The sequence below is a fragment of the Panthera pardus genome, unplaced genomic scaffold, assembly GCF_024362965.1.
Source record: "Panthera pardus isolate Hobbes unplaced genomic scaffold, ASM2436296v1 HiC_scaffold_2, whole genome shotgun sequence".
Taxonomy (NCBI): domain Eukaryota; kingdom Metazoa; phylum Chordata; class Mammalia; order Carnivora; family Felidae; genus Panthera; species Panthera pardus.
This window is the reverse complement of record NW_026526765.1, coordinates 77,385,711-77,457,799: the sequence shown is the minus strand read 5'-3', so window position 1 is coordinate 77,457,799 and position 72,089 is coordinate 77,385,711. Positions and strand designations below refer to the sequence as shown.

The following is a 72,089-nucleotide window of genomic DNA, read 5'->3' as shown; positions in this document are numbered from 1 at the left end:
CTGGTTGACTGATTGTCTGATAGATGAGGGCTTTCCAGAGAGGGTCAAGGTCATAATTCTCTACAGGCTCTAGTAAACTTCCAATGTCAAACATTATTGACAAACCTGATACCTGAAGTACCAAGTTACTCAATATCTTTTAGTGACACAAATTTCTAAAAATAACAGAAATATCTTCAAATTTTTCTTAACCCCACCATAATCTTTTTGTTTTACACAAAAATACTAATTTTTCAAAATTAAAGGATACTTAATGTCTAAGAATAAAATTATTTAGAGAGTAATTCAACAATACCTGACATTATGTGAAAGACAGACATAATGTCATGATATTATGATAAAAAATAATATCGCATTTATATTTCAAGATATGATATAAATGTGATGTCTTTCAAAGGGAAAATTTTCAATAAAAACTTTAATATTATCAAGTTTTTGTATCTAAAACTTACTATAGCAATTTTATGCACTTTGTTCTTGCATTCATGCTTGGGAAACATAGTTTTTGCTAACTTTATGGAAAAGTATTTGAACAAATTAAAAATCATTGCAACAATACACATAGATTATGGTTCTTTTATTTTCTCTTTAGTTTCTAATTTATTACATCTTTCATTTTATGAGAAAGCATCACCAAAGGGGGAAAAAATACTATAAAAGACAACATCGATTGGTTCTTGGAAGAAATGAGAGCGAGAACCATCTCTTTTATGTGATCAAAGAATCTCTTTTTAAATGTTCTTATTAATGCGAACTGAACCTAAAAATGTGAACTTGCTGGTATATAGATTGCTTTATTCCAGTTACCTGCATTAGGTAAACTGTTTCACACATTCTTTAAGGAATAATTTTTGCATGTTCATTTCTTTTCTTCAATCTCCCACCAAACTTACAATTTCTTTAGAGTACACACTGCAGTAAGATATTATATAAATGTGATAATTTTAAAATTCTATAGTAAGGCATTGTGCAAATATGAAAATTTTAAGAGATATTATAATTTTAAAATGTATATAATGCTTAGTCCTTCATATTATCTTTTGAATTTTAAGATTTATATACAAACATAAATGGTAAGATTAAAATGCCTAGGCTTTGTTCTGTTGTTATACGAAAGAGTACTTATGATATCAGATTCCAACTTAACCAAAACTGAACTAAAATGAAAAGCACCATTGTAATCAACCATATGGTTGCTTCATTCTAAACTGGTTACTTTTAAAGAGCCAGCTTCCAACATTCCTCCCTAAAGAAAGAATAAAAATAGCATTACGACGGTGCACATCAAAGCTACACTACTTAGCCAGTCATTGTGTTAGCTGGCACTAAATTCTTGAACAGCATAGCACTACAACACAGGTCATGTGGATGACTGCGAAAGGATAGTCTTCATGTGATCGGGGTTTAGTCTGGTGGACACGGTCTTTGTGGAGATTGCTACAAAACACAACAAGAGTTATCTTTTTCCTGTGAACAATGAATCTTCTTTTAATGTTCCCACTGCTGCACAAAGATTCCAAAACTAAGAGAAAGATTCCAATATCTTGTTTTATTGTGCTCTTCAAAGGTATTGCAGTGTTTACAAATTGAAGATTCAAGATGTCAGTGGAGAAAGTAACTACAGATGCGGTGGAAAAAGCAAGAGAACTACAATTACAAATGGAGCCTGAAGATGTGACTGAATTGCTGCAATCTTATGATTAAGCTTATAGTGGATAAGGGGTGCCTGGGTGGCTCAGTTGAATAAACATTCAACTTTGGATTGGGTCATGTTCACGGTTCATGAGTTCAAGCTCCACATTGGGCCATTAGGCTCTGTGCTGACAGCTTGGAGCCTGGAGCCTGCTTCATTGCTTCAGATTCTGTGTCTCCCTCTCTCTCTGTCCCTTCCCCACTCACGCTTTCTCTCTCTCTCTCTCTCTCTCTCTCTCTCAAAAATAAACATTTAATGAAATTTTAAACTTACAGTAGATGATTAGTTGCTACTATGGATAAGCAGAGATAGTGGTCTCTTGAGATAGAAACTACTCCTGGTGAAGATGCTGTGAAGATCATTGAAATGACAACAAAGGATGTAAAATGTTACAACAACTTAATTGATAAAGCAGTGGCTGTGTCCGACAGGATTGACTCCAACTCTTAAAGAAGTTCTACTGTGGGTAAAATGCTATCCAACAACTTCACATGTTATAGAGAAACTTTTTATGAAAGGGAGAGTCCATTATGTGGCAACCTTCACTACTATCTTATTTTAAGAAACTGCCACAGTCACCCCAACATTCAGCAACCACCACCCTGATCAATCAGCAGCCCTCAACATCAAGGCCAGACCCTCCACCAGCAAAAAGATTATGTATCCCTGAAATCTTAGATAATGGCTAGCCTTTTTAGCAAAAGTATTTTTAATAAAGGTATGTACACTGTTTTCTTAGACATAACACTGTTGTACACTTAATAGACTACAGTGCAGTGTAAACATAACTTTTATATACACTGGGAAACAGAAACATTCATTTAACTCACTTTGTTGTGGCATTTGCTTTACTGCACTCTGGAACTGAACCTACAATACTCCTGGGTATCTCTGTAATGAAAATCATCCTCTTGGAAAACCACTTTGAGTTTAAAAGTACCTGAAAATGGGTTCTGCTTCTTGCAGATAACTGTGGTTCAATTTCAGATGTTGTTTGGTAGACTTTTTCAAATCTTTTGCAAAATTTTTAATTTTCTATGGGGAGTTGAAGAGTTTATAGATGGGAGAATGGGAATGGAAAGTTGGGAGTAAGCTGATAAAATGCTATGATCAAATAACATAATGCTAACCATGAACTTGAAGCTTTTTATGCAGTTCTTTGGCAAATAGCAGCAGCTTCACTTACAGGTTACGTGCATCACAGGTTTGGTAGTAGTAAAAGACAGGTGTGGGTCCCCATTTGGCTTCATGGGTTGCAATCTGTCTTCACAAGGTTCCAATTTTTCTCTGCTCTCCCCTGATATACATTCAGCTTAGGAAGCCCAGACTGAGCCTAGCTGACCTATTGAGACTTGAGACCTAGCACAAGATCACAAAGGCAGCAGCCTTGCAGAGACTTCTACACCAGCAACTACAACCTTGTGAGGTACAGGTCTCTATGATAAATCTCTACTCTACATTACTCATAGTGATTCTATTTCTCAGGGCAAAATCTTACAGATAAAGCAGTAATGAAGTGAAATGAAGAAATGAATCAAAGGGATTAATGTCCAATCACTCTCAAAGGCAGTTAGCAGAAGAAACCTAGAAGCATGCCTTTATCTTCTTTGAGTTGATTCCATAGCCCTGAATTCATACCTCTACAGTCCTTATTTTATTTTAGAGACTACTTTACACGGTAACACCAAGTTTCTCCAAAAGTAGAAAGAAAATAGCTTCTAATAGTTATTCCTTCAGATATGTACTCTCTAGCCCACTAGACTGTTTACTCTGAAGTGTCTTGGTTCTCCTTTTCTCTGCCTACTTGCAACTACTTGGGGAGATTGTCCCTTAGGCTATTTTTGGCAGACCTTAAAAATAACTACCACAGGTTTTCTCTTTGTGTATTAAAAGTGAAGTCTTTACAGTTTAGCAATTCACTGCAAACTTGTAAAGGAAGCGATGCTCACATTTTCTTTTCCTTCTAAGGGTCAGCCTAGCTGTGATATTGCTAGTAGAAGCAGAGGAGAGCAATGACCACATCTTCTAGCACAGTACTAAATCACCCATAAGATGAAAGGAAGCAGTGGATATTAGCTCTCTGCCTAGGAGCTACCAGACAGCCATTTCCTTTTATTCTAGCAAATCTAGTTTTGGGTAACCTGGGCACTTCATTTTTCTTTCCTGACAGCTGTATGTGAGTCACAGGCGCACTATATAGGGCTGTTCTTTTTCCTTACAGTGTTATCAATTACTCTACAAGTATTCACTGAGCACTTATGCAACATGCATAGTAGAACTAAGCCTAGGCCTTGCCTGGAATGCAATATGTGATGAGGGAAGGCTTTTCAGTTTGCCTGAGGACTCAGCATTCTTGGGCATGCAGGCTACCCAAAGTATATTTACTTGTTAAATTTTACCTAAGTTTCGTGTAATATGAATAGGATTTTCATTTTCTCTAGGTTAACCCTTAATGCTTCCATAGCACAATATGCTGCTGGAAAGAAGTGGTTTATAGTAAACAGTAAACAGTATAGTCTATAGCATTCTTATTAGCTAAGCTATGCCCAAGGTTTGGGTTTTGACTTACGAACTAAACACAGATTTAAATGATTATTCTACACATACCAATGTAGTTTGGGAATCCTACTTGGGCATAAAAAGAAAAATCAATTCCTTTTTTACACTCTTTTCCCATTCATCAGGACATCTTAGCACAATACAGTAAGATAGTTAGCAACCCATTCATACCAAACAGCAACAAAGGAGCAACACCATTGTTAACCTATTACAAATACAAGTTTAAAGGTAAGAGAAATAAAAATAGAGACTAAATGACTGCAATTTTACTAAAAGATAAAAGTTCAGTTGTACACACACACACATATGCAAAATATATTGGTGTGTACCAAAATACCTCCCAAGGTAGAAACTCATAATTATGTTTGTAAGTAGAAGACAGAGTAGGTACATTATGGGTAGTATGTTCAATTTGATAGATTTTCTGAATAAGCAACTGCAAAATAGCACATTTACCAAAAGCAGTGATTCCTAAAATATGGGTTTTCTTTTAATTTTTTAAAAAATTTCTTAATGTTTATTTAATTTTGAGAGAGAGAGAGAGAGAGAGAGAGAGAGTGCAGGGGAAGGGCAGAGAGAGATAGGGAGACACAGAACCCAAAGCAGGCTCCAGGTCTGAGCTGTCAGCACAGAGCCTGGCACAGGGTTCAAACTCACAAACCATGAGATCAACACCTGAGCTGAAGTCGGATGCTTAACCGAGACACCCAGGCGCCCCTGCCCCTATTAAAATAGGTTTTTAAACCTAACAGAGAAAAAGGAGCTTCCCTGTTTCACTGTTCTAGTTAAAATACTTTGGATTCATTTTTCTGTGTGGGCCCCCTTTATCTTACTACTTTATTAAACATAGGTTAGTAGATTTTAAACCTAAATACATATTTACAACAAAAAACTACAAAAGTATGTTGCTAAAGAAACTATTTCTGAAGACATATTGGAACTATGGACCATGTGAAAAAAAATGTACAAAACAAACAAAATGATTTGTATGCTGCCTCAGTCACTATTGTTATTTATTTGTTCATTTATATTTGTATTCTCAGTGCTTTTGGAAGTGATTTAACACAACTTATAAATATACACAGTACAACAAAATGCATAAGAAAAAAGAAGTAAATAATTTGTAGCAAAGATAAATAAAGGTAGAAACAAAAGAATAAATTCAACAGTTATAGAAAATGTGTGCCCTGGAGTATAATAGCTCATCTCAAGCCTCTAATTTGGCAGTTCACTGTCTATAACAGCAAAGCCAGAGGAAACACAACCAATTACTTGACCCACTGCTTACAAAATATGAAGATAGGCCAGTTTTTCAAAGAAGCACATTTATTGTTCATATGGACACCAAAGGTAGATATCTTTACACCACTGAATGAAAGCATAAATAGTGAAAACTTTAAGGTCTGAAGCAAAAATGATGGCAACAATTTTATTCTAGAAGAGATGTACTAGGCAAAGTGATACTTTTTGTTTATGTTATTGTTTTTTAAATGTGTGTGTGTGTGTGTGTGTGTGTGTGTGTGTAATTTTAATAGTCAACTTAAGCACAATTAAATTACGCATTTCTGGAGTACCAAAGTCCACACACACAGTACATAGCATTATAGTCTTTTTGCTGAATCCAATTATAGATTTGAAAACATCAGGTGAGATGATTCTTAACCATTTCTTAATTACAGACCATTTTGAATACTTGGTGAAAATAATAGACTGCCCACTAAATTCAAATGCATAAACTATGTATGTAATTTTAAGAAGCTCTTAAATCCTCTTTTATGCAAGGTTAAGAATCTCTGAGCAAGGGGGGTGCCTGGGTGGCTCAGTCAGTTGTGTCTGACTCTTGATTTTGGCTCAGGTCATGATTTCACGGTTTGTGAGTTGGAGCCCCACATCTGGCTCTATGCTCACTGTTCAAAAGCCTGCTTAGGATTCTTTCCCTCTCTCTCCTTCTCTCTTTCTGCCCCTCCCACCATTGTCTCTCTCACAAAAGAAATAAACTAAAAAAAAATCTCTGAGCAAGAAAAATGGATGGATTACTTAAATTTCAGGAAATCCTTTGTGTTTATTTCCACAAAGACTCTGAGACATTGAACAGTAATGAGTTTGAGGTTATTCTCCCTGATAAACTCTAGTGCACATATTCTGTGTGGTCTCTTAAATCAAAGCCACAAAGGAGTTAACAAGGAAAGCAGGAAGGAGAAATGACACACCTTTATGAGAGTGAGAAAGAGAGAGAGATACAAGCAGATAGTGACAGAGAGACACTAAAAATGACACACACACACACACACACACACACACACACACACATACACACACACACAATGCCTAATCTAATAGAAGGTCTTTCTTTCTCTGCACTGAGGTAGGACATACAACAGTTTCTGAGGTCCCCACAGGGCTACTGGGGAATCACACCATTGAATGAAAGCATAAATTGTGAAAACTTTAAGGTCTGAAGGAAAAATGATGGCAACAATTTTATTCTAGAAGAAATGAACAGCTCATTTTAGTCATGCTCTCTGAATTTTAAAAAAGTATGGATCTGGGGCACCTGTGTGGCTCAGTCGGTTGAGCGTCTGACTTCGGCTCAGGTCATGATCTCGTGGTCTGTGAGTTCAAGCCCCACATCAGGCTCTGTGCTGACAGCTTAGAGTCTGGAGCCTGCTTCAGATTCTGTGTCTCCCTCTCTCTGCCCCTCCCCTACTCATGCTCTGTCTCTCTCTCTCTCTCTGTCAAAAGTAAATAAACTTTTGTTTACTTTTGTAAACAAAAGTTTACAAATCTGTGTGTGTGTGTTCTTTAGCAAAGCACCAACAAATATTTAATAATACAAGATCATAGTACATATTCCAATATACATGTTATTGCTGGATATAAAGCAGTAAACTGTTGGAAGACATGTACCAAAAGCCAACATATGCTTTTGGTTTTATAAGAGCTGATCTGAATTTATTCTTTCTGACATTAATTACCTAATCAATTCAGATGGCTCCAAATTGAAGAAAATGGATTCCTGTCAGTTGCATAGAAGAGAATCAGTTCTATTCTACCCCTAAAGGACACATTCAAAAAAGTGGCAAAAGTGGCAGCATGTCACAATTTTCCTACCAAACTTGATTTTTTACAAAAGTATTAATATACTGTATAAAAATCAATAGTGAGGTATCTACATCAATTCCAAATAGCTCTCTTCTTAGGTATTGGACACTGTGAGATAAATTTAGAGATTATTCTGATAAACATGCTTAAGTACCTACATACATCCAGTTAAGAATAATGTCTAAAAATAGACTTGTGATTTACATGAGCCGATACATTCCATTTTTTAATTAAACTATGTCAAATTTTGGTTATTTCAAACCAAATAGTATGGATATATGTACCTATAATTAAGTGTAAGTCACTGAGATAAAGGACAAAGTAAAGTTGACAAAAGTTCCACATTATTTAATATTCTTCTCAAAAGAAATTTCCAGGGGCGCCTGCGTGGCTCAGTTGCTTGAGCGTCCAACTTTGGCTCAGGTCATGATCTTGCGGTCTGTGAGTTCAAGCCCCGTGTCAGGCTCTGTGCTGACAGCTCAGAGCCTGGAGCCTACTATGGATTCTGTGTCTCCCTCTCTCTCTGTCCCTCCCCTGCTCATGCTCTCTCTCTCTCTCTGTCAAAAATAAATAAACATTAAAAAAAATTAAAAAAAAAGAAATTTCCACAGTAAGGAATAATATAGTCTTCAATAATGAAATCATTCTACTTTAAGCTACTCTTCAAATAACAAAGTTGACATAAAAAACCCAGAATGTTAATTGTCAAGAAAAGAGTTTACTATAAACATTTTAGATGGAATATCTGCTGATAGAATGATAATATACTGAAAGTAGAAGCTTGCTTTTAAAAAAATGGATAAATTAGCTGATTTATTCACCCAAATGTACTCCACTTTCCCTTGCTACTATTACTCATCTTTCAGGTATATTTTAAATGTCTTTTTCAGAAACCTTTCCTTCAACTGACAAACTAAACCAGGGTGCTGTTATGATTTCCATAGTTTTACCTTTTACTTTTATATAGCTTTTTATTATGAATTAAGTTTGTATACTTTTGTACAATTATTTAATAGCAGTACTCCTCACCCTTAGAAACTGTGACTCTTGTGAGTGCTGCTTGCTTTCTTGTTTTTTCATTTTTTTATTTTATTTATTTATTTATTTATTTATTTATTTTTTTAACGTTTATTTATTTTTGAGACAGAGAGAGACAGAGCATGAACGGGGGAGGGTCAGAGAGAGAGGGAGACACAGAATCGGAAACAGGCTCCAGGCTCTGAGCACTCAGCACAGAGCCTGACGCAGGGCTCGAACTCACGGACCGCGAGATCGTGACCTGAGCCGAAGTTGGACGCTCAACCGACTGAGCCACCAGGCGCCCCTTGTTTTTTCATTTTTGATGGCTCGCCCATGCACTTGTGTGTGCGCTCCTGCACGCTCTCTTGCTCTCTTCCTCATTTGATTTGGTTTGGGTTTGATTTTGGTTTTGGTTTCCATCGTATCCCCAGCACCCAATATAGTGTCTGAAACATGAAGGCACTAAACCAATATTTGTTAAATTGATTAATCAGTGGGTGAATAACCAGATGGAAGAATTGGTAGCTGGTTTAACATCCATGCACTAATCATTTCGAGTTCCAGAGCTCTGCATTATCAAAATCAAAATAAAGCAATGATTAGACTGTATCACTGAATCTTACTACATATAACATGAAGCAGGACTTTACAGTTCAGCTGCTTGCAACAAGTCAACTGCTATAGATCACATTTTTTATTTTTAATTAATTTTTATTTTTTTTTTTATTTTTTTTTATTTTATTTTTTTTTGTAGGCTACATTTTTCCTGTTGTTTGCTCCTTGGCAAATCCTTAAATTTTAGTAAGAAGAAACAATGTCAGAACTCACTGGGAGTAAATTTACTGCAAGTTTCATCATCTGTTCAATACAAAATAGACATAGAGGGAAAACTGCATGTAACTAAGATTGATGCTGGAGGGATGGGAATAACATTGAGTATATGTTGTGTTCAGGCATATTTTATATAGTTTCACAATAAATTAAGAGGTGGGAATTATTATTCCCATTTTGTAGAAGAAACCTAATTTAAAGTTCAAATAACTCACCCAAATAACTAATCACTAGTTAGCATGTATAATTACAGAATGGTGTGAAACATTCATATGACTCTAAAATGCACGTATAAGCTTTCCACTATAACAAATGGCCTCAGAATAATTATAATTTGAATGTCTACTTATTCCAACCATTCTAGTTTAATAAATAAATACATATGCTAGTGTTTAATAGCAAAATTTTAAAAAATGATTAAAAATCATCCTTATTAGAAATAGTCAAGAAATATAAAAGCATCTGAGGGGTTTACACTTTTAAGGGGAGGGCAACAAAAATGTGTATTATGCAAAGAATATGTAAAAATGAGTAAAGGTTTATAGAGCTACAGATAAAGACAAACTCCTTTATGAATATATTCAATAAATTTATTCAAACAATGCAGTACCCAACACAACCAAAAAAAAGACAATTAGAGCCTCAATAGTAGATATATACATACACGGCTCAGTGTGAATACAAAAGGTGGGTTATAAAAGAGCATACGTTATATGATTAAATTCATTATAGAGATGAAGATAGTGATAAATACCATATTTAATCAATTCTAAAATGCTTCTTTTGCTGGTGATTTACAGGTTTGTTCTCAGATCCATTTTTCACCCAGCCCTTGCTCTGCTGATTCTGAAAACCTACTCCTTACTCCTTGCCAGCTGACTTCCTCAGTTTTAAGTAATGGGAGTTATGTGTGAGCAAATGGGGGAGGGAAGGAGAAGAGGCAATGTGTCTCTCTCCTCTCCCTGCTACAGAAGGCATCCTCAGCCAGACATATCCTCTGGGGCTCTAGCTCCAGTGTCTCCCTCCATGATTCCAGTTTCTGCCAGGCAAATTGGCTAATATGCACAAATAACACCTCATCCCTTTATGTGTCCACCCTAAAAGTGAGAGTAGCTTCCCTCATTGGCTGTCTGGTTGTCTTATCTACCTCTATTTGCCTTTTTATCTCTCTAAAAATTCTCTAAGTAGATCTACATTAAATTCTTCCTATTGAATTTCTTGATATTAGTTCTGTTTTTTGACTGGATGCTAACTGATGCTGACATTGTTTTGTTTTTCTAACATCTCTGAAATAGGAGCAGATATTATCATTTTCTGTTGATGAGAGGGCAAAGCTGACTTATTTGCATTTCCCTGTGTACGTGTAACAAAACTTACAGTGTCCATAGCCTGAAAGAAGAGCTCAGAGAAGACAACAGAACACTCCTTGTAAAAAGCACTGCATCACAGTCCAGCAGAAATTATGGGTAAAAACATGTACAGGGCCACTTCAAACAATGATTCAATAGAGTTTGTATCTCATGTAAAGACAAGTTAGGAGTATCTTAACCAAGTTATCTTGCTCATATTTTCTTTCTTTTGCATGTACAAGTGCTATATGCGACTAAAGTTATTTGGTAAATTGCAAAAAAAGGCTTTTAATACATAAAAGTAAAAATGATATGTCACAGGAAAGTATTTTACCATGATTTTAATTGGCAGCATATTTCTTTTCTTTCTTAGTGGTTCATAATGTAATGGAACACTTACAATTGATGATGTCTTAGATTGGATGAAATATGTACAGGCCAAGCACTAGAGGAATTATTTCCAAGTTCAGGATAGAGATTTATATGACTTTTTAGTTCCTTTAAAACTTTACTTCCTTAATACTTTCTGATTAAATTATTACATTGTTAAAGTATTTTTTATAATAAGAAAAATATATTTTTTACACTAAGGATATATGTCAAAATCTGTATTGGGGCTCTATTCTGGACTCCTAGCTTACATGGCAGAGTGTGCATTCAAACCTACTTTGAAAATATTTCTCTATTACCCTCTGGGGTTAACTGACATTGTAGGGCTTAAGTCAAATGGTGATTCCTCTTCTCATTAAAGGACCCATGATTATTGACAGTTCCTTTTTATGTTAAAATGATTCAGATCTTATTTAAAAGGTAGGCTGTATTTAAATTTGAATATTATCCAATAAATTGATCCTGGCAGAGAGGGACCCAAAATCTCGAGTGTTAAGGTATTATCTTAAGAAACACGAAGAACTTGATAATGCGGAAGAATACATTCTAGGACAACAAACTCTGGATGAAAAATGATGATCACAGAGACAGGCTGAGATTTTCCTAATAATTTCTCTGTTTGTGAGGATGATGAGATGGAGATAATACAAGAATGTGCATGTACATGGTAATTACAAAATTCCAGGCACTGTTTAAAATATTTTACATATATTTACTCATTTTATCTAACAACTCAGTTCTATTATTATCTTCAACTTATACATATAGACTAGTACAAGGAGCCAGAATTACTTGGAGAAAGAAGGACAATAAAAATACTTAATAGCAGAATGTAAACCTTTACAGTTTTTATAGAGATCGCCCCTAATCTTAGTGCCTGCCATGTGTTCTGGACAGATGAAGCAAATAAGATCACTAAAATTATGAACACCAGGATAGAATCTTTTTTCTTTTAAAAGTCCTGGATCCCAATTATTGAAAGGATATAATCCCACTCTATAAGTGATGATCATAAAATGAAAGAAACTTTGTCATAATTTATTTTTAAAAAATCATAAAGGAGAAGTTTACATTCCAGTATAGATAAAAATAGCCAACGTACTTAACTAATGCTGCATAACAAATTACTGCAAAATTTAGCGGCTTAAGACAAGAAACTTTATAATGTCACACAGTGTCTGAGGGTTAGGAATCCAGAAGTAGCTTAGCCATGTGTCTCTGGCTCAGGATGTCTCATGAGATTGCAGTCAAGCTCTTAGATGGTCTGCATCTCTATAAATGGGCCTGGAGAATCTGTTTTCAAGCCCACTCACATGGCTATTAGTAAGAAGTTTCAGTTCCTCATCATGTGGGCCTCTATAGGGCTTCCCCCAGATCTAGTGATCAGAGAAAGCAAGAGAGAGTGAGAGCACGAGAAAGCTGGAAGCTATAATCTCTTATAAATTAAACTCAGAAGTAACATACCATCCCTTCTGCCATATTTGATTCACCAAACAGACCAACTCTAGTACAATTCACAAAGGTGTGACTACCAAGAGGCATTAGAGGCCATCTTTAAGGCTGATTACCACAAAGCCCCTGACTTGGAACCCAAAGATTTGGGTTAATGAAGGAGGAAACCCACTTTCCCTATTTTCTCCCAAATTTCTGTGATTAGAAAAGATGACCCTTGCCCTTCTATTTTAAAGGTACTGGATACACCTGATTTTGTCTAATCCTTGGGAGACAAAAAGTAAGGGCGTATTTGAGAAATGAAGTGATGCACTGAATGCTCCCCTAAATCCTGAATTCTGCTTTTGTGCATTCTCTAGTTAAAGCAATGAATTTACTAGAAAAGCCTATTGTTAATCAGAAGGTGAAGCAGTTTTCTTAATGGGAGCTGCTGAACAGAACAGCAGAGCAATTGCACCTCTGAGATGCTACATTCTCCATTCTTGTCAAAGTTCCCATTTATCCTCCTGGGATCCATGAAATACTTTAGCTCTTTGAGAATGTATGAATTCTTCTTTGATGTTTTCCTGAGAAGTTTTGTATATGCTTCAAGACAGAACACTGAATTAAGTTAGCTCCAAGGTGAACCTACAAACCAGGCTGAGAATTCACATGCTGTTCTTTATTCAATCTTAACTAGGCTAGTAGGAGTGGTGTTGTCTAGAATGACAATAAGGTGCATTGCTCATTATTGTATAGAGACGGTTTTATACAGTGTAGATCTTGCTTTAAGTTTGCCCCTTTAAACAGGATTTTTTAATAAGACACAGAATTTTCAATGTATTACCAGGTACAGCGAATGTATGGTTTTAGAATGGACTCACAATCAGGGAGAATTAGAACAAGGAACAGGTATTTTTGTGTGAAGCTTTACTGCTCAGAGTCACCATTTACATGGGATAAATGTAGTTCAAACATCAGCCCAACTCTTCTTCATTCATTTTTAGAGAGAGGCTCTTTTCTTCCCTTATTGATTTTTCTCTGCTCATTACAGATCATTTCATCTCCTTTTGATTTGTCTCTCATACCGATTTGGTACTTCTTGTAGGTGCTTCACTTCTCACTAATGGCAATTGCTGGCAATTGACCAAATATGACAAAACTACTGAATCGAAACTTTTTACATCATTACAGCTCAATATTGGTAAATGCGATTTTATATGCTCCAAATTAGCTTTCCCAATAGTACTGAAAAATGCAGGGATCACCAAGGACAAAAATCATAATAAAAATGTCTGACAATACAATCACAATTTAGATGTCTCCTGACACTATAAGGGATAATAATTTTGCTTATGTAGAATTAAGTAAAGGAAAAGATTCCACAAACATCCCTTTACTTAATGAATATCATGTTAATTCACTGCGATTTTTATTCTACTTGGTAACAGAACTGCAAAAATTAAATTAATCCTACATGTTAACTATTTAGCCATTGAATAAATAAACCAAAGAAAACTCTGATCTTTCTTTTTTCTTTTTCAGATGCTGCATCTGACAAGCGCAACTTTCTCAAAGTCAATAAATGCTAATTTAGTCCATCTTGTCAGTAAGGAGAGGCAGAAAACAGATGATTACATCCACTGTTTTCTAACCTGTTTCTATCGCCCATCAGAGTTACTGACTCTTCACCTTTTCCCAAAGTTTGCATTTGTAATGTAACATTCTACAGAATATGTGCCTGCAGCAGAAAATGGAAATATATTCCTTTGTGAAATGTGCATGCTTTGGAAACTTGGATAGCCAAATATAGGATGGATTAGGCATAATAAATGGTGAGAAAAGAAGTTAAAAACAAAATCTAAAAATCAGAGAGTATTATATGGCTTTTGTCATACTTGTGAGGGTCATAGAAATGATATATACATCTTATAACAGGAAAGACTAATGGAAACTATAGAAAATATAAGATACAGAGCTCTGTGTTGAGATGTTATTTCAATTCTTATTTGAATGCAGATCTTTTTCTTTTTTCTACTTTTGCATGTAACTATATGATCATAAGTCAACATCTTCTTATTGACTTCTTCCCATTTTCTTTATTGGTTTCACTGTACCTTTACTACACTCCCTGAGTCCCTAGCCTATCTCTTAATTGATACCCTCACCTTGGCCTACAAACATGTTTAGTCCTTTCCACTCCTTCCAGAAAATGAACAAAATGATCAGTGTATTTCAGTTTCTACTTGTTTCTCTTTTCTTACAATAGACTCTCAAGAGCAATCTATACCACCTTTTTCACTCTTCTGCCTCTCAGTGAGTCTTGAATCCACTGCACTGTATTTTTCTCCCTCTACCACTCCACTGAAACTACTGGAAGTTGACTCCTGGATTGTCAAATAGACTTTTCACTTTTCGCCTGCCTTTATTTATTTGTGATATCTGTCTTCCTAGATATTCTCTTCTTTTCTGGCTTAACTGGCAGTACTATTTTGATTTTCCTTCTTAACACTTACAATTATTTTTCTGGCTGGCTTAGCATTAGTTTTTCATATGCTCTCTTATCCACAGATGACCATCTTTTTCATGTTATGGTTTTATACAGTCTCTCCCATAATATCCATTATACAAAATTATTTCTCCAGTATTTAACTTTCTCCTGGATGCAAGGCTCATTTTGGTTGAACTACTAAACTCTGAACCTCTAATTGGCACAAAAACAGACACATAGACCAACGGAATAGAGAACCCAGAACTGGACCCACAAATGTATGGCCAACTAATCTTTGACATAGCAGGAAAGAGTATCCAGTGGAAAAAAAGACAGTTTCGTTAAAAAACAGTGCTCAGAGAACTGGATAGCAACATTCAGAAGAATGGAACTAGACCACTTTCTTACACCATACACAAAAATAAACTCAAAATGGATAAAGGATCTGAATGTGAGACAGGAAACCATCAAAACCCTAGAGGAGAAATCTATGACCTAAGCTGCAGTGATTTCTTTTTTTTTTTTTTTTTTTAATTTTTTTAATTTTTTTTAACGTTTATTTACTTTTGAGACAGAGAGAGACAGAGCATGAACGGGGGAGGGTCAGAGAGAGGGAGACACAGAATCGGAAACAGGCTCCAGGCTCTGAGCTGTCAGCCCAGAGCCCGACGCGGGGCTCGAACTCACGGACAGCGAGATCATGACCTGAGCCGAAGTCTACCGCTTAACCGACTGAGCCACTCAGGCGCCCCAACTGCAGTGATTTCTTACTCAACACATCTGCAAAGGCAAGGGAATTAAAAGCAAAAATGAACTATCGCAACCTCATGAAGATAAAAAGCTTCTGCACTGCAAAGAAAACAATCAACAAAACTAAAAGGCAACCGAGGGAATGGGAAAAGATATTTGCAAATGACATATCAGACAAAGGGCTAGTATCCAAAATCTATAAAGAACTCACCAAACTCCACACCCAAGAAACAAATAATCCAGTGAAGAAATGGGCAGAAGACATGAATAGACACTTTTCCAAAGAAGACATCCAGATGGCCAACAGACACATGAAATGATGCTCAATGTCACTCATCATCAGGGAAATACAAATCAAAGCCACACTGATATACCACCTCATGCCAGTCAGAGTGGCTAAAATGAACAAATCAGGAGACTATAAATGCTGGCGAGGATGTGGAGAAATGTGAACCCTCTTGCATTATCGGTGGGAATGCAAACTGGTGTAGCTGCTCTGGAAAACAGAGGTTCCTCAAAAAACTAAAAATAGAACTACCCCATGACTCAGCAACTGCTAGGAATTTACCCAAGGGATACAGGAGTGCTGATGCATAAGGGCATATGTACCCCAATGTTTATAGCAGCACTTTCAACAACAGCTAAATTATGGAAAGAGCCTAAATGTCCATCAACTGACGGATGGATAAAGAAGATGTGGCTTATATATACAATGGAATACTACCTGACAATGAGAAAGAATGAAATCATGCCATTTGCAGCAATGTGGATGGAACTGGAGGTTATTATGCTAAATGACATAACTCAGAGAAAGGAATATACCAAATATTTTCATTCATATGTGGATCCTGAGAAACTTAACAGAAGACCATGGGAGAGGGAAAGGGGAAAAAAAAAAGTTACAGAGAGGGAGGGAGGCAAACCATAAGAGACTCCTGGATACTGAGAACAAACTGAGGGTTGATGGGGGGTGGGGGAGAGGGGAAAGTGGGTGATGGGCATTGAGGAAGGCACTTGTTGAGATGAGCACTGGGTGTTGTATGGAAACCAATTTGACAATAAATTATATTAAAAAATTAAAAAAAAACTCTGAAACTCTATATAGCTCTCCAATAGAAATCTCAGGTATATTATGTAAAAAATAGTAATAGTGATAATTATTATATTGTTATGATAGAAATAGTAATGGATTTATTAAATACTATCTGTTTTAATATTATAATAATCCCTTCAAAGGAATTACTCTATGTATTTTTGATGAATGAAACTAAAAATGGTTAAGTAATGTGAGCAATGTCAAAAAGTCAGTAAAAGCAAGTGCAATGATTTTAATTCATTATTTCATTTGAATTTTATTGCTGAATTCTACTGCTTCCCAATTAAAAAAAAATTATGTACAATGAAACTTCCTTTCCCACATTGTTCAAAGCTCAGTTAATGGCTACAGCATCCAACAATTATTCATACCTGAAGTAGAATAGATAATTCTGACCACTCCATCTCCAATAATACCCACATGCAATTTATTTATGAATTTCAATAAGTTGGTACAAAAATGTCTTTAAGTAAATTCTCTGCTTCCATTTTTTTCTTCCCTACCCTTGTTCACAGACTTTTCATCTCAGTTCTAAGTCACTTTCCACTCATTACCTGAGTTATCCTTAAACGTAAGCCTTTTCATATCATTCCCTTGAACAAAAGCTTTCAATTATTCTAACTGCATAAAGGATGAAGTTCATAGTCCCAATCCTCTTATTCACATATCCATTACCATTCCGAGTTAGATCCCTTGCCACTCAGTCCCATGCCGTTTCGTCTTTACATTCACTCTATCACTACTTAGTGTGTGAATATACCAGTCATTTCACACTTTCTCTTATTCTTTTAAGTTCTTCCTTCTGTCCTTATTTTCTTTTCTGACCCCAGTTCATCTCTACTCATTACTGATATATTTGGATTTGAATAAGTTGGTTATATGTGCATCTTCCAAAATAAACTGACAAGTTTTCAGGGCAAAAGTCAGGTATTCATATTCAAAGATCCCCTCTTTTTCCTCTAGAGACTTCCTTGCCTAGAATTTCTTGGACATAAAAGCTCAGACATAAATTGCTGTTTCACAGCTACAATGGGATAATAAGAGAAAGTTTCAACATTCATAGATGAAGTTTTGAGATTCTGGGAAGAGTACAAAGGTGAGAATAATCATAACAACTTTTTAATAAATTATGACAATGATATATGCAAAAATCTCACCATTACATAGGGACATTTCAGAACAATTGTAACATGAAATTTATTTTTAAATATTTTTTAAATAGAAAAACAGACTACACATAAAGAAGATCAGAAAAGCATCACATTTCTTAAAATCTATAGGTATAAATACATTTTAAAAAATTAATGATACCCCTATGAAAACACAAATTTGACACAAAAACATTCCAATTATGTAAAAGAAAAATGGAATGAATAAAAGTCTTATTTTAGCAAAATTCATAAATGATAAAAAAAAAACCCATAAGAAACCTAATAGCTTGGAATATAAAACCAATCAAGATAAGTAAGAGCTTATGATAAGTGTAAATTAAGATTAAAAACCTTTTACATATTATTGAAGAAGAAAATGAAAGTAAAATGCAGGTAGTTTTATACTAGAAAACTAAAACTAAGGAAATAAGTAACACAGAAGCAAAAAAGAAGATAAAGGAAAATAAAAATATTTTAAAATGGGAATTTTATATTAAATGACACAGTACTCAAGAAAAATGTCTTATATTGTATTCATGGGATGAGTATAAATCTGTCACAACAAGAAAAGCTATAAAGTTATGACCATTTATAAACACACATCCCTTTAATGTAGAAGCAAAATATATAAAGTAAAAATATTAGACACAAAGATTATCACTCTCCCACCTTCCAAGACAACTTAATGTTAGGAGACAACAACTTATTTATCTCAGACTTCAATAGCTTGAGGAGTCAAAGAAATAATACAAGAGATTTGAATATCATCCTCAATATTACTAGACTTTTGTAACAAAACATGTATATTCTTTTAAATGTACAAAAATAGTACTGGGGTGCCTGGGTGGCTCAGTCGGTTAAGCATCCGACTTGGGCTCAGGTCATAATCTTGAAGCTCATGAGTTTGAGCCCCACGTTGGGCTCTGTGCTGACAGCTTAGAGTCTGGAGCCAGCTTCAGCTTCTGTGTCTCCTTCTGTCTCTGCCCCTCCCTCACACACTCTCTGTCTCTGTCTCTTTCTCTCTTTAAAAAATAAATAAACATTAAAAAAAATTTAGGGGGAATAGGTCAACATGGTGAAGTCAGGGGACCAGAAGTTCCCTAGTCCCTCAAACACAGCAGTATTGAGGCCAGAAGACTTTTAATTCCAGGAATCTGGGCTACAGAGTGACAGAAACATCTCCAGGGGCCCATGGGGACAACCTGGCGGGCCACAGGTGCATGATTACAAATTGAGAGAGATAAAATGGGCAGTGTAGGCATGGAGGGGAGGTATCCCCTTCTGTGGAGAGACAAAGGCAGAGAAAGAAAAGCTGTGGAAGCCTAGGATTGTATTTGGAAAAGAGAGAAACCTCCCCAGACCACAGATTGGACTAGGGAACAGAAAACAAAACAAAACAAAACAAAACAAAACAAAAACAAAAACAAAAAAAAAACAAAAAAAAAATGGAGAAAGAACCAATTTCTAACTTGCAAATAGCCTTAACAATGAGGGTCCAGGGTTGTAGGACTTCCTCTGGACTGGGGCTGGCTGTCCTGTGTGCACTGGGGGGAAGGGGAAGCCAGCTCCGGCTTGGTAGTGAGCTCACAGGAGCAGTCAGAGGGGGCAGTCCCCTCCCTCGAGTGCTGTGGGAAGAGGGCATATAGCCCCTCCAAGGACAAAAGACCCTGCAGGCACCCACCAGCCAGAGGCCCTTTGTCAGCTGGGCAGAGTGGCACTACACCGAACCTAGGGTGTGTAGTGTGTGTGTATATATATATGTGTGTGTGTGTATATATATATATATATATATATATATACACACACACTACACACCCTAGACACACACATATATATATATATATACACACATATATATATATACACACACACGTATATATATATATATATATATATATACACATATATATATATATGGATAAGAACCATATGATCATGCCAATAGATGCATAAAAAGCATTTGATAAAATACAGCATTCTTTCTTAAAAAAAAAAAACCTAAAGAAAGTAAGGATAGAGGAATATACCTTAACATCATAAAAGCCATATATGGAAAGCCCATAGCTAATATCATCCTCAATGGGGAAAAACTGAGAGCTTTCCCTCTGAGATCAGGAACAAGACAGGGATGTCCACTCTCACCACTGTTGTTTAACATAGTGTTGGAAGTCCTAGCCTCAGCAATTAGACAACAAAATGAAATAAAAGGGATCCAAATTGGCCAAAAAAAGTCAAACTTTCACTTTTTGCAGATGATATGACACTCTACATGGAAAACCCAAAAGTCTCCACCAAACAGCTGCTATAACAGATATATGAATTCAGCAAAGTTGCAGGATATAAAATCAATGTACAGAAAACAGTTGCATTTCTATACACCAATAATGAGCAACAAAAAGAGAAATCAAGATATCAATCCCATTTAAAACTGCACCAAAAATCATAAAATACCTAGGAATAAACCCCAAAGATTGTAAACGATCTGCATGCTGAAAACTATAGAAGACTTATGAAAGAAATTGAAGATGACACAAAGAAATGTAAAAACACTCCATGTTCATGGATTGGAAGAACAAATATTGTTAAAATGTCAATAATACTTGTTGGAGGACAAGAAGCCAGAGGCACTGTAAGAATGTCTTGAAGGAAAGGGATGGAGCAGCAAGGAACTTAAAGCAGTTCCATTCCCAGGTGGAAAGCCGCCAGGACTGTGCATTCTCTCCAGAAAGACATCATATGGGCACCAGGCCTGGGATAGGAATGTTTTGTCTGGTGCCAGATGTACTCATGACCCAGTATGGAATACACTGCAGGTGCACGACCCATCAGGATGCCACATACTATGTTGTATGTGCTTGCTTTTATCAGACAATTTGCAAAAATAAACGAGGCTTGAGCCAGGAGACCGGTGCGTTGTCTCCTGGACAGTCTTAACCCCGTGCTTTCTAATTCTCTCCTCACCACACCTTTAGGACCTGTCTCTCTACAACCACCCAAAGTGATCTACATATTCAATGCAATCCCAATCAAAATTGCACTGGCATTCTTCTCAGAGCTAGAACAAACAGTCCTAAAATTTGTATGGAACCACAAAACATCCCAAACAGTCTAATGTTGAAAAAGAAAACCAAAGCTGGAGGCATCACAATTCCGGACTTTAACCTGTACTACAATGCTGTAATCATCAAGACAGTATGGTATTGGCAATAAAGAAACAAACTAACTAACAACACAGACCAATGGAATAGAATAGAGAAGCCAGAAATGGACCCTCAATTGTATGGCCAACTAATCTTTAACAAAGCAGGAAAAAGTATCCAGTGGAAAAAAACAAAAAAAAAAAACAAAACAAAAGTTTCTTTAGCAAATGGTGCTGGGAGAACTGGACAGCAACCTGCAGAAGAATGAAATTAGACCACTTTCTTATACCATACACAAAAATAAACTCAAAAGGGATGAAAGACCTAAATGTGAGACAGGAAACCATCAAAGCCCTAGAGGAGATTACAGGCAACAACCTCTTTGACCTCAGCTGCAGCAATTTCTTACTTTACACGTCTCCGAAGGCAAGGGAAATAAAAAAAAAAAAAAAAAAAAAAAAACTACTGGGACCTCATCACGATGAAAAGCTTCTGCACTGCAAAGTAAACAATCAGCAAAACTGCAAAGCAACCAACAAAATGGGAGGAGATATTTGCAAATGACATATCAGATAAAGAGTTAGTATCCAAAATCTATAAAGAATTTACCAAACTCAGTGCCTGAAAAGCAAATAATCCAGTGAAGAAATGGGCAGAAGACATGAATAGACACTTTAGAAGACATCCACATGACTAAGAGACACATGAAAAGATTTAAAAAGATTAAAACAAAAATTTAAGATGGTGTGCTCTCTTTGGAGAATAGGCAAAGGGGAAGAGTATATCAGAATTGACACAATAAAAACTAAAGTGAAAGGAAGTTCTAGAAATAAAATCTCTTATTCTCTCAGGTAGCCACTAACGAGTCATTTCCCTGGTATCTCCTCCCAGGTTTAGTGGCATTACTTCTATAATCAAATTTTGAACATGTTGGGGATGGAGGTTTGGGAGAATGAGAGTACCTTGAGGATGACAGATTCATGGACGCAAAGAGGAAATGGGGTTGCTTGGGGCTCACTGGTTATTCCCAAGCTTTTGAGACCCAAGATGACTAATACCCAAAGTCTGCTCTAGATTTACTCTCCATGTTAGTGTGAAAAAGGATTTTCAGCTTATCACAGGTATAGGAAATGTACATACACTATGTATATTTCTTAAACTAATGTATGCTTGTCTCTTAATAATTCAGTTTTTTAAAATTTTTTAATGTTTATTTATTTTTGAGAGACAGAGAGACAAAGTGTGAGCAGAGGAGGGGCAGTGAGAGAGGGAGACACAGAATCTGAAGCAGGCTCCAGACTCTGAGATGTCAGCACAGAGCTGACGCGGGGTTCGAACTCACGAACCACAAGACCATGACCCGAACTGACAGCCACTTAACCAACTGAGCCACCCTGGTGTCCCAATAACACAGTGTTTTTAAATGAACACTTAAAAATTGAAATCAGTTAATAATATACTTTTCCGCTATTCCTATCTTTTTGTGATAAGCAATTTTCTTCATAGGCATTTTGATTTCATCTGAGTAGACTAAAATCTAATTCTGAAATTCTCCTAATGTATCTACTACACACATTTGCCTTTACCTTGATGTTTAACACAATACCACTCTCTAGTGACTAGAAATAAATGTCTAATACCTGCTTTAATTTGAATTGGCCAAGAATCTGCAGTTTGTGTAGACTTACCTCTCTATCACTTCAAAGTATAAATCTCCAGGTTTCTTTTCCAGAATGAGATTAAATTTCCCAGTCCTCACTACCAATCTTCAATAATACAGTATTCCTCAGAATGGCTTTTCATTACTATGTCAATTTACAAATGACATATCGGATAAAGGGTTAGTATCCAAAATCTATAAGGAACTTACCAAACTCAACACCTGAAAAACAAATAAGCCAGTGAAGAAATGGGCAGAAGACATGAATAGACACTTTTCCAAAGAAGACATCCAAATGGCTAACAGACACATGAAAAGATGCTCAACATCCCTCATCATCAGCAACACACAAATCAAAACCACATTGAGATACCACCTCACACCAGTCAAAGTGGCTAAAATTAAAAACTTGGGAAACAAGAGATATTGGCAAGGATGTGGAAAAAGGGGGACGCTCTGCATTGTTGGTGGGAATACAAACTGGTGCAGCCCCTGGGGAAAACAGTGTGGAGGTTCCTCAAAAAATTAAAAAAAGAATTACCCTATGACCCAGCAATAGCACTACTAGGAATTTATCCAAAGGATACAGGAGCACTGATTCATAGGGGCACATGTACCCCAATATTTATAGCAGCGTTATCAACAATAGCCAAATTGTGGAAAGAGCCCAAATGTCCATCAACTGATGAATGGATAAAGAAGATGTGGTTTATATGTACAATGTAATACTACTTGTTAATGAGAAAGAATGAAATCCTGCCATTTGCAGCAGCGTGGATGGAACTGGAAGGTATTATGCCAAGTGAAGTAAGTCAGTCAGATAAACAGGTATCATATGTTTTCACTCAGATGTGGAATTTGAGAAACTTAACACAAGACCATAGGGGAAGGCAAGGGAAAATAAGTTACAGAGAGGGAGGCAAACCTTAAGAGACAGAGTGTGAGCGGGGGAGGGGCAGAGAGAAAGGTAAACAGAAACTGAAGCAGGCCTCAGGCTCTGAGCTGTCAGCACAGAGCCTGACAGGGGGCTTGAACTCACAAGCCATGAGATCATGACCTGAGCCATCCAGGCACCCCTACAAGAGACTCTTAAATACAGAGAACAAACCGAGAGTTGATTGGGGTGAGGAGGTCGTGGGGAAAATGGTTGATGGGCATTGAAGAGGGAACTTGTTGGGATAAGCACTAGGTATTTTATGTAAGTGATAATCACAGGAATCTACTTCCAAAGCCAAGAGCACCCTACATATACTGTATGTTAGCTAACTTGACAATAAATTATATATAAAAATAAATAAATGGAAAAAATCCCTCCCAAATGATAAAAAAAATCTTTAAACCCATTCTGTGCTATCAAAAACAAGCACTTAGCAGTTTTCTCAGCTTCAAATATTTTGAAATCCTAGCTTAACTTCAAGCTGCACTGAATCCAATAGGCATTCTTGTATGAATCTCATTTCTATAGGTTATCTATTTAAAAGTCTTTAGAAAAGAGAATTTTAGAAACATTAAAATCTCACTCATATAACACTGTCCCATTTGGAAGGAGTACTTTGGAAGGCAACAATTTTGTGTAAAATGATATAAAAAGACCCTGATTTGTTAGTACATAATACAGACGAATTCTGCACAATTAGACATTCTTGTTTTACCTGTTTGGCAGAACTTTTTAAGGATAAATTTACACTAGACATATGGAATTCAGATACAATTAAGTAAAATTAAGATCATGAATTTTTGCAGTAACATTATTTTTATAGCAATGATTTTCTACCTTTACCATATGTGAGCTCACACATTGTCATTATTTACTATTTTTCTTTATAAAGCCTGGCAGAGAAGTTAGATATGCCAATTTGTGTCCAATGAAAACCAGTAATGCAGTTGTGGTTAACTAGTGTAGATTATATCATATGGAATAGTTTTGTGTTATTTACTCCCTATTGATGAAGAGATTTTTAAAAATGTATTTTGTTTATTGAAGGGTAATTATTTGCTGTAACCTAATATTTGTAAACTTTTGACCCAATGTTATACAATGGCATCTGTATTTCAATTGCCTGAAAATATTTTTATTTCACCATATATTTTAGAAGCTAATTTTATCACCCATTTAATTCAAGATTAATAGCTGTTTTATTTTTCTAGCAACTTAAAGATGTCTTTACATTTGTATCCTAGTCTATATTGTTTCTAATTAAATGTATGCCTTCATTTCTATCATTGTTTTTTGAATGTAATGCATCTGTTTTTATATATCTCCCTTCAAGATATTCTATTTTGGATTATGATATTTGTGACTGTCTATAGGAGTCTGATATGCCTAAAGGTAGTTTTCTTTGTATTCTGATGTGATCCTTTTGGCACTGTAAGTAAACATTTTCTGCTCTCATTTTTCAAAAATGTTTATTGCCTCACTATATTCTGATTATTCTTTTGGAGCTCCAATGCACATATTAAATCATATAATAGTGTCCCTTAAGATCATGAGGTTCTGTTCACTTTTCTTGAATCTTTATATCTCTGTTCCTGAGGCTATATTTTCTATGTTCTAAGTCCCTCTAAACTGGAGAGGTTGGAACTCCAAACTCTGCGTCCTCTAAGAATCATATTAGGCCTTGGTTTTAAGCTTTGTTAGAGTGGGCCTTTCTCTGGGTGTGGCCTTTATCATTCAGCAGTGACTCAGCTTGATTTCCATGTTGTCAGGAGTTATTAAGGTCTATTCAGTATGTCTGGGCCAAAATTTCAAGGTCCTCAGCACTCTAATGTCTTAACATCTCTGTTCTGCTCTCACCTCTGTAGCAGTTACTCTCCTGTAAGCGTTGAGGGGCCATGCCTGTGGCTGTCCAGCCCAGCTCTCAGTAAAGGACTTATGGGGAACCCTCATATGAATGACATAACTCTACAGACTCCTTCTCTTAATCCCTGCCCCACAGATTCCAACCACTTCAAACTCTCATTCATCTCTGCCTCCTTAGATAAGAAAGACTTCCATATTCTGACTGAATTTCAGATCACTGCATTGGAGCTGGGAAATTTTCCCCAAACAGAGGTCCAGAGCAACTGTAGGCTCACCTTTTTCTTTCCTCTCAGGAACCATAGCCCATTAGTGTGGTAATTTTCTTTTAGACACTTAATTCTAACATTTATTCATGTTCCTACTTGGTTATGCTGCGCTTATCCCAATAGCACTGTTCCCTTATTCTTGACTATTGCTCTTTAGTTGTCTAACTGACATTCTAATTCTGCCTTTATACTCTAGGTTTCAGTAAATTCTCTTGGCCTCTTGGTTATGTAATCAGTTCATATTCTCTTTTCTGGACAATTGGACTCTGTTTACTTTTGGATTTCAGAATATAGACAATCCACTGATATGGAAGTTTCTGCCCCTTAAAAGGTAAGAGATTCCTTCAGTCAGATATGACTATGAATGACTATTACAGTTGAGCCATCCTCCCATCTTCCCTCATTTTAGTGGACAAGGAGATTCTAACACCAGGGAACACTTATTGAGCCTTGCTCGCCATTACATTGAACTAAAAATGAAATACCTATCAATATAAACTTTCTTTTTTTTCTTTGTTAGCATAAATACAATTTGGCTAGAGACTAGAAAACATCCATCTAAATATTAAAATTCCCAGATTCCTGAAAGCCAGAAGTGCCCATGTAACACATCTCTTTCCAATGAAATGCATGTCAAGGGCATAAGGTAGGACTCTGTGGTAACCAGTTGTTTTCGTTTAAAAAAAGATGCACATGGCTCCTCATTTCTCATTATGCCTATTGTCTCCTTGAGAATTATGCCTATTGCCTTTCCACTCACCCATTCTGCTTCGTGAAGTTCTGATCTTAGACTTGTGAAGGACATGACCCAGGAGGCCATGAGATCCCAGAATGAGAGGTGCCTGGAGTAAAAGTGAACTCAGTCTTTGGCCTGGAACCAAGCCTATACAAGGTCAGCTTAAATTAGTCAACCTCAGCTTCATCAAACGTGTGCAAAATAAATGCCTATTTGCTGTATGCCACTGAGATCTTTTTGCTATTGGTTATGGAGCACTGATTCGAGACAAGCTGGTTGAGACTATAAGCTAGGGTCAAAAATTGGAAACTCTTAATTAGGAGAAGATAAAAATGTAAGAGGAAATAGCCCCCCTCTGCTGCTAGACTGCCCAGCTCTTTTTCACTCAAATGGATTTTCACCCAAATGATGATCCTGTGTTTCAGTTTCCTTAATTACGAAACAGGAATAATGATGGCTTTTTGTGAGGATTAAACACATAATAGCTTAACATTTGATAATATGAATTCTAGTACACAATAGATACTTAATTAGTACTCAGTATCATTATTCAATACCAGACTGTAGGCTTTAGACTTTACTCAGCAGGCCACTGTATTTTCATGGAAGACTTGTCGGTCAGCTGAGGTATTCCTTGATAAATCAGAATAATGACAACCTTTTCCCATTATGCATATTAACTTAAGTTTATATAAATTCTTTGTTATAAGAATTTTTCTCACTAATATGTTTCTAAATCTCTAGTGGTCGGCACAACTTGTTGACAAGCCAAATGAAAACAAGGAAATGAACATGCAGTTTTATTGTTAATAGTGATAATTCAGAAACACTAATTATATAGTTGGGTATAATTATATAATGTTTTTTAAATAGACATGTGTGGCTCAAGTTGTCATTTTATACACAAGCAAAATATAGTATTTTCTCCTGGGAAACTTGCTCCTAGTTCCTGTGATGAAATTGAAAATATTTTTTTCATTATGCTTTGGAAATAATAGTGTTCTTCCAAGAACTCAATAATTTGTAGCTGGTTTTCAGTCCTCACTGTTGTTGAGGACTAAAAATCTCTGGGTAAAAATATACTTGGTGTTGTTATTTTAAAAGAGATCTGAGCTTGAAAGTTTACCCCAGCAGTAGTACATAAAGTTTAATTAAAGGTAAAAAGGGCTGGGACCCAAATAACCAACATAATAGCCCTAGCAATATAAAAAAATGATTCCCTGTCAGAAGCACAAAAAAGAATTAATGAAAAAGATGAGAGGGAAGTGGGTAAGATTTGACAACATCTGGATGCATGTGGCAAGGGAAAGGAAAAAGATCCTTAAACTTTAATGCAAATGAAAATCACTCTGAGAGCTTAGTAAAAATGCAGATGGTCCTTGTCCCCAATCCCAAGAATTCTAGCTCAGAATTTCTGGAATAGTGACCTAAACCTGCATTTTAAACATACTCCATTTCAGATTCTGATTCAGGTGGCTGAGAGTAATATTTGGAAAAATATCAGAACATGACATACTCTAATCATTTAGAAACAATAATTTGACTCTGCTATTTAAATTATTTAGTACTTTGTATATTCCAGTTACTGGCAAAGACTGCTGCAGATGGTAAACCAATTGTAAAGGATGACTCCGATTTTATACTTGAGCATCTTGGAGAAGAATAATGCCATCAAATCAAAATAAAGTACACACTGGTAAAATGATATATTTTAAGGAAGGAAAGATGATACCTTTTTGGGGGGGGTGGGGGGGTTGATGTGTTGTATACTGGAGGTTTTTGAGAGGTGGTGGAGAGCATATAATACCAACACTCTTCTATATATGACTCCGATGAAAATTGTGAATAAAGGAAGATAGAAAATCCAAACAGCCATTTTATTACTGATAAGTGCCAGGTTGAAAGCTAAAATTAGGGTGTGTCACTAATGCTCTCCCTCACACTGCAACCCAGAATTAAGATGTCTAGTCCCTGTAATTTTACCAGGCAGGAGCAATTGCATTACTCTGTTACTTCCAAGTGGCTAAAAGATATTATCCTATCTACACTACCTACAAAAGCCCTTTACAAAAGTTTTACCCTAGATCTGTACTTGTCATTTGTAACACTTCAGAATTCAGAATTAATGTAACTGCTCATTGTGTTATCTCTACTTGAACTTAAGTGCTATAAGAGCAAGGATCCAATCTTATTTGTCTATTGTCCGATATACCTAATTTACCACAATGCTAATCAAGGAGTAGAATTTCTAATCAATTTGTTGAATAAGTAAGTTTTTTAAATAAGAACAAATATTCACTTTGGCTTGCGGTCCGGCCTCTTTTGTTTATAGTTATCTGCTCAAACCAACATTCTATATTACTGATGTCAAAGTTAAACAGATAAGGAAGATTTTACTCAAAATTATCGCACAACTCTATTCTAGTTCAAGTCCTCAGACACAGCTGGAGATTTTAAAAGCTGAGGTAGGGTGCATCATAGAACACCTGTGTTTACTAATTGGTCTTCCCGGAGGGAAATGGTTAATTTTTCTCATAGTTTTGTGACAGAAGATAGTTTTAGAACTTGGTCAAGGGCCTGCCTGAGTTAGGCTCTCCTACCCTTCCACAGAGCCTGGGACTTAATAGGGTGGCTGTCTTCTTTGTTGATCACATTTCAAAAAAGATGTTCCTTAAGAAATACAGCCTTTGGTTGTAAAACTGGCAAGAACTTTTAAAAGGATTTGTATCTCAAAAAGGCAAAGAATGAATTTACAATCACAAGTTTCTAAAGTAAATGCACTAAGGAAAGGGAGTCAGGGTCTTAGAGACAGTCGGAAACATGACCGTAATTTGTACCTGAGCTGAGGCAAAGTCAAGCTCGCTTGATCAATGATTAGCTGTGTTTCTGCAGTTTTGCACCAAGGACCTCAATTATGAGCTTCCAATTTCTCATGGTTTTCCCAAGCAGAGTTGCTGCACACTTTACACTATCCTTTCGTGTTTACTTTCTTACCTGTGATGAAACCGAAACATTTGCCCTTGTCCTGGCAAAGCGCGTGCGCAGACTACCAGGCGCGCCTGACGTCATTGGACGCGCCTGCCCCTACTTGTTAGCAACCTAAAGCGTCCGTAGTATCACTGGCTGCTGAGATGTACGAACTTCCGGTTTTCCTGGCCGCTGCCGCTGTTGCTGCCCCTACCATCTGCCACGGCTGGGCCTCAGTTCCCGATTTGGTCACCTCTTCTTCGTTCTCCGCTACGCCCATGGTTCCTCTTGGAGCCAGGGCGGCGAGCCTGGCGGCTCCCGCGTGGTGAGAGGACGGTCCGGGGACGATGAAGGCCCCGCACTGCAACTGCTGCCTCAGTCCCCTCTTGATCTCCGCTTTCCTGCTTCTGCTACTGCTGCCAGGTTTGGGAGGGCCTTTGGCTGTGCTGCTGCAGGCGGCCGAGGCCGCGCCGGACCCCGGGCCTCCGGACCGCGGGCCGCGGACCCTGTCGCCCGTGCCTCCGGGTCCCGCCGTTGCCCAGTCCACGGGCCGCGCTCCCGCAGAAGCTAAAGGGCCGCGGGGCTCTGAGGGCGGCAATGGCAGCAGCCCCCGGGCAGGACTTGCGTCAGAAGACTCAGGAGGGAAGGCCGGGGAAGAAGACTCATTGGGTGGCAGCCTTGCTGTGAGCCCCAACCCCGGCGACAAGCCAATGACCCAGCGGGCCCTGACCGTGTTGATGGTGGTGAGCGGCGCGGTGCTGGTGTACTTCGTCGTCAGGACGGTCAGGTGAGGCGAAGCCTCAGTGAGCTTTCCCTGCAGGCCTAAGATGGGCTGGCTGGTGACCTAGCAAGGCAGATTTCTTTGACCTGGTGTTACTCCTCCCTGCCCCCATTATCAAGGGTGCCTGCCTGAGATCATGACGGTTGTCTTTAAAAGCCTATGTACCATAAGAAGTTAAACAACCAAATTGTTACTCGCTTTCATTTATAAATTATAAATTAATACCTCACCTCCAAATCTCTTTACCTTGTTCAAAGGGCATGCTTTCCGCTTAGGAACTAATCTTGTATTTGACCACACTATCTTGTAATACTTCTGTCTTTCTGCTTTATATATTGTTGCGTACTTTCATTTTGCCTATCAGAATGCAGACCTCTTAAGGGCAGGATTCCTATTTAGTAGTGTCTGTGAGTCCTAGAGTTCTTTGTACGGTACTGTTACTTACTAGAAGATCATTATTATTTGGAATAATAGTAGTGCAGAAAAACCTTATGAATATTTTATCTCATAAAATTTAAAAGAAGAAAAGTTATTCCTTACCAGCATTTTCTTGTTATTGGTCTTTAATCTTCCCTTAAGTAATTTGCTTATACTATATGAGGTTTCCTGCATTCCACTGTTTTCGACCTGGAAAAGTAACAATTTTGTATGCTTCAATCTACGTCATATACCCCATTAGTCAGAAACAGTTAGCATTCATTTTGCATGGCACAAAGTATTTAAATGCACAATGTTATCAGTTGCATGATAACATTTCCTTTCCTATGTGGCAAAGGAAAAAAAAATGGCAAATATAGTCACTTTTAATATTGGAGCAATTATTTAATACCTAACAAAACTAAATATATCTGACTTTATATATACCAAATTTTGAATTAGTGGATAAATTTGATATTTCACCCTCTGAAAAATCCTTTCTAAAATGAATTCATCTATAAATAATAGTTCTAAGTCATTCAAAAGTTTAAATTTACAAAATAAATTTTTTGAGCCTATTCTTACTATAGAATGCTAGATTGTGGAGTTCTTTAAATATTCGATTTGGAACAGAAATGATGACTTAAATGACACCTTAAATATGACAAAGATGACTCAGGAGAGTAAAGTGATTTATCTAGTGTCCCACGGGGTCTAACGATAATCCAGAATTGTAAATTCCACTCTTTGTTTGAATTTTTTTCCTTCTTTTTTTTCCCCTTTAACAAGATGTCTAGGTCTGACATATGATCAGACTTTTGATTAAGTAGACCAGGTCATTATGTTGTAAATATCAGGTTATGAATAAAAGTAGATGATTGATTGCCACTTATTATTCTACTTAATGCCTTATAAAGTTGAAAAGGAATGATATAATCCAATTGGTGACATTTATTATGATAACCTTCATTTGATACATTCTTTTATTACTGATGTAAATTGTTTTATGGCATCAATCATAATATTTAAATATTCCATGTTATAAGATTGACTTAGAACAAATCTGTAATAAGACTTACAAGGTTGAAAATCTATAAGATGATTAAAGTGGCTTCTTTGGTTACTCCCTCTCTGAAGAGTTGACTTACAGAGCCAAGGCTTCACTCTTTGAAGGATCCATCCAAGAAAAGTGCTGAGGAAGCACTAAGTAGTTTTTACCTCTTGTGGAGTTTTGGTGTAGTATTAAAAAACAAGCTACGCACTAGTATCTAAGAAGGCTATTAAAATGGTCTTCCTTTTTCCAAGTTCATATCTATGTGAACCGCAATTTTCTTCATATATTTCAACCAAACACATTGGAAATGATTGCAGGAGAAAATATGAAAACCTGGCAGTTTATCTTTTTCTATGTAGTTCTGTTTATTTAAGCCAGACATTAAAGGGATTTGGAAAAGTCTGTCAGTGTGACTTTTTCACTTTTTTGGTTTTCTTTTTGACAATATATTTTTCATAAAAAAGTTAACATGTAATGGATTTATTTTAAATGATATTTTAAAAGTTTCTTACGTTTAATTAACATTAAATATTGATATGCATAGTTCACATAAATATAAATTCTTTGGAATCCTGAATAATTTTTAAGAATGTAAAAGACCAAAACATTTGAGAACCACTGGTGTAAATTTAATTATCTGAGGTGGGTACTATTGGTTCACAAAGCCAGTGAATCCAGGTCCACTTTCTGTTAAAGTGGAAGTAAGTAAATATTCGTGAGGTGTTAAAGACATATTACCACCAAACTGAGACTTTGTTTTTGATATAAAGATTAGAAGATTTTGATATAAAGATTGAAGCAGAAATTATTTTTCTCACTATCTGTTATTTAGTGCTATCTGTATAGTCCTATGAAAGTCCAGAGTACCCTGAGTATTATATTTCTTATACTTGTAAATTATGGGCCTGATGATAACTTTGGGATGATCCTTATGTTTTTATTTTGCTTCTATAATTTGCTTTTATAAATCTTATATATAATGTTTATTGCCATTGATTTTCTGTCTTCATTTCTATAATGCTCAGAAGAGTACAGACTTTTCGGTATGACTCTATTGGATAACTCACTAACATATTGTATGTTAAAAGCCAAATTCTGAACTATAGCTTAGGAAAACTGTGCTCTTTAACCAGCATCTAATATATTCATTCAGTTCAAGTCCTAAAATTAGCTGGCTTCCTGATGTCCAAAGCTTGATTGTTGCTGACAGTGTTTGGGCAATGTTCAGAACTCATATATTTGCTTCCAGATTATGGGATGAAATTATTTATTTTAGTGAATTATTTATTTTGGTGAATGCTCATTTTGCCTCCCCACTTTAAAAGTATTTGTCACAGCACACCAGTGCTAGTTTATTTGTGTCACGGGAAAGAATGGGTGAAAATCATTTCCCTAACTCTTATGTGGTAACATTTATGAGGAGAATATTTTATTTGTAAAATACTTGAACTCCATGAAATTTCCAAATTGTTTTGTTTTAATCTAATTCAGTTACAATGAATATGCAACTAGAAATAACATTCACTTGGAACCTGAAAATATTCCAAAGAACAATTAGATTATCTCAGTAGAAATTGGAAAATGTTTACAAAGGAAAGAGTAGGCTTCCTAATATTAAAAATACCCAGTTTCTATGATAAGAGGCTCCTTGTCTGTCTTATCTTCTGCTATATCCTAAGTGCTAAATATTATGTACAACATATGATAGGCGTTGTATAAGTGGTTGTCTAATGGTTGACATTAGACATTCTAATTTTTTTTTATATTGTTATAGATGGTGAAGATTTAGCAATTTAATGGTATTTGCTTCTTATTGATAGAATAGGAAGGAATGAACATCTCCATTAATACTTAGATTTCCTTTCTCTCTGTAGGACATTCTTGTCACAGTAAAATCTATAAAACAAGAAAAAAAGTTGTAGGGTCATTATTTTTTAGCATGTAGGTTGATTATTATAAACAATTATTATAAGCAATTTTGGTATAACTTTGTGAAGAATGGTCCTTGCCTTAAAAGCAGGAAATTATTTCTTTTTTCATGCCATGGCATTGATGCTTTTTCATTTTGTATTCAATATGGTATATTAGGAGACCAAGGCTTAGATTGCAATCCTGACCCTTTCTTCCTTTCTGATCTTTAGCAAGTCACTTAACCTTTCCAGTGTAAGATCTCCTCATTAAAAATGGGGAAAGAAAGGTACTTTATATAGTGGAGATGAGCATGAAATTTAGTATGCTGGCCTTTATTTAGGCAGTCAGTATTTATTCAGCTGCTCATAACTAGGCACTGGGGATCTGTTGTGAGCGAAATAGACATTTCTTCCTCCATGGCACTTATAGACTAGAGGAGCAGAGAGACACTAATCAAACAATTGTTATAATGAAGAACACACAGGATGCTATGAAAAGGTAATAAAAGGCAAGTACTATTAATACCTAGTGTCTAGTAATTACACAATATTAATTTAATCTTAATTGTTCCTATACCAATAAGCTAAGACACAAAATTAGTTTTCTTTAAAATAACCTTACTTTCTAACTGAAACATTATTTTTTTAATTTAATTTTATTTTAATTTAATAATTATTTTATTTTATTTTATTTTATTTTATTTTATTTTATTTTATTTTATTTTATTTTTTAACATTATTTTAAATAATTTGTCCAAGGACACATGGTTGGGCCATGGCAAAACTGCATTGAAACCTAGCTCTGTCTGAACTTTTCCAACATGCCTACTAACCATCCTGCTTCCTGTGATTACTTAAAGTAACCAATTTAAAGTGATACTGTACATAAGGATGGCTAGCTTATTTTCGAACAAAAAACAAGTGAATATTATATGCACAGTATCTTTCTGTTTAAAACATAATGAGTTTTGTGAATATTAAAAGTCTCAAATTTTATTTTTAAAAAGTGAGTTAACCTTGGCATTTATTGATTATTGTGTCTGTGCCAAGCTCAAATAATTTAATATCCTACCTCAATTCCCTGCTTCCCTTCCCTCCTCCAAAGGTTTTCTTGATTTGCTAGACACAGTCTGGGAGTAGTGTTATTTTACAGCAACTTCTATTAATCTAATCATACATATTTCTACCTCAATTCCTCCCGGAGCAATTCATTATTGAATTATGGATGTGGGATTGGTAATGATATCTTTCCCGTCTGGTTACTTACAAGAAGCTTGTAAAATCATAAGACATCAATAGGAATCACTCATTTTAGGCAAAAATAGGGAATACTTTCACTATTTAACATTTATATATTTTCTCACTGCCATTTATTTGGTAAATACTCTTGAGCACTTAAATTGTGTCAGTGGTGGGCCCTGTGGTGAGAATTAGCAGGGCTCAAGATGCGAGAAGTCTCTGCCTTTTTGGGACTCCATTCTATGTGTTTATGCATCCTTGGAAAGTGGAATTTTCTCAACATGTACAAATTGTCCTGGTTTGGCATCATTTGTTCAGCTAGATAGTATATATTGAATGTTTTATACAAAGACTCAGAGCTTGGAAATATATTTAACAAGTATACATTCTTAAAGAATTGATATTCTTTGCACAGATGAAACTTAACCTTCCCAAAATGTTTAGCCGTACACTTAAAATATTGTAAAATGTTAATTTGGCTTTGAGGTCAAATGCCAAAATGTCAAGGTGATTATGTATCAGTGATATACCAATCTCATATGTCCAAGATCATTGAGAAATGAAGTTGATGGAGAACTTAGAGAAACTCTATGAGAGCAGAGGCAATTTACTTATTTTTCATCCAGGACTAAGCATAATATTTGCACCCAGATATTTAATAAATGGAATAGGTTTGACTAGACTAAGAAAATAAATGTTTAGTTAGGGAAAATAGTCATTAGGTTTCTCAAAAGAAATAACATCCCTCCCTCCCTCGAAGAAAGAAAGAAATGACATCCCTCATCTATCTCCTTATATATACTTTTCCTTTCCTGCTTCCTTCTAATATTAAAGAATTAGGTTACTGCTTGTATCACTTACTATTTTGGTTGAAATAGTAACCATAAAACATGGTTTCATGAAACAGCCCTGGCTAACTTAAACTAGAAGGGATTTATTTATTTATTTATTTATTTATTTATTTATATCTCAAAAAGTCAAAGAGTAACTAAAGAATCAGGTTTTGGTAATAGGTAGGAACTAAAAGCAGCTTAGGAGATAAGAACCCAAAACAGAAGTTTCTTTCCACCCTACTGTATAGATATGCAGTGGTTTTCAATTTTTTTTGTCCCTCAGCTCAGGGATTGAATTCCTTGGATGGAGAAATAAATTTGGCCTATCTTTTAGCAGAGATGGTAGCAATCCTAATATCTCACCATACTATTGTGGTAGAGATACTACCAGTAAAGGAATATGAGTGCAAACAGGAAAAGGATGCAGTCACCAAAAACAACAGATGTTTACCTCCCTGATCCATCTTTGCTCTAGGTTTCAAAGAGGAATATAAATTATTCATACCCATCTTGCTAGATGTTTTTTAATCCAGCGTTTAAAATTTTTTTTTAACAGTTATTTATTTTTGAGAGAGAGACAGTGTGAGTGGGGGTGGGGCAGAGAGAGAGAGAGGGAGATACAGAATCTGAAGCAGGCTCTAGGCTCTGAGCTGTCAGCACAGAGCCCAATGCAGGGCTCAAATTCACGAGCTGCAAGATCATGACCCAAGCAGAAGTCAGATGCTTAACCAGCTGAACCACCCAGGCGCCCCTAATCCATCAGTTTAAAGTGCCAGTTCTCATGCCTGGCTCAAAAAGTATACTGCAATTTTACCACCAGTCTGTAAAGTCACTACCTTCAAATTACTAAGTGTTCTTTTTTTTTCTTATTTTTTTTAATGTTTATTAACTTTTTGAGAGACACACAGAGCATGAGCAGGGGAGGAACAGAGAGAGAGAGAGACAGAGACAGAGACAGAATATGAAACAGGCTCCAGGCTCTGAGCTGTCAGCACAGAACCTGACAAGGGGTTTGAACTCACGAACTGAACGGTGAGATCATGACCTAAGCCGAAGTCAGACCCCCAACTGACTGAAGCACCCAGCGCTCCCCAAGTGTTCTTTATTCTACGAGGAGAGTCTTTATTCTGAACAGTTTGGCTGTATTCTTGAGTAATTTAGTTCTTGAGTAATTTTTCCACTCCTGACTTCTGTTCTATTATGCTATCATGATCCCATTTCAGTGTAGCCTGATGGGAAGTCAGATTCCCTGAGTTCTTATAGTAGCTTTTTATGAGAATACACTTGGTGTATATCCTTGGGTGAGTTAAATGGCAACCCTAAGGTTTAGCTTAGGTGTTGCAAAATAGAGAAAATGATAGTATTTACCAGAAAGGATTGTGTGAAGAATCTCTACAAAACATTTAGCACAGTTCCTGGGGCATAATAACTGCTTAATGAATTTTAATAGTGATGACTATTATTTTTCTTCTTTCATTACTCTTTTCTGATCTCTTCCACTTGTCTTTTCTGTTTTCACCTGTAATAATCTTGGCTTTAGGGAATGCTTTTAAAACTATTTCTTTCCTCTGTTTTTGTTTTTTACATGTGATAACAGGATTTTCTGTATTTAAGCAGTGTTCATCAGGTATGCAGTTCTGGGAGGCAAAAGCAATGAGGTTAATTTGTTGGGGGTATCTGGGCCAGGGCAATGCTTCCCAACCTTTTCCATGTCATGCCATACTTAGAAATTAATATCCATGTGGGGTAAATGCTTGAGACTATTTACCCAGATGTCTGTCCACCTTGAACCCTGATAGCAACCCAAGGGCTGAGGGTATTTTTGTTTTGGCCCATCAGTAAACCATTTTCATATGTGGCACAGTGGTTGGGGAGTGTTTGTAAAATAGTGATGTATGTGACTATGCAAAGAAGTGGTTGGACAAGTTATTGTATGGGCCACGTTTAATTCCAGTCAAATCATTTCATGATTAAGTTTGAGTGACTATTATGTCACTTCATAAACTGTTCTGAGCATTGGATCTTAAAGGATAAGTAAGATGATATTGTTTCTCAAGGAGCTTAACATCTAGGGTAAAGTAGATGCTTTTTGTGATAACACATTGAACTTTTAGGAGTATGTTGCAAGAGATCAAGCTAATTGGTGGGGGCTGCTTGGAAATCTCATTCCCATAGACAAAACTATTTGGACAGTCACTTAATACAGCAAAAACTATTAAATTTGAATAGAAGTCTTGTTATTCCTAATCAACATGAATGATCTAAAAACTTTCCCTATAATTGAATCTACTTTTCAGTCGGCCTTTTCTCCTGGGATATGTTTTGGTCACTCTTAACAATCTCGGCTATGTTGTCAGGGAGAAGTATTGACTAGAAGAGAGAGAGGAGTATTCATTTAAGAATGTAATGTTGAAGTATATTTAGATATTAGTAATACAAAAAGAGCTAGTAGAAAAAGAAATATTGAAGTTAAAGGAAAGGAAGGTCCTTCAGAAATCATGGAGAGAAAGAATCTGAATAAAACCAATGTGTAGGAATAGCGTGGGTGAGAAGGGAGAGATAACCTCCACTGAAATGTCCCTATTTTCACACCTTTCATTTCCTCCTCTGGTTGTTGAAGTCTGGTTTTACTTCTACCATTCTAAAAGTGCCCTTGCAGGGGATAATTAATAACCTTTTCACATCAGTTCATGGACACTTTTCCTGTCTTTCCTGTAGCACTCAATATTTTATCTCTTACTTCATCTCTTGATTTTCTTAACTCTTTCAATATTTGTTGTCCATGTTATCCATGAACTTATTTCTCCAAGGACTCTTCTTCCTGCTCTTAGAATTCTTTTACACCTCTAATCTGGAGAACAGTCCATATCTTATTCATATTTATTCCCTAAAGACCCTACCCAGTTCCTGGAAGACAAAGACTTTATTAAATGTTTGTGAAGAGAATGACTTTCACCTCTTTTATATTTGGGAATTTTCTAGGTCCTTTCCTTAACTCTGCAGTTTGACTGCCCATGTGTTCTGAGTGATCCATCAAAAATTCACTTCTTTAAATACCACCTCTAAGTTATGAACTGCCTCTGAGTTTCCATCATGTATAACCACCCAACTTTTACTGGATGTATGATTCAAACTCATAAAGTTGAAACTTGTAACCATCATTTTTGTCCCCAAACTTTTCCCTCACTGTTCTCTAAAGGTAAATGGTATCACCATATACATAGTTTCTTGAACTAGAAACGTGAGCCATGCCAAGTCTCCCTTTTGTTTACCTTCTACATCCACTCATAGAGTTTCATTTTCTAAATAGCTCTTGACTACGTTACCACTTGGCCAGCTTCACTAATATCACGTTCCTTTAGGCTCATATCATTTGACTACTGGTGGTACTATTCTAACTTGTCTCTTCACTCCCAAGTATATCTGTCTTTCAACCTACATTCTAAACAGCTAGCATTCCTTTTGAAGTATAGATCCAATCATTCTCTGTGCTTATAATTTGTGCTTTATGGCTGTGCAATATGGTAGCCAACTACATGTGGCTTTAAAAACTTGAGTAAATTAGAATAAAATTCTGTTTGTTAGATGCACTAGCCACATTTCACAGATAAATAGTCACATGAGTGTATTGGCTACCATATTGGACTGCACAGTATAGGATATTTCCATCATTGCAGAAAGTTCTGTTGGGCATTGTTATTCTATGGCATCTGATGGGATAAGGTTCATATTCCTTAGCTTAGCATGTAAGGTCCTCCCCAATCTTTTTTTCACCATTTTCCATGTATATCTTGTGTTCTAGTCTCAAATGGGCCATATTTTTATGGAAATGTATTTTTCAAACAAAGAGATTGCATGCATTCTTTGTTTTATCTAACATTTCTTTTAAGATGGAAATAAAACATCAGCTGTATCAAAAACCCTTTGTGGTGCCAGACCCCTTTGTTGTCTTAGTTCATTCAGGGTGCTATCACAAGGTACCACAGACCATGTGGCTTATAAACAACAGACATTTATTTCTCACAATTCTTCATGATGGGAGTCCAGCATCATGGTACTGACATTTTTGGTATCTGGCTAAAGCTTAGTTTTTGATTCATAAACAGTGTCTCCTAGCTGATTTTATTGATTCTTTTAATTTTTTTAAATGTTTATTTGTTTTTGAGAGACAGAGAGAGACAGAGCATGAGTGGGGGAGTGGCAGAGAGAGAAGGAGACACGGAATCCGAAGCAGGCTCCAGACTCTGAGCTGTCAGCACAAAGCCCAACACAGGGCTCGAACTCACAAACTGTAAGATCATGACCTGAGCCAAAGTCAGATGCTTAACTGACTCAGCCACCCAGGTGCCCCACTTCACATATTTTCTGTACTTGAAGAGCTGTGGACTCATTATCTGTGGCTGTGCAGAAAAGTCAATTGGAGCCCTTTAAAATACATAAATATTTGTATATATTTATTCAAGATAATATTCATTACATATATCTAAAATAAATGCAGTAATCAGGATGAGTTGTATAAGTGTAACCGAGAGATGCATTTTCTGGTAACTAAGAAAGTTTGGATTTGGGACAAACAGGAGAAACTGAATTGAGAAGCATCTTGTTAGTTATGATGGAATTTTTCTGAAAATAAAATAATCAACAAATAGAATTATGAAACTTTAGTACTAATATTCAGATGGTATATTCCAGTATACTTCTCCAGTATATTTGGACCAATTGTTACAGCCATTGTCTGTCTTGATTAGTTGATTCTACGTCTTGCAGTTGTTAAATAGCTGAATATCTAGAATACAACCTCTGCTTTTCCTTCTCTTCAGAGTTTGAGTTGTTTTGTCCATTGCCCTTGTTGGTATTTATCTTCTATATTACAGCATTTGCCTTTAACTTTATTTTTGATAGTATCAAATTTATGTTTTTAATTTACTTTAATTTGTCTTTTCTCAAATATGAGAAAGACAATAAAAAGTTAAAGTTGGGTTGCAAGGTATGTCTTGATAAGTTGCATTGCTCACTCAGTATGATGTAAAACATAGCATGAAAAATACCTCAATCATAAATTTGGAATCTTATAGTAATTAAAATCATTTTCCTAAGAAATCATTTAGGTTTTTCCAGGGCGCCTGGGTGGCTCAGTCAGTTAAACGACTGACTCTTGATTTTGGCTCAGGTCACGATCTCATGATTCGTGAATGTGAGTCCCGTGTTGGGCTTTGTACTGGCAGCGTGGAGCCTGCTTGGGATTCCCTCTCCCTCTCCCTCTCCCTCTCCCTCTCCCTCTCCCTCTCCCTCTCCCTCTCCCTCTCCCTCTCCCTCTCCCTCTCCCTCTCCCTCTCCCTCTCCCTCTCCCTCTCCCTCTCCCTCTCCCTCTCCCTCTCCCTCTCCCTCTCCCTCTCCCTCTCCCTCTCCCTCTCCCTCTCCCTCTCCCTCTCCCTCTCCCTCTCCCTCTCCCTCTCTCCCTCTCCCTCTCCCTCTCCCTCTCCCTCTCCCTCTCCCTCTCCCTCTCCCTCTCCCTCTCCCTCTCCCTCCTACTCTCTCTACCCCTCCCCTGCTTGTGTTCCTCTCTCTCAAAATAAATAAACAAAACATTTTAAAATAAATCATTTAGGTTTTTCCTAGTTATTTTTCAGAGATATTTACTGTTAATTTCTTTCATATTATTTTTTTCCTATACCAATAAATAGGCATAGACTTGGCAATTCTCAGAATAATAAATAGGCATAGACTTGGCAATTCTCAGAATAACATGAGGATACTGAGTCTCCTTAAGAGATAATGTTATTCCTTTGAGGTGGCCAAACTGTGTTGTTTTTCTAAAGTAAAAATGCACTGTGACTTGTCTCTAGTTTATATTATAATTTTATTTATTCACTGATTTTCTCAGTAATAAGACAAAAGGTGAAAAATAAACTTTTGTACTGGCTAACGTACGTACATACAAATGTGTACATGTGTACTATTCCATGTAGGCTTCTACTCCTCTTTTATACTCAAGCCTGTAAATATCAATTCATGTTAGCAATACTGTATTTTGAATAATTATAATCCTATGTTATCAATTATATCCTTTTTCTTTTCATTAGGCATATTAGACATATAGTTCATATTAGTTCATATATGTTTATGCAGAACTTTCATAGAAATTTTTTTTTAATTTTTTTTTTATTTGAGAGAGTGCATGAGCACATATGAGCTGTGGGAAGGGGCAGAAAGGGGGGAGAGAGAGAATCCCAAGCAGGCTTCATGCTGTCAATGCAAAGCCCCACATGGGGCTCCATCTCACGAACCATGGGATCATGACTTGAGCTGAAATCAAGAGCTGGATTCTTAACCGACTGAGCCACCCAGACACCACTATAAAGTTTTTTTTTTTTAAATCAACATTATATTACTTTATCCTCACCTCTTATGTAGATGATTTTACAGATTTTGGAATGCATATGAGAGTCTGAATATTTTAATCAGGGTACCATAGCTTATGCTGAGATAATAAACAGTCTCAGTTCCAATGACTTAATGCAATAAAAGTTTATTTCTCCCTTATGAAAATGCAGCTGCAGGCCTGGGCTCTCCTCCAGGACAGTTGTCCTCTGCATAGCAACTCAGCAGTTTGGCTGCCTTTGATCTTAGGGTTTTGCCCTTTCAACCTAAGCCTGCTACAGTGTCAGAGCTTGGTAAAAGAGACTAAAGAATGCCCAGGGGTTTGATTGCCTCTGCCTGGAAAGTAACCTAACTGTATGATGAGCTGGGAAGTGACAGAGTGAGAGAGAGTGTGTGTGTGTTCCAGATTTGGTGAGCCCTAGTAATGTCTGCCATATAAAGTGATATATCAAAGGTCATTGAGCTACAAAGTATCCAAGTTCCTGCAGAATCCAGAGTTTGAATTCTATTTTTGGTGTTCCTTCTATATTGCACAGCAGTTTTTGAAGTGATTGATTGATCACTTTTTCATTGGGATGAATTTGTATTTTACAGAACAGTAAACCAAATTCTTAATGATACTGAAAATAATAAACAATTAAATAATGCTTTTGCAGTTAGCTTAGTCTGTACTATTTCCCGATGTTTTCTTACCCATAGGATACATTATAATGGATGCACATTGATCCCCACTGGAAAATTATCCTCTTTTTTTTTTTAACTATACTAACTCTTGAGAAAGAGTTAATCTCCATCACAGCTTCAAATTGCCTCATGTTCATTTTTGCACATAGTTGCATGTGTTTTCTTCTACATTGACTACCTAAAGAGTATTCTGATTGGCTTATCTTTATGGGCTAGGCCACATCATGGGTCACAATCCCTTCTAGAGATTGACTGATAGCCCTTGAAAAAAAGTATCTATCCCAGGATGCTTTTAGTTATGGCTGAGAGTAGGGGACTTTTGCACAGTAGAATATACCATTAACTGTTGTTACTCGTTCAAAAAAGCTTGTAGGCAAAGTAATTTTTCTTAGGATAGGGACAGCAGACATGACAGGTCTCATGATAGCAGGCCTTGTTCTAATATTAGAGCTCCATCTTTTTTAGTGGTAGAGACTGGCTATACTTCCACTGAAACCTAGCACTCTGAGGAGACCAATTTAAGAACTGTTGTGTTCATGAATTTGGGCTGCTCAGTCTCTGAGGAGAGAAAAAACTGAAAAGGTTTGGATGATCTAGATGGAGCTGAGACTACTGAATTACTGGAAAAACAAGGGTAGAATGAAAGTGAAAAGTTTTAGTGGGCTTATTATGTGGCACTGATTTTTTATCGAACTCTGCTAAGAAAAAAAGGTGAGTAATATATTCAGAATGGAGGGATTGGTAATAGAACCTAAAAGATTCTTAAAAAAGAATAACATCAGAAGGAAATACACATCTGAGTTATGGAAGATTGGCAGCCCATCTCAGAGAAGCTAAGATGCTAGGTGCCCTGATCAGTTAGGAGGTTTTTACCTGTAGGTAATAAAATGCCAGTTAAAAGTGACTTTAAAATAAGGACATATTTTGGTGGTGGTGTTATTTGCTTGTCATGAATATGAACAAGGCTCAGACATGGTTCTGTGATTTTGTGATAGCATCAAGAATTCTGGGTTTTTCCATCCTTGTCTCTTCATAAGATGGCTACCTCAGCTTTAAGCATTCTGTTCTCACACAGTAGTGTTTCAAACACAAAAAAGAAGGGGGCCTTTCCCAGAAACCACACTGCTAGAGGCATCCCCTTCTATCTCATTTGTCTGAACTGCTTTATCTGCTCAGCCCTAAACAATGACTGGCAAAAGGAAAATTATATTTCCATGATAGGTTTACACCAATTATTATGATCATTATGTATCTCTTAGGGCTGGGCCCAATTGCTCTGTAAACCAAATCATGATTCTGTTAAAGCAAAGTAGGGTTTCCTTTTGGATAAACAAAAAGCAGATTCTGTTTCTGTGATCAGAACTAAGAGATGGCCTTACCAAAACATAAATGTACTTGTTAATGCAAGTAGCTACTGGGTTATTAGTTTTACTGCAAAAGGATGAACCAGAAAATGCAGTTCACTAAAATAATACGTTCATTTTGGTATAGTGTGAGATAATTATATTAGGGATCAGAAGACTGTTTTGGTAACTGATTTTGTGACCTTGTTTAAAATTACTTTGATTCATTAGGAAGACAGTCTTGCTTAATGTTTTAAGATCCCAGACTCAGGAGCCAAATTGCCTGTGTTTGAATCCTAGCTCTACCATTTACTATCTCAAGTTTAATTTTTTCCAAGCCCTGCTTTTCTATGTGTAAAATGAAGGTACTTATAGGATTGTTGTGAGGATTATATCAGGTAATTCTTGTAAGCTGCGTAGCTCACTGCCTGTCATATGTGCAGACCGGGTAAATGGTAACCTTATTAGTGATTTTGTATGTCTAGAGTTGTAATTGTAATATATTTTTGGGTTTTTACTCTGTTTTTTGATACCTCTTCACACCATTCTTTATACATGTAGTATTTGACCTAAAATACCTATGATCAGCAAGACGTTAGGGCTGGCAAGATTATTAGAGACAGGGTGGGAGCTGAGGAGATTGTAAGAGAAATCCACTAGAGGGGTTGGTCTTAGAGTGGAAGGTGAAATAGGATGAACTTTGGAAATGCTGAGTTGTATAGTACTTTACAGTACTTTAAAATAGTACTTTAAAGTTAGTTGGGGAATAATTCCATGCTGAATTCTTAGAAGTGGAGGTCAGAAGAATTTATCAAGCCTCACATCCCAAGTTTTAGTACCAGGAAAAGAACACTAGGATATCCATGTAAAGACCAAGGCAAGAAATGAACAAGGGAGCTATGTGCTATGCACTACTACAGGACATGTCCTAGCTAAGTTTTATGATACTTATTTAGAATTTACTTCACCTGGGGCTATCTACCATTATAACATAAAATAGGAGACAAGTCTAAACACAGGAACTGATTGTATGTGCTAAATTACAGGGAGCTGGGTGAGAAGAGATCTATCAGAGAAAACAGTGCAGTATCCTAAACATACCTGAACGTGCATTTGATCTTTTTTAACTTTTAGGTGTTAGCAGTGAACATTTTACTGGAGATAAAGAATGGCAGGATACTTTGTTGAGGGAATCTTCTATTTAGTGCTGCACTTGGTCAAGGTCATGATAGTGACAGAGCTTGGTAGCTGATAGGCCAATAGAGAGGACCCAATTATAATTATGAAAGGAAGCCAAAAGAATTTTTAAAAAGCACCATAGTCTGAGAACTTCAACATGGGGTCAATTGCTCCTGAGAGCATTATTGTTTTACAGCAAAATGGAATAATCATAATAATATTGAGACATCTAAAATAGTAGAATTAGCTCATTTTATCCTGTATAATAGGGTAGAGATATTGTTAGCATTGGATATATCTCCATGTAGAATGCTGAGAATTTAAAAGAAAATAAGGAAAAAGTCAGTATGGCTTTGAATGGATAAACTTCAGTTATTTAGAATCTAAATGAAGTATAACTACACATTACAACATGGTAATTTTACATACCCAAAAGGTGAAAATGAAACTACTCAGTACAGGTTGCAAGCTGAATACTAGTGGTTCTTGTTTGGATAGCGTATGAGAAGCACCCGGACTCAACTTAAAACACCCTAAATGAGTATCTAAGAAGTCCTGGAGTGAGTGCATGTTTGATATGTTTAATTATTCTAGTCCTTTTTTTTCCCCCCTCTGAGCCAGAAGGCTGTTATGTGTATTCTGATTTAACAATTGGCTAACTCCTATAGGTTTTGGTATAATTTTGGAGATGATGTTCTTTTCAGGCTTCTCTTACCCCAGAGGTGATGATTAACATATAAAATTGTAGGTTTTGTTGGTACACATAGAAAATGCAATATATATGTGAATCCATATATTTTAGTTTGACGGATAGTAGGCATCTGCTTTATGCCATTCCCTGTGTGCTGTGGTTATCACGGTGAGCAAAAACAAATTAACTTCCTGCTCCCCTGAAATTAAATCTAGTAGGGAACACAAATAGTTTACACAAAAGAGTATACAAGTATATCATGAATAAATACTTTAAAGGACATGTACCAGGGGTGCTATGGAAGCCAGTACTGGGTGTTTATGTATGACCTAGTTAGGCAGATTAAGGAAGACTTCTCTAAGGTAGTGATAACTGAGCTGGAGCTGAAACATGAATAGGCATTAACTCAGCAATAGTGTGGTGTGTGGGGCAGAGTATGAGGCCAATGACAGAGCACATATGGCCATTATATGGGAATGAGTTAGAAGGCTTTGTGGATGGGGTGCAGAAGGTGAAGCAGAATGTAGAGTAAACAGCAAGGTGAGGCTAGCAAGGTAAGTTAGGAGCCATGCTATGTTGGACTTTATAGGCCGTATTACACAATCATCACTGCTAAGCTAAAGGAAATTGTTGGAGATTTTAGAAAATGGAGGGAAGGTTAGTGGGTGGCCAGAGTAGATAGTGCTATGGTTATTAAACTATTTTAATAGTCAAGGCAATTGGTGATAGCAGTGGTGAAGACCGTAAGTGGATTTCAGTAATTCTCAGGAAGTACAATCACAGGACTTTGTGATTGTGACAGCCATGAAGCTACACTGAATAGACTTCCCTTTAAGAGACCCTGCTGTAGGAAGCATAGTTGACCAACAACTTCCAGCTGCCACAGCTTTGGATCCATCATTGCATCCATGCCAGAGCTGTAATTCTTAGGCCTTTTCCAGCCAGTGACTGACTGTGGCTAAATCTGGCCATCCTGATTAACAGAGGACTCCCTCCTCTAATGGGCAGCCTTTGTGTGAGGACATCCCATTGTCCTGGTCAAAGCTTTCTCATAATTGCATTATTGTCTACTGCTCTTCCTAACCAATTATGCTTCTTTTCCACTCTCTTGCACAGGTATAAGGCCTGCATTAGCCTTTGTAGGATCTCCTATTCTCTCCATCTGTCCTTCAGAGGCCTTCCCCCTAATAAATCTCCTCTACTCTATTAATTAACAGACTTGGATCCTTCTGAAGGCTATGAGGGAATATTCTGAACTGAATGTTTATTTACCCCCCAAATTCATATGTGACTGTATTTGAAGATGGGATAAAAGTAAAATGAGGTCGTAAGGACAGTGCCCTCATCCAAAAGGGCAGGTGCATCTTATAAGAAAAGGAAGAGATACAAGGGCTCTCTCCCTATACACACAAAGAAGAGATCATGTGGGCACACAGTGAAATAGCAGCTGCCCACAAGCCAAGAGAAGAAGCCTCAGAATGAAACCTACCTTGCTCATACCTTGATGACTCTAAAATAGTAACAAATAAATTTCCATTGTTTAAGCAATTAATTTTATGGTATTTCATTATGGCAGCCTGAGCAGATTAATATATGGAAGGTTGTTCCAGATTTCTCTCCTTGACTCTTCATCTTCACTTGGAAGTCTATCTCCAAATTTCATCTTCTTTGTTCTCTTTTCTTTCTTTCTTTTCTTTTTTTTTTTTTTTTTTTTTTTTTGACAATAGTCACACTGGATTAGGGCCCATTCTAAATGACTTTAACTTAATTGACTAGTTAAGACTCTATCTTCAAATAAAGTCACGTTCTCAGGATCTAGGAGTTAGGATTTCAACATATGAATTTGGAGACACAGTTCAAGCCATAACATAGTCTTATCTCTTGTTGGTGTCTACTTCTTGAAGAACTTGAAGTGATAACTGATGGATTCGGTTTTGGCAATGGGATATGGAAATGAGAGACAGGTCAGATAAAAGTATTTTTATAATATGTTATATATCCAGTTGAGTTGGATTTCTTGATAAATCATAGGCGGCTAAAATTGTGGCTCACTAATTTTTATTTGTATTATGTTACAATGGCAAAGGAATCTGTTTCAAAATCATTCTTGGTCACTGATTTACTTTTTTGCCAAAAATAGTCAAGTCAAAAATTTTGTAGTAGTTGTACATTTACTTATTAGGAATTACTCTGCTTGCTGGTGCGCCTAGGTGGCTCACTCGGTTAAGTATCTGACTTTGGCTCAGGTCATGATCTCATGGTCCATGAGTTAGAGCCCAGCGTCGGGCTCTGTGCTGACAGCTCACAGCCTGGAGCCTGCTTCGGATTCTGTGTTTCCCTTTCTCTCTGCCCCTCCTCGGCTCATGCTCTGTCTCCCTCTGTCTCTAAAAAATAAATAAACGTATAAAAAAACTAAAAAGAAAAAAAAAATTACTCTGCTTGGGCACCTGGGTGGCTCATTCGGTTAAGCATCTGACTTGGGCTCAGGTCATCTTCTTGCGGTTTGTGAGTTTGAGCCCTGCATTGGCTCTGGTTGACAACTCAGAACTTGGGGTCTGCTTCAGATCCTGTGTCTCCCTCTCTCTTTGCCCCTCCCTCCCACCCTTTCTCTCTCTCTCAAAAATAAACATTAAATTTAAAAAAAAATTTTAATGTTTATTTCTGAGACAGAGGGGCAGAGAGAGAGAGGGAGATACAGAATCTGAAGCAGGCTCCAGGCTCCGAGCTGTCAGCACAGACCCCAACATGGGGCTCGAACCCACAAACCATAAGATCATGACCTGAGCTGAACTCGGTTGCTCAACCGACTGAGTCACCCAGACGCCCCAGAAAAAAATTTTAAAAATTACTCAGTTTAATCATTGTGTCTCTCATATAGAGAAGTTTCTATGTATAAAATATCCAGTAGATGATATATTCCTCAGTTTAGTTTTGAATATGCTTTGGAAGAAATTAAGTAATATTACTTACATTATTCCATACTTAATACCTACAGGCTTTCATTTAAAAGAACACAAAAAGAATAAGACCAGATGGGTACTGCAAGTTACATTGATCAGTTTTCTCTCTTTCATAGAGTAGTAAAATGAAATGGAGTTTTATTCTGTTGTGTTTATTTTATGTAGCCTCATACATTTTTACATAAAATTTTATCAAGCTTACTTTAGTAGTTTAGTTTTATTTTTGTACTGTAGCTTTTACATGTTATTTAAATGGAAATAATTCCTACCAACCTTAGTAAAATAAAATTTTGAAGAATTTGCAAACTACATTGGTTAGCTATTAACTTGACTACCTAGAAGGGATCTCAAGATCATTTACCTGTGCATTCCATGTGATGAGTGAATATCATTCAATATAATCAACCATATAGCTATTTTCTTTTGCCCTTTTAATCTTCTATATTTTCCTCTATACATTTATAAAGTCCTTATTTTTTTTTGTTAATTGAGAGCCAACATTTTTTTTTTCAAGTTGCAATATGCATTTACTATGTTTAATAGAAAAGTGTAAGTATAGATTTATGTAATTACCAGTACATGTAGACAAGATGGGATGTCATGAGCTTAAAGAAAACATTCAATTGTGACAAAAGAACCATAGCTGTTAAAATTACATGAATTTTAAAGCCCCCTTATACTTTTGTTTAAGACTAAGGTACACTGCATATTAAGATAAAAGTAGCCTAAGTTAAAATGTATACTTTTATTTGTGTTTTGTATTTTATGTTCAATATTTATTATTTTAAGTAGATGGCTTATTAAATTGGCCCAATAACTTAAAGGTTTACAAGTGTTTTTGACCTTCCCTGAGAAAAATCACTGCATGTGGATATATTTGGTGTTTTTATACCCATGTTACTATCACAGCCATGTAGCCATCAGTGCCTAGATCTTTAGACTTAGGACTTTTTTTTTTTTCTTTTTGAGAAATTGCATTTCAACTTTAAATTCTATTAAATTAAGTTTCATTCTTTAAATTCTCTCCTGCTGTCAGCACAGAGCCTGACACAGGGCTCGATCTCATAAACCATAAGATGATGCCCTGAGCCTAAGAGCCAGATGCTTTAACCGAATGAGCCAGCCAGGCGCCCCAAGATGCTACCTTCACTTAAATTGAACAGCATTCCCCTGTTTATTGGGTGCCTAACAATGTAGTTTCTCTGTAGGTTCTTGTTTTTAAAGAACTTAGATTCATGTTTGGAAGACAGCATTTATATAAATGATAAAAGACAGTGCAAGCTAAAATAAGTAACAGAGTGCTCACTCATACCAATATAGTCAAACATTTACACTATACAAAGTATAGAAAATAGCATGATTAGCCAGATTAGTTCAGCCACTCACTGAAAGATTCATTCAAGAAACAATGAAGACCTTGGGAGTGGAGTGTCAGCTGAGATAAAATTTCAAGTCCTTAAGGTCTACGTTTGTATCATTACCTTTTTTAAGACTTGCCAAGGTATCCTGTGACCGACTATGACTAGGTTATTGACGTATTGACTCTTTGACAAATAATATATGACCTGGAAGGATCAAAAATAATTCACTTGACATTAATTTCTTCTTTGTTTAGTGAAAATGCCAGAATGTTTGAAAAGCCACATGATTTAGAAAATTGAGTGAAAGACTGGCAAAAGGGAAGAGGAGAAATTCTAACTCTGAATATCCTTAACTTACACTGCCACATCCCTTCACTTACTCTTGTGTATTCACTTTTTGAAACCAAAGGAATGCATGACAAAGGTTATTGAATTATGTAGTTCAAAAGAACCATTAGTTAGGTGTATCTCCCTTGTGCTTTTCCTATTTCCGGGATCAGTACTTTTATTTTCTTAGTTTTTCTGTGAATACCTTTATTAGTCTAAATCACAGGTTGGTAAACTATGGCCCATCAGTCACATGTGGTTTCTTGATCTATTTTTTTAAGACCTATCAGTCTAGATTTTTTTTCTTTCTTTACATTTTTAAAGGGTTGTAAAAAACCAAAGTAACAACAGCAAAAAATTAAGGTGAATATGTGACAAGTGACTGTATGTGATTGCTACAGAGTCTATAATATTTACTATATGATCCTTTGCAGAAAAAGTTTAGATTTCTGATCTTTACATGGGTGTGAGTGTGTATGAATGTGCTTGCACACATATACATACATACAGACATGCACACATGGATGTGCTTATTAATTTAACAACCTAACCATTTAGTTTCTTGCCATATAAAAGACTAGCTTATACTACTTACTGCTATTTTTACTTTTTTCTATTTTATTTTATTTTATTTTATTTTATTTTATTTTATTTTATTTATTAGTTTTAACATTAGTATTAACTCTTACATTGGTTGCATTTGTAGTTTTAAATACTATACTGAAACTTCTTGTTTCCTGTTCCAACATGTTTGGGTAGGCATATAGATAGATCTATAGGCAGTGACTGGTGGATCTTTTCTTGGTTTTTGTCCAGACTTAGTAGTATTTTCTAAATTTTCATCACTGAGACCGGGTACTTTACCCTCAGAAGCTAGCACAATGCTTGATGCTTCATAAGAGTCAAATATTTCTTGAGTATGTATGTATGTGTGAGACAGTTTGTCTCTCAGGGGATCCACTGCCATCTTTACAGAGGCTTGTATAGCTCTTCCCAGTTGGCACTGTAGTCATAGTATATCTTTTTACACTTACTACATCATATAAAATGACCCAGAAGCATAAACATATATGTTGTTACTGAAATATCTTCTGTTTTGTTTTTAACCTCCCATAGAAACTTGTGTAAAACATATTTTCTTGTGTATGGATTTGAGGTTATTGCATTGGAGGTGACTTAGGCATTGATTGTAGGATCAGATTTGGATCACTGAGCTAGAATGTATCATTCAGACCCTCAAGTATTTAAGAGTGTCTTAATCAATCAGAAACTGCTGTACAAAGCAGTAATACAATGGCAAACAAGGCATGTATAGCTGCCCTCCTGGAACTTAGTGGAAGAGAGAGGCAAATAAACACTCAAATAACCATATCCACAAGTAAATATAAATGCAAACTGAGATAAATAATTTGAAGGAAAAGAAAAAGTTATGTGAGAGAAAACCTTAGAGTGCAATGCTAAGTCAGAGACTTCCATATGAATTCAAATAATGATTAATGTTTAGCACCCTAAAATATTTTCTGTCCTCTAAGGCAGTGGTTCTGAAACTTTAGCATGTATCATACTGACAAGAAGTGTTAAAACGTAGGTTTCTTGGCCCCAAGTTCAAAGTTTCGTATTCAGTAGGTCTGAATGGGCATGAGGATTTACACTTCTAATAAATTCCTAGATGATTATGATTCTGCTGGTCCAGGAAATGACACTTCAAGAACCACTGACTTGACAGTGGTTTTCAGCACACTGGAATAACTTGGAGAACTTTAACAAAATACTGATGCTTAGTTCCTCTCCTTGGAAAATCTGATTTAAGTATGTGGAGATATGGACTAAGTGTGGAGCTTTTTAAAATACCCTAGGTGATTCTAATATGCAGCCAGGTTTGTAAGCTACTTAGTGTAGAATTTGAACATGTATCACATAGAGTTTCTTAGTGGGGCAGAAAATACCTAATCCTGCCCAATAGGAAGAAGGCATAGAGGAGGTAGGGAAAAGACTGGAATAGAAAGCTTCGGTGAAAACATGGTACCCAAACTAAGGCTTAAAAGTTTATCTGTCTATACCATAAGCTTATTGAGAAGAGAATGTGTCAGACAGAAGAAATGGTACACAACATGTAGGATTAAGATAGATTTTGTTTCATAAATAATCCTAGGTAGTAGATCATTTCCATTTCTGAAACGTAGCCATTCTGATACGAGTGCCTCGTATGTCAGCAACAGAGGGATAATTTATTTTTCATTTATAATTACATATAAAATAAGAATCATTATGCCATATCCAAATAATTTTTATGTATTAATATGCTCTATTTAATAGGATGAGAAGAAGAAACCGAAAGACTAGGAGATACGGAGTTTTGGATACTAACATAGAAAACATGGAGTTGACACCTTTAGAACAAGATGATGAGGATGATGATAACACTTTGTTTGATGCCAATCATCCTCGAAGGTAAGTAAGTGTTGGACAGTTTCATTCCATGAATTAGGAGGCAAGTTCTTGATAAGTAAAGTGAAAAAATAAAGTAGAAAAAATACAGTATTTCATTTAGCAGTTTTTATCCTAACAGATTTTATTTAGTTCTATTTAATGAAGTTGTTTGTTTTACCCAACCAATAGATCACATGCACATTGCTTTGCTAAAATAGGTATAAACAGAATATCATCCCCACAAGAAATCTTCATTGTAAGTCTCCTTGTAGAGCTTTGTTCTTTCAGCTGCTACATGTAACATGTAGTAAGTCTGTGTGTGTGTATGTGCATGAGAAAGAGAGAAAGAAAGAGAAATATTAATAAACTTGATTTTCTTTTTGCATTCTGAAACTATTTTGATTTTAGTCTGTTATTCTATTTGTAAATCATGTTTTTGTGCAAATTGTGGTATTAGTGGTCTGATAGTGTAGCTAATGGTCTGATATCTATTCTCAGATCTATTCTTGCTGACTGTTAAGATGCTTCCTAAGAAGTTTGGATAAGCAGAGTTAAACGGCTATGGACTTAGTTTCAAAGCAGATGGAATGAAGAAAGGAGGTAGTAAAAAAAAATCCCCTCAATAGGGAAAGACATGTTGGAATAGAGAGGAGATTTTTTGGGCAAAAGAAAACTAGAATCCAGATTTAGTTACAAATACCATGAGTACAGAAATCTTGGATTTTTATACATGTAAGGATGGGAGGATCAGCTCTGGCAGGACATAGGAATGTGCAAGTTTTTTTGTTTTGTTTTGTTTTTTTGAGGGAAATGTGTAGTTTTATAATCTGCTAAAGAGTTTGGTATCAACCTGCTGTCAATGGGGAACCATTGGTGTTGTATGGAGTGTTTGTAATCAGATAATCAGATTCATGTTGTAGAAGAGTATGTCTTGTAGTAGTGGAGAAGGTGGCCTAGAAGAGCTGAGGATTGAGAGGGACAGAACCAAGGAATATAGGAGGCATATAAAGGAGGGAATGGTTTCCATGAGATGTAATTAGCTGTAGTTATCTTTTATTTTGTATCCTGCCTCACCACAGACCTTTCTCTAATACTTACACCACTCTTGTTGCCCACTTGTCATGAATTTTGTGTTCTATTAGGGAGCTAGACATTAGAGTTACATAAACAGTAAATACAGGGTGGTATGAGAACTTGTACTAGGGACATAGAACACTGAAGCAAAAACTAATGGTTCAGAAACCGTTAGACGTGATATGTTAATGGGTACTGAAAAATGAGCAAAAATTAGCAACGTTAAAGGTGGATGTAGAGGTGGGAGTTGGAGAGAGAACAGCAGGCACACAACACAAGAGGCAAAAGAGAATTTAGAGTATTCAAGAATCTAAAAGAAGTTAAATAGATGCTGGGGTGCCTGGGTGGCTCAGTCAGTTAAGCATCCAACTCTTGATTTCAGCTCAATTGTGAGATTGAGCCCCATGTCAGGCTCCATGTTGAGCGCTGAGCCTGCTTAAGATCCTCTCTCTCTCTTTCTCTCTCTCTCTCTCTTCCTCTCTTCCCCTCTTCCCCCTTCCCCACCCCCCTCTGCCCTGATTGCTCACTCCCTCTCTCTAAAAAATAAAGTTTAAAAAGTAATAAAAAATAACTAAAAGAAGTTAAATAGATGCTATGTCAATCTATGTGAGGATAAATGAATGAGTGAATAATTTTTGAGCTTTGAATGCAAAAGTAAGAGTGATGAGCAAGGAAGAACAAAGAATCAAAAGGCAGATCATGATCCATGACAATCAGTGAGAAATTATTCTACAGGTTATGAAAAGCCACTTAGAAAATTTTAAAATAGGAAACATAATCAAAGTTGTGTTTTGAAGATTACATAGATTGGAGAAAAGTAAGATAAGGAGTAAGGCAACCAGGAAGACCAGTTAGATGGTGCAAGTACATGGGGTGGCCAGTAGTAGAGAAATGGAAAGAGAAATGGAAAGAAGAGAAATGGAAAGAAGTTAATTATTCAAGAGCCTTTGAAAGGTATTAGGAATCAGATTTAGAAATTGTGTTTGGAGAGTTAAGGCGGGAGAAATGGTTATAATAATAGGAAAGCATGTTTCAGGGGTAATTATAATTATCAGTGATAATCTTTTATTTATTTATTTTTATTTTTTTTTAATGTTTTTATTTTTACTTTTGAGACAGAGAGAGACAAAGCATGAGCAGGGGAGGGGCAGAAGGAGGGGGAGACACAGAATCTGAAGCAGGCTCCAGGCTCTGAGCTGTCAGCACAAAGCCCGATGCGGGGCTTGAACTCACGGAACATGAGATCATGACCTGAGCTGAAGTCAGATACTTAACCGACTGAGCCACCCAGGCGCCCCAGTGATAATCTTTTACTACTATGTATGACTCCACTTATTTAAAAAAAAGATGTAGAAAAAACTTTAATGTAGATATGTTTAATTAAAGTAGGGAGAACAGTAAATAAACAGTGCTTACATATTCATTCATTCATTCATTTATTGATCCAAGAAATGAATGATTGAGAAGCAATTTACACAGCAAGTGTTTAGTGCCTAGCGCTGACCTGGGATACAATAGAGCAACAAAAACAGAACAGAAAAAGAAAAAAAAATTCTAACTTTGTGAAGGTTAACTTCTAGTGACGAAAGGTTGAGATTGGGAGGTTGACATTTCATTTTCATTTTTGTTTCTATATCTTTCTATGTTGATTTTTTTTTCCCCAAGAACATATATTTATGCACTACTTTAGGAAAAAAAAAAAAAACTTTTTGTTTGGGAATAATTTCAGAAAAGTCCTAAGAATAAAAATAGTACAAAGAATATCCTATTATTTTTTTCAATGATTTTTAATGTTTATTCTTGAGAGAAGGAGACAGAGCAAGAGTGGGGGAAGGGCAGAGAGAGAGGGAGGCACAGAATCTGAAGCAGGCTCCCGGCTCTGAGCTGTCAGCACAGAGCCCGATGCGGGGCTCGAACTCACAAACTGTGAGATCATGACCTGAGCTGAAGTCAGACGCTTAACTGACTGAGCCACCCAGGCATCCCAGAATATCCTATTATTTTTAAATCTAGATTTACCTATTGTTAACATTTTACTTAAGAGACTCTTAACTAACTGTAGAGAACAAACTGAGGGTTGCTGGAGGGAAGGTAGGCAGGGGATAGGCTAAGTGAGTGATGGGTATTAAGGAGGGCACTTGCTGTGATGAGCATCGGGTGTTGTACCTAAGTGATTAATCACTAATTTCCACTGCTGAAACCAATATTACATTATATCTAACTAACTAGAATTTAAATAAAAACAACACATTTTACTACATTTCTTCTTTTGTGTTCTACCTCATAGTGTAGCTACAGAAAAATGCATCTCCCTCATTTTATGTTTACCTAATGTTCTGATGTTTCCTTGTAATTAGATCCAGGTTATACATTCTTACCTGAAGTACTTTCTCAGGCTATCATATCTGGAGACACACAATGTCCTTCTTTCCTTCATTAGCAGTAGTAATTTTGATGCACCTATCTAAAGTTTTGCCCAGTTTCTCTAGTATGTTACAATTTTTTCCTCACTGCAACCAAGAAGATATTTTAAAATCCTGAAAATATTCTTTCTTTTTTAATTTTTTTTGCATTTATTTATTTTTGATAGGCAGAGAGAGACAGAGCACAAGTTGGGGAGGGGCAGAGAGAGAAGGAGACACAGAATCCGAAGCAGGCTCCAGGCTCCGAGCTGTCAGCACAGGGCCCAACGCGGCCCGAACTCACAAACCACGAGATCATGACCTGAGCCGAAGTCGGACGCTCAACTGACTGAGCCACCCAGGCGCCCCAGAAAATATTCTTATCAAAATTTTCCCCTAGGTTTAGCAGTCATTCATCTTAATTCTTGCCGGATCTGATCTTCACTGTGATAGTGGCAAAGTAATGATTTTCCAAGTTCAACATTTCCTTCTTATTTACCAATTAGCATTGATACTATAGTGTAAGCAAGAGCTTTTCCTCGTTCCTTCTGCATTCATTTATCTAACTATTGACAGTATAGAATCATGATTCTTCTCTTGTTTCAGTGGTGTATAATTCATTGTTGTACTTGCCAGTGGGAGCCTCTTCAAGCTGGCTTCTGTGTCCTTGTGATTTGCTCCCATTGTTTTTAAAGCACTTCCTTACTTTCTGGCCTAATAAGGTGTTCCAGGCCCATTTTGTATCTATCCTGCCCTAGTGATGGAATCAGCCATTTGTCCAAAGAGCTTTGGTTTCTGTTAGTGGCCCCTAAATGAGCTCTTTGTTACTAAAGTGTGTCCTTACTTCTTGGTCCTTTCAGCCAATAGGGCTATGAAATGTGTGGGCACACACACGGATGCCCATATAAACATGCGTATTCACATATATACATAAACTTTACATAGTATTACTTCATACCTCCCATTCTATCATGCTGGTCTATCGGCGCTGGGTTCTTTCTTGCCTTCTTCCTTTTCCATAGCTGCATTCTCTTTGTTCTGTCACGAGAATGACTTCCAACAATGTTCTGGATCCCAACAACATCAGCACATTTACTCATTTGCTTATTCCTAAAATAATATTAATATAGTTTCAGAATTGCTTTACCTATGGCACTATGATAAACAAGCCAGCTAAGGTTTAGAGTTTGTTAGTTCTCTCTTTACAACCTCATCTTGCCCAAGGCAGAGTATATAGTTAGATATGTACGTGATTTGGCTTGGTTCTCTTTTCCTCCCCTCTTTAGTGTGATTATCATAATCACTTGAAATATAATTTAAGTCATTTGAGTTTGCTTTCTGTTTCAGATTTTTCCTCCCCTTCCCATTTTCATTGGCATTTTTAATATGAAAAGTACTAACATGCTTCCAAAAGTAAAAACTATACACATTTTTTTTGAAAAATATACACACACATACACTCAGAAATATCATTCCCTTTTATATTCTTTACATGTCATTTTCCCCACCTCACCCCTTTAGGTAATCAGTTTCATTATTTTATAGTTTATCTACCCTGTGTTTTTTTTTTTTATAGAAGTTGGCAGAAATATGTATTTCTTATGCTTTCCTCTTTTTTACACAAAAGGTATAAAATATTTTATATCTTTTTGTTACTTTGTAATATCTGCTGTGAGTCATGCTTTATAAGTTCATAAAGATATTTTTCATTTTTAACACCTGCATAGTACCCCATGGTGTGTAGGTACCATGGTTTATTCAATCCATTGCCTATGCTTTGACATTTAGATAGTTTTAATTACTTTGCAATTACAAGTTATACTACGATGAATAACCTTGTGCATGTGCATTTTCAGAGTAAATTTCTAGTACTGAGATTATGGGTCAAAGAGTGTGAAAATCAGTTTTAACCATGAAAATATAAGGCATCCCAGTGGACATAGCAAATTGCATGAATTTATTTTTTCATTAAGAGCAGTGATAAACTGCCTGTCATTTGTCCCCAAATACTCTACTAAGCTGTGGGGATATATGGTAGTGAACAAAATTGGACAAAAAAAAAAAAAAAAAAAAAAAAGCATCTTTATATAGTTAGCAATGTAGTAGGCCAGGAATACAGAACAAAGAAATCTTGACTAGACTTGAGATTCCCCTAATTGGTTTTTTTTTGGTAAATTTTTAATGTTTATTTGGTTTTTTTGGAGAGAGAGACAGTGTGAATGGGGGGAGGGGCAGAGAGAGGGAGACACAGAATCAGAAGCAGGCTCCAGGTACTGAGCTGTCAGCACAGAGCCCGACGTGGGGCTCGAACGCAAACCATGAGATCATGACCTGAGCTGAAGTCGGAGGCTTAACCCACTGAGCCACCCAGGCCCCCCCACCCTTTTTTTTTTAATGTTTTAATTTAATGTTTTAATGTTTTAATTTACTATTGAGAGACAGAGAGAGAGAGAGAGAGAGAGAGCATGAGCATGGGAGGGGCAGAGACAGGAGGAGACACAGAATCCAAGGCAGACTCCAGGCTCTGAGCTGTCAGCACAGAGCCCAACACAGGGCTCGAACTCGCAAACTGTGAGATCATGACCTGAGCTGAAGTTGGACGCTTAACAACTGAGCCACCCAGGAACCCCTCACCTAATTGGTTTTTGACCTTGGCACAATCAGGGGTAATGTTCTTCACTAGGCCAGAGCTACTTTTGCAAAATGAGCAATGAGATGGATATTTCCATACACCAAGAAGCAAACATCAAACCATTATTCTATTCTCCCTTTTTATTCCTTTTCAAACAATATTAAGCATCATTTAAATAACACCTACACTGATTCTAGACCTCTGCTTTGAATTTTTTCATAGTCTGTACAGTTACAGACCCTTTTTTTGAAATGTCTTTCACTTTGAGGAAGGTGGACACATTTCTTTTCTACTTTGTGACTAGCTATGTGTTTATATTCCTGTTACCTTCTGTAGTTTAGAGATTATTGTCTGTAATGAGATACACAGTCCAAACTCTGCTACTTCATTTGAAGCTGATTCAATGAGCAAAGCTCTCTGATCTTCTAATGTTGGTGTTAGAAATTAAACATGCATTATTCCATCAATTTAGTCAACATTTCATATTTACCTTGTGGGAAAGATACATACAGATCTTATGGTGACTGACTTTAGTAACAGATAATCAGGGTTGATACCATTTGCTTCTCCCATTAAAAAGAGGGGAGGGGCACCAAGGTGGCTCAGTCAAAGATCCAACTCTTGATTTTGGCTCAGGTCATGAGCTCATGGGATTCCTGAGATCTCTCTCTCTCTCTCTCTCTCTCTCTTTCTGCCCCTCCCCCGCCCACGCACTCTTGCTCTCTCAAAACAAACAAATACACTTTTAAAAAGTTAATATAGAGGGAAAATCAGTACTTCTATGGAGAGTGTATTATAAGGTCTTTTTAGGCTCTAAAAGAGGACTTTCACCAAAGACTTACCTGAAGTCCTACTGTATAAATGATAGAAGAAATCAAGGGAATGGATGATATTGGTAGAAATGTCTTTAGAGGGATAAGATAAGGGATATTATCAATGAACCCAGTGGGGAGCCTGGACTGAGTGGGGTCAGAGAACTACAATAGGAGCAATTACAATAGTCATTTATTAGTAGGTACCTACTTTACCTACTTTAGTGGAGGATATAGCAGATACTATACTGGGTTCCTTACATGTACTATGAAATCATCAAGACAGTCTTGCAAAGTAGTTGCTGTTGGTCTTTTTTTTTTTTAATGTTTATTTATTTTTTGAGAAAGAGAGCACAAGCGGGGGAGGGACAGGGAGAGAGGGAGACTCAGAATCCGAAGCAGGCTCCAAGCTTTGAGCTGATAGTGCAGAGCCTGATGTGGGGCTCAAACCCATAAACCATGAGATCATGACCTGAGCTGAAGTCCAAGGCTTAACAGACTGAGCCACCCAGGCACCACCACCCCCCACTCTCACATTGGTCTTATTTTAAAGATTAGGATGTTTGAGTCTCAGAGAGTTTAAATAATAGGTTTCTCTTCCTGCTGTAACCTAATTCCATTTTTTAAATATTTACTTGATTTATACCTTTATAATAAAGAGAATAATTCTAAATTCTCTTCATTCTGTCTTTTATATCAGCACTTGCTATTACTCTTTATTTTGCAAACGAGGACCCTAAAAATAAGGAATGTAAATATTATGATATGCCTACTTTGCCAACGGCAGTGCAGAATCATATTAGTCTTAGAGTATAACTGCTAGTAATTCTTGTGGGATCAGCTCTTACTGATGCTGCCTTCATTGTTTAAGTTCTTTCTAAAATTAGTTCCTCTTTATTTTCCAGATTCTATCCACAAAATAACAGGAAGCAAGTTATTTCCAGAGAGGCAAATGAATTTCCTTGCTTAGAATTTTATCACAGCCTCAAACTATCTTTTTGTAGTCAGCTCTTTCTGAGAGGAGTGTTTTTACTTTGGTTTTTAATACATCAGAATTTTAATGTTTGTTGTTGGTAGGATTTGGGGTAGTTATTTTCACTGTTTCTTTGTATTAGATGGAACCATATGAAACTGCCAATATATGGTTTCATCTAAATTTATTCAAGGCAATTTATTATTTCACATAATAGTATGTCACAGGGTTAACTCTGGACACAGTACATTAAGGCTGTGGCTTCTTTTCTTTGCAGTCCTCTTGGTTCTGCATATCTTCATGTGTTGGCTTTATTTTCAGGCTGATAATAGGACAGTGCCAGCAGTTTCTACAATAATATCTAGAATGGCACTTTCAGTGGAAGTTAGCGACTTGCTCTCTTGTATCCCTTTCTTAGGAATGAGAAAAGTTTCCCCAGAAATTCTAAATAAGGTTGTTTTTGTTTTTGCTTTCCATATCACTGGTCATGTGGCCATTTCTAAACTAAACTCCTGGGAAGGAAAATGGAAGTACCATTATTAGGTAGGAATTATCATTTGTGTTCCAGTGGATATTGTGGAGTTATCCAGCAGTGTCCTCATATGTAGTACTTTAAACATTAATATTAATATGGTGAAATTGGGAAAATATATGAATGGGAAAAAAAATAACTTGAGCAACTTGGTTAATATAACTTCTCTTGAATTTACTATTGATATCCTAATTTTGTAAATGAGAGGTGATTTCTTATGTTTGGTTACTAAAATTTTTTGCACAAATAAATCACAAAACTAAAAAAGCAAATGTCAGTTTTTAAGTGTTGTGTAGGATGTTTCAGCCCTCTTGCATAGAAAAACTGTTGAGGAATCAGCATATACTGACTAAAAAATCCCTTTTTCCTCGAAGAAGAATATTGGAAACAAATACTCATAACCAGTCCCCAAAACAGTTTAAAACAATGTACAACAAATGGGAACAATACTTTCTTGCTATTCTGTTTGATTTCCACCAAACATTAAAATAACCAGTAGTATTTTATAATGATGTACACTACAGGACAGTTTAACAGGCTTGGTAGCAGCTTCTAAAAGCTGGCACTTACATCACTTCAAGGCTGTTTTAGTCATTTTTATCAAGTATGTAATTTTTTTTAATGTATGTCATTTATTGTCACATTGGTTTCCATACAACACCCAGTGCTCATCCCAAAAGATGCCTTCTTCAATGCCCATCACCTACCCTTCCCTCCCTCCCACCCCCCCAGTCAACCCTCAGTTTGTTCCCAGTTTTTAAGAGTCTTATGCTTTGGCTCTCTCCCACTCTAACCTCTATTTTTTCAAGTATGTAATTTTTAAAACCCTAAATTTGCTTCTTAGCTACTTCTATTCTGCTTCATTAAATTTAATATATATGTCTTCATTACATTTGTGCTCAATGTTACTTGACCACAAAATATTTTTTTCATATTAACATCACTATATCAGAATTAGAAAGCAGATTTGATATATAAGTATTTAACCAGAAACACTCATTAAGAAGGTCTTATTCAGTTACCAATTTGAAAATAGTTCTAATTCCTAAGACACTACTTTCACTGTGAAACATATTATCAGAATAAACACTAAGAGTATTCAAAGTAAATAGAATATAAGAGTATGTGAAAGTACTAATGGTTATTTTAGATAAAAATTGGTAATGTTACGTTTAGTCTGTACTTTATCCATTTAAAGGGTACTATGCAATCTTTGTCATTATTTAAATGATAAAAGTAATAATTAATAAAAGGTAATAAAAGAGAGCCTTAATGGTTTTTTTTTTTAATGTTTATTTATTTTTGAGAGAGACAGACACAGAGTGTGAGCATGGGAGGGGTAGAGATGGGGAGACACAGAATCTGAAGCAGGCTCCAGGCTCTGAGCTGTCCCCACAGAGCCTGATGTGGGACTGAAACTAACGATTAGTGGGATCATGACCTGAGCTGAAGTCGGATGCTCAACCAACTGAGCCACCCAGATGCCCCTGTTGTTTTTGTTGTTGTATGTTTTTTCTGTGGACATTGAGCCTTAGAAGAAAATTTGCCTTGCTCCATTAATTAGACATCACAATGTGCATAAGAACATGAGTTATTTTTATTTATTTTTTAATGTTTATTTTTTTTTAGAGAGAGAGTGTGAGCAGGGGAGGGGCAGAGAGAGAGGGAGACACAGAATCCAAAGCAGGCTCTAGTCTCTGAGCTGTCAGCACAGAGCCCGACACAGCGCTTGAAACCACAAACTGTGAGATCATGACCTGAGCCAAAGTCAGACACTCAACTGACTGAGCCACCCAGGTGCCCCAAGAACATGAATTATTTGTATGTTATTTTAACAAATGTTATGTAACATCAGATTTTTTGGTAATGCCCTTTCTCATCTCATTGCATGATCTGGAGTTATCCTATTTAATTTGATAGCTACTAACCACATGTGACTCGTACATTTGAATTTGACTAGTGTGACTGAGAAACTGAAGTTTTAATTTTACTGGATTTTAACTAATTGAAATTACAGTTAAATTGCCAGATGTGACTAGTGGCTGTTGGACAGAACAGACCTAGAGCAAAAATGTTTGCTTGATCTGGTTTAAATTAATTCTATTAAATGAACACTTCTACAACAGTTAAATCACAAATTTCTGTCCATATAGCAGTTGATCCATTTAATGAAATGCTTGCTGCTTTTGTTCAGGATTTATACCCCGCTGTGACTGTTTGGATTGTAGTCCCTCTAAGTTGAGATAGACAGATATGGGAGGCAGAGCATAGCTACCCCATGAGGCTGATGTGCCTGAATGGGGTTAAAGACAATGTAGGGACAAAGACCTCAAGTTTATGGACAGAAAAGTTATAAACACAATTATTAAGTCATTAACCTTTCCTAGTGTTCTCAGATATTATTCATTCTTCCAGATCCATAGATACTGTATCTTCTTTAAAAGAATTTGGGAGGAAAAACAAACAAACAAAAACAAAAACAGGCATCTAATATTTGCAAATTTATTTAAATGAATAAAGAGTAACAATACTCTTGACTGCACTAAGACATTTTTTTTTAACTTGATTTGGATTTGTAGCTGTTATGATAGTTTAAGATTTTCTGAGGTAGCTTTTAAGTTGTCCTTGAAAATAATGACTTTTTTTATTATTGCATCATTTTGTAATATGAAGAGACAAAACATTCTTGAGGTTTGAAAAGTACTTAAACTGAGGTTTCCATAAAAATTATTACAAACTGCACAGTTGCTTTACCTCATAGAAGAGCATGGTGATTTTTTTTTATTGTGTTAAGAATACATGAGCTCTACTTTCTTAAATTTTTAGGTACACAATACAATATTATTAACTATAGGTGCAACGCTGTATGACAAATATCTAGAACTTACTCATCTTGCATAACTGAAATTTTATACCCATAGAATAGCAATTCTGCATTTCATTCTCCCTCAGCCCCCAACAACCACCATTCTACTCTCTGCTTCTCTATGATTGACTATTTTCTACAACTTTTTTACTTTTCCCTATTTTAATAAAGAACATAAAATAGCAGAAGTTTTTCTGAATTCAAGAATTTCTGTCATGTCATAAGAAATCTGTAGTAGTTGGCTCCTGACATTGACTCAATGGCTGTTTGATCAGAGTCTAAATTTATGCACTTTTCTCCAGCCTTTCCTCATGCTTGTCTTATCCTGGTTATATGACTGCTGTAATTTCAGCCACCACATCTGTGTTTCGGGTAACAAGAGGGTGGTAGGCAAGAACCCACCCCACCTCAGTCTCTTTATCAGAAAGTCAAAATTTCTCAGAACTATATTCTTCCCAATACACCTCCACCCCCTTTTGCTAGCAAAACAAAGGCAAAAATGAGTCAATATTTTTATCAGCAAACAAAAAGTAGATTAGTGTTAAATACACAGCTTATAATATGTCACCCTAACTATTCAAGATGTTTTCTGAAGGTTAAATTCGGCAGCTAGTAAGAGAAATATTTGGGTTTGGAGGTCACAGAATGAATGTATGTGTTTTAAGGAATTATTGTTCACAGGTAGCTGTTTTGCAGAGCGGTATGTATGAGTAGGAATCCAATGTAAACAGAGTAGTTTTTTGTGTATGTGTGTGCAGTGGGAATTCTGTCAATAGAACGATAGAGCAGCTAATCTAATCTGATATAATCTTTAAACTTCTGTGACCTAATCCTCATGACTGAGGAGTGCTGTGGTAAAATAAGGAGCAACAGAATATGATTATGTAGACTGAAATGCTTCTTGAGCTTCTGTCATTGATAACTGAATCTCCTTAATTCTGTTTCTTGAATCTTGGCTTTTCTTCCTTAACCATGTCACCTGACAAATAGTGTGATTGGTCTGCATCTCTCAACTCTTTCCCAGCTCTTGGACTCTTATTATAATAGTTCTCTGTTTTCATCCTGAAGGTTTCCATAAAAAGAGATCCTTAAATTCTTGGAAACTGTTTTATCTCATTCTTTTTTAAAAAGCTTTAATAAGCAGATTTTTTTGTTTATTTATTTATTTTTGAGGAGAGAGAGCACGGACAGGGGAGGGGCAGAGAGAGAGAGAGGGAGAAAGAGAATCTCAAGCAGGCTCCACACTGTCAATGCAGAGGCTAATGCAGGGCTCGAATTCACGAACTATGAGACCATGACCTGAGCCGAAACCAAGAGTCAGATGTTTAACCGACTGAGCCACCCAGGTGCCCCTGTTTTATCCCATTTTCTTTACTTTTTTTCTTATTTTTAAATTTTTTTTAAATTAAGTTTATGTCTTTATTTTGAGAGAGAGAGTGAGCAAATGGGGAAGGGGCAGGGGGAGCAAGAGAGAGAGGGGGAGAGGGTGGGAGAAAGAGAGAGAGAGAAAGAGAGAGAGAGAACCCCAAGCAGGCTCCTCACTACTAGTGCAGAGCCCACTGCGGGGCTTGAACTCATGAACCAGATCATGACCTGACCTGAAGTTGGATGCTTAACTGACTGAGCTACCCAGGCATCCCTGTTTTATACCATTCTTAAGAAGAAGAACTTATCCAGTAAATAATTGACCAAGATGGTATTAGAATTCAGACTTCCTTTCTAGGCCAGGTTTTTTGTCCTCTGAGTGATTTCTGCCCTTTATTTGTGGTTCTATAATAAGAGCAGGGAATAATGTTTATTATTTTTCTATTTTTTCTTTTTTGTCATCACCATCTTCCCCAGTATCAAGCATTCTTTCTGACAGATAATAGCTCGGTATATGTTTGGTGATGTATTTAAGTACTAAACTTAGCACACATAGCCGAATAGGTTGCATGCCCTATTTTAAATAAATCAAAGCTTTAAGTATTATGGTCACTCCTGTTTTCACATGAGACTATATATTTGAAATAGATTTGCCTGTACTTCTTCTACATGTCACTACCATATAAAATCTCTTTGGAACTGTTAGAATTATAATTCAAAAGATAGGGTCTGATTTAATTAATATAGGCAAAATAATCATTTGTTTTATTCAGTGCCATTCATTGTAATTCCCTTACATTAAATACTTTCATTACCTTCCTGCCAGGCCAAATCTTTGGGGATATTTTAAAATGTGTTTAAGTTTATTCCAGGATGAACATTTATAGTTTTTGTTTTTGTTTTGTTTTTTGCAGATAAGAATGTGCCTTTTGATGAAAGGACTTCATCTTTCTACAATGAAGAGCAGAATTTCTATGTTTAAGGAATAAGAAGCCACTTTATCACTAGGGGCGGGGTATTTAAGTTATATATATTATAACAACCTTTAATTTGTTGTTGCAATAAATACTGTATCATTTTGTTATGTCTTTGAATGTACAGAAGTGCTCTTAATGGGCTCAGAGTTGTTGGGAGTGAACTGCACTATAGTAGAAATCTGTGTGAAAATTACTTTAAAGCAGGGTGTTTTCTGATCAGTTATTGTTTCTTGCTTACCATATTGTTGTAAACAGTTTTATATATTAATCAGTTAATGTTTTGTTTTTTTGTGGGTTTTGAGGGGGACTTTTTGTTTTGGGGAGGATTTTTGCCTTTTTTTTTTCTTGATAAAACTATAAATCCCAACAACCAACTGGTGTGTAAAAATAATTTAAAATTTCTTTACCAAGATGTATTTCCCATTTTTTTTGGGAAAAAGAAGCCAAATTTATTACTTTGCATTTGTGTTTTTTTGTAAATTAATAAATGTCTGAGTTGTTTGCAAAACAATAAATGATGTAAAAATTATTTTAACAGGTACAGACAGAATATGTTTACAGAATAAACCCAAAGACTGTAGAATTATATATTAATATATACATATTATATGGTTTCTAGAAAAATCTTTCAAAAAAGATTATTTTATTGAGCAACTTAGATATTTTAGAAAAATGTGAATTTCAAGGCCATTTTATTTATTTACAGTATTGTGAAAGATAGAAGTAATGACAAAACATTCCAGTCATATATTTTGGTGCAGGAGAAAAAGGAATTAAAGTAAGTGCATAAACTTTGGAGTCAGACAGACCTGAATACAGAGACTGACTTTATTAACTCTAAGCTATTTAACCCTGTTGGGCTTCAGTTTTCCACATTCTAAAACTTAGAAAGGAACTTACAGGAAAAGCATGGGTCACAAATTTAGTTACTGATAGGGGCCAGGGAGGTAATTTAAATATGTGTCTATCAGGATAGTCTAAGTTGTTTAGTAGTAACAGATGGTCCCCAGATCACAGTGGGTTACAACAAAGATTGCTGCCCATTTGTTATGGACTGTGATTCTACTCTTCCGTTGTCTTTTCTTCAGGGTCAATGCTGATGGAGAAACCTCTGCCTGGAATAGTGCCTCGTAGCTAAATGTCCAGATGTGGTGAACTACATGCTAGTTCATAAGCTTCTGCCCTAAAGTGATATATTTCATTTCCATCTACATTTTATTGGCCAAAACACACCCTAAGGCTACTCCAGAGTTCAACAAGGCAAGGATAGGTAATCCTCTAGCAATGAGGTAAGTTGGAGTATTTGGCCACCTGAAATGCCAACCTAGTTTTATCAAGTATGTTAACTGGCTTAAATTAACTACAATAAGTCTAGTCCCCCTGATGTCACTGTATTTTTATATGTTGTCTAAGTAGGAACTTAAAAGTGAAAATACATTTCCTCTTCTGAAGGGAGCAGCCTCAGTTTAGCTGCCACCAATAGTTACCATGAGGAAACACTTGCCCAGTACTACGAACTCATAGTTTTCTAAGAGAAGCCAAGGATCCAGATTTCTTATATAAACTTTCTTCATTTTTAAATGTAATTAAAACAACATAATTTTGGATTTAATTTTAGCCCCCTACCTACCATTTTGTGATACTTGAAAATCATATACTATAGTATCTTAGAAATAGTAATAATTAATTTACTAACTGCTGTTATTTATAAACTGACTTTTGATTTAAAACTAAATGGAGGTAAAAATCAAATCTGCCTGAAGATAAGAATAATGTTTAAGATGAAGTAAAGATAATTTTAATAAATGATCTCCAAGTTAGGTTTATAATTTTTTTTTAATGTTTATTTATTTTTGAGAGAGAGGGAGAGAAGGAGAGAGAGAGACAGAACACAAGAAGGGGAGGGGCAGAGAGAGAGAGGGGGAGACATAGAATCTGAAGTAGGCTCCAGGCTCTGAGCTGTCAGCACAGAGTCCGACTCCGGTCTTGATCTCACAAACCACAAGATCATGACTTGAGCTGAAGTCAGACGTTTAACTGACTGAGCCACCCAAGCACCCCTCTAAGTTAGGTTTAAAAAAGGGGTTACTGGGGCGCCTGGGTGGCTCAGTCGGTTGAATGTCCGACTTCAGCTCAGGTCATGATCTCACACTCCGTGAGTTCGAGCCCCGCGTCAGGCTCTGTGCTGACAGCTCAGAGCCTGGAGCCCGCTTCAGATTCTGTCCCCCCCCCCCGTCTCTGCCCCTCCCCTGCTCATGCTCTGTCTCTCTCTGTCTCAAAAATAAATAAAAACATTAAAAAAAATTTTAAAAAAATTAAAAAAGGCGTTACTGAAATGTTTTTTTCATAAAGTAAAGTTGCAGCAGCAACTTTATTAGAAATACACAAATTCTCTAAGTGACTACTTTAAAGAGAATATCCTTCAACTGAATATGGGAATTCTGGCATGTTTGTTAGAAATGCTCTTATTTCATTATATTCATATAATCATTACTCAACTGCAAATCTGTTAAATAGTAATCATAATAAGCCACACTTTGATTAAAGTGCCAGATAGTATGCCAGATTTTAGTTTCATTGGATATGTAACAAGCATGCTGATAAAATGGTTAGGATTTTCATCTATAAAGTTATGTGTACATTATAAAATACCTGGTGATATCTTAGATGTTGTGAAAACCTGTTACTATTCTCCTTTCTCATTTTTTACTTATTTGTGGCTATAATTTGTTGGTAAGAACCTACCCTAGGAATTAGAGATCAATGGAAAGTAATATAATTGTGGTCATAGTTTAGGACTAGAGTAAATTAGAGAAAAGATGGGTTTGGAGTAATTTATAGTTGTCATACACTTCAACTGATCAATCACCACGTAGGGCTAGAAAATTAAGTAGCTTCTCTCTGCCTAATTTCTTATAATTATTAGGTAGACAGTCACTACAATACAGTGAAGACAAGCTGTTGGGCTTGGTACTCAAACCACACCGAGTCAGCTCACAGGTGGTTACTGGGTTTAGTTGCCTCACTGAAGGTATAGTCTATGACCCTGTATCACCTATCCTTTTTTTTTTTTTTTTTTTTGGTCCTTTTTAACTTTATTCCTTTTTACTTATGTAGTATAGTTTTACCTAATTTGCCTCTCTAAGTGAATCAATAAAGGAAAGATAGTTTGTTTTTCTTATGTTGGAATGTAAAAAGAACTTAGAAAAAAAGGATTGAAGGGATGAATGTAGCAAAAGAAGCCATTCCATAAATATTTAAAATACTTATTTCTGTGAATATTTCTCTGGCTACCCCACCAAAGCTATCCTAGTCAGTAATGACTTTTATGAACAGTTTCAGTGACTTGTAAGAATCAAGCAAAAATTATTCTCAATATAGATGCTATGCTTGATTTAGTAAGATAGATGTTTGATATTTTCTCATTTTACACTATCAGTTCCTATATCAGAAGTTGAACATTTTAAATCCACAGACTCCAATATATTTTACCTGCCCATGGGAATAGCCTGTTACAAAGCAAGAGATAAAGATAGAGGGAAGAAATTAGGGGAGGAATCCTCCCCAAAGCTTTCATGACTAGCTCATTGAGAAACCTTGAATGCTGTGTGTTCCATTAAAAGATCCTATTATAAAGCCACAGTATAGGATGTATTGGCAGGTGTCTGTCTCTGATTTTTTTTTTTTTTTCATCTCACTCTAAATATGTTTTTATTTGTATTTCTCTCCATTCTTACTATACAGGTTCTTTCAGTACCCATGCTATGTCATCCAAGAATAAAACAAAATCACTCAGATTGCTTTTGTTAAACAGGCATTTGAGGTAAAGTAAGCCGAACATCTCTGATAGTTATTGTTCTTAATCTGCCAGTGTCCTTTTTGAAGCAGCCTTAGTCTCCACCTATTGTTATTACCTAAGAAGGATTAGGTGTTCACTTCATCCTTTGACTCTGCTCACCTCCTTGCCTGAAGAAAGTTCTTGACATAGAGTGCAGCTTGTGTTTTGTTTTGTTTTTGTTTTGTTTTTAAATCCTTTATCTCCAAATCAGGAAGGGTAGCAGTCTTTAAGCTTCAGACTTTAGCTCTTATCCCCTTGGTTTATGTATTTTTCCCACTCAGTCTGTTGCAACTCTTCATCTGTTCAGGGTCTAATCTCCTAAAATTCGAACCACATTTTACTCAGTAAGCTGATAAACTATTATGAGCTAATAGCTTCTCATGGGTTAATTAGCTAAATTTTAAATAGACTAGTACCAGTGTGGTCAGGGAGGTCCAGGAAGCCTGTAGATTTATTGTTTCCAAGCAACAGGCATGTGACCTTTGTCAGAGGGTTTATCAGATTTGCAATACACCATACCCATGCTATGGGTTAAACAAACCCTAAAATCTAAGGTAAAATCAATAGGTGCAGTCTTTCTCAAAAGATAAATTCTGAATTTTTTTTTTCCTTGAAATATGGCAAGCTAGGCTCCAAAAGTAAGCATCCCAATTCTTTGGCTTAACCTTTTAATGGATTTCAGTATTTTGTTTTTAAGATACGGATGCGCAAATTTTATTTCATAATATTCCGTAATTTTGTTTTCTCTCTGTGGTAAAATAGACTTTGATAGATAGGGGTTGATTAATCAAGCTTGTTTCTGGCATCCATAGGAACCCACTGGTTATTGCTCCTGAATTAGTATGCTGTCAAGCAAACGCACCTACTCTGGGTATCTGTTCACAGTTAGGTTTACTTTTAATTTGTTTATGATGTACATGGTTTAAAAAAAACAATTGTATCTTGGGATCTGAAGGCCAGAACTGGTAGGACCAAAAGGGGTCTCTTCCTAGAAGTATTAAAGAGCAAGAAGATTTCTTTTCTACAGGAAGTGTGATGGTTCCTGGCCTATGGAAAAAAAAAATTATTTTAAGTATACATTTGCTGGTTCCACACTGAAGAATTCATGTTATATTGGCACTGGGAGTGGCTTAAGCATCTGTACAGTTAGAAAGCTAAAGAGTGCCTGGGTGGCTCAGTCAGTTAAGCAGCTGACTTCGGCTCAAGTCATGATCTGGTGGTTCATGAGTTAGAGCCCTGTGACAGGCTCTGCGCTGTCCCTGCTCATGCTCTCTGCCCTGTCCCTGCTCTCTGCCCCATCCCTGCTCTCGCTCTGTCTCTGCCTCTCTCCCTCTCTCAAAAATAAATAAACATTAAAAAAAAATTAAAATAAAGCTACATGAGCTGGGGCTCCTGGGTGGCTCACTGTATTAAGTGCCCAACTCTGGATTTCCACTCAGCTTATGATCTGGCAGTTCATGAGATCGAGCCCCGCCTCATTCTCTGCACTGACAGTGTGGAGCCTGCTTGAGATTCTCTCTCTCTGTCTCTCTCTCTCTCTCTCTCTCTCTCTCTCTGCTCCTCCCCTGCTCACACTCTCTCTCAAAATAAAGAAAC

The 72,089-nt window shown here is 36.3% G+C and overlaps 1 protein-coding gene across 2 annotated transcripts; it reads left to right on the top strand.

Moving 5' to 3' along the window:
• Positions 1 to 29,594: 29,594 nt before the first annotated feature.
• FAM174A (family with sequence similarity 174 member A) lies at positions 29,595 to 67,245 on the top strand. Of its 2 annotated transcripts, XM_019450624.2 has the most exons (3): positions 29,601 to 30,219; positions 52,909 to 53,043; positions 66,593 to 67,245. In XM_019450624.2, exons 1-3 carry the CDS (start codon positions 29,780 to 29,782, stop codon positions 66,594 to 66,596), a joined length of 579 nt encoding a protein of 192 aa, XP_019306169.1. In that variant the 5' UTR covers positions 29,601 to 29,779; the 3' UTR covers positions 66,597 to 67,245. The 2 variants fall into 2 exon arrangements, with proteins under 2 accessions (XP_019306170.1, XP_019306169.1); XM_019450625.2 differs by lacking the exon at positions 66,593 to 67,245 and having other exon boundaries at positions 29,595 to 30,219; positions 52,909 to 53,047.
• Positions 67,246 to 72,089: the final 4,844 nt, after the last annotated feature.

Bases quoted from the DNA above. Each gene is read 5' to 3' on its own strand.
- FAM174A (XM_019450624.2), top strand. From the start codon at position 29,780: ATGAAGGCCCCGCACTGCAACTGCTGCCTCAGTCCCCTCTTGATCTCC. The intron at 30,220-52,908 runs GTGAGGCGAAGC...TCTATTTAATAG, and splicing joins TTCGTCGTCAGGACGGTCAG to GATGAGAAGAAGAAACCGAA.